Source organism: Empidonax traillii, unplaced genomic scaffold (assembly GCF_003031625.1).
Source record: "Empidonax traillii isolate 1590-97213 ecotype Southwest subspecies unplaced genomic scaffold, ASM303162v1 scaffold271:size677799, whole genome shotgun sequence".
In the NCBI taxonomy this organism is placed as follows: domain Eukaryota; kingdom Metazoa; phylum Chordata; class Aves; order Passeriformes; family Tyrannidae; genus Empidonax; species Empidonax traillii.
Window position 1 is genome coordinate 309,515 of NW_020955464.1, and position 72,089 is coordinate 381,603.

Below are 72,089 nucleotides of genomic sequence, written 5' to 3' on the forward strand. Positions count from 1 at the left end.
TGACGTGTGTGCAAGGAAAATTATACTGTATCTGTGGTATTGGGAACATCTGCGTGTTGCGAGTGGGTGTACCTGTTTGATGCTTGTCTGGGAAATGTGGGAAGATGGGATTACTGGAATCTGCTAGTGAGTAAACATCACTTGCAGTGGAATTCTCCTCGTAATTTTAGACATCTGGGATAGGGACAACCCCATCTGACGTTCAGCATGTCTTACCTTTATATACTTAATGGGAAAAATAGGGCACTCAGCATCTGAGTTGTTTTAGATTTCTTATTCAGAATTATTTTGGCAAACAAGATAACACTTCTGCTTAATTGAATGTAGTTTATTTTCAGTAAAACCTTCTTTTTCCTGCAAGAGCTTTCTAATGCTCTCTTTGGTCTGGCATTGTGAACTGCCAGTAGCAGTGAAGGGCCTCTTGTACTGGTGAGTATAAGTTTAGTCATAATACTGCAAAATGGATAAAAATGAGAGAAAAAAAGCCACTCACAAAGCATTTTTTAGCCCTCACATACTCTCCAGCTGAGCTTTAGACAGCCAAAAGGAGCAAAGCTAAATTGACTGACTGGAATGTATCCATTGTTACAAACTTATGGAAGGCCATTTAGGGCAGAGATAATAGAAATCTGGGCCATCAAGTGAGTAAGCTTCATTGCAGTCAGTACTTAAAATTATAGCTGTCCTTAATGCCCATAAGTCAGACAGTTACTGGTTGAAGACAACACTCCTTAAGTATGTGCTTAAAAATAAAGCTCTACTTTATGTTTCTTCCTGAATCAGAGCTTTAGTTAACCTTTAGTTGCTCTAAAGCTTTGCTTGTGTGTGAAAAATCCCAGACTGCCAGGATGAGAAGAGCCCAATAACCCCGTCTCTCTTCTCCCTGTGGATAAATTTGTGATGGCTTAATCATTCAAAATGGTATTGTTCCTGGTCCCACTGAGCAAAGGTAGTGCTACTTATTTAGCCAGTCAAACAGAAGACATAAATTCACAGAGAATCAGATGACAGTGTTCCTGCTTTTCACAGAACTACTTGTTAATGCTAGACAGAAGGAGACATGGGGGTATAACTTAGCAGATACTTTGAAATTTCCAATTTGAATGGGAAGTGTGGCCTTTCCTGGATCCTAGTCTTCGTTTTCTCAAATCCGGTACTCTGCAAACTGCATTAATATTTAAGTTCATACTGAGAAATAAAAGTTGTGTGCCTTATGCTGTAAATAAAAATAATTTGGGAACTGTACAGCTAAATAATTTGGGAACTGTAAACAGGAGTTGCCTATGGTCTTTTTTCATTGTCTCATCTTCCATTTTCTGCACTTATAAGAAGATAAATCAGAGCTGCATAAAAACAGAAGAGTGAGTGTATGGATTCAGGATGGTCTCTCAGGCAGTCTCCAGCAGCAGATACTGTGGAATGTGTGGCATGATATTTTCCTCAATCATTTTCCCAGCTCCAACAGTTTGTTGTTTAGATTTCCTGAATCTGGTTGATGTCAGTGTATATTTTAGCCCCAGAATGCTTTTATCTAATATACTGGGCCAGCAGCTTTCTGGAACTGATTGAAGTTTCAGCATATATGGAAGCTACTACTGTCATTTAGTGTCCTTTAATTCTTGTTTTGGAAGAAAGAGTAAAGAGTCTTTCCATATCTACTTGCTTGATTACACACTACCTCTAATATAGCACAGTTGTTTGGTTTCTTTTTATTTGGGTTGATCTTGGAAAGTCTTACCTACTTTTTCATATTGTAGTGGTATCATACATTAGATTTTCCTTGCTGCCCTTTCTGTGAATGTTTTTAGTTCTTTTTTACTCCTTTTTGAGATGGGGAACCAAGACTGCATGCTGTGCTGAAGATGCTCTGTTGATTATTGTAATATTGTAATGATATATTACCTTCTGTTATGTATTCTTCTTCTAATAAATTCTAGCATTTTATTTGCCTTTCTGACCTCTGTTGGGCACTAAACTGCTGATTACATGGCTCTGTAACCCAACGTCTATATCTGGATGTATTACTTCAAGATCATTTCCAAGGGGTAATAATAATCTATGAGTACAACATCTGATATAAAAAACTTTGAATTTTTTTTTCAGTGGGTGCCTTATTTCACCTTTATCTCCTTTGTGTTTCTTCTTTTCCATTTTATTGTGTCTGCTCAGTATTGTAGACTACTTTTGCAGCTTTTTGCAATTGACCCTTACTTTTACTACCCTTAATGGCTTAGTATATGCAGCAAGTTTTATCACCACATTTTATTGCCTCTACAGTGAAAATTGGCCATTTAGTCTTTACTGTATTTGACCATGTATGTAGGAATGGTTAATCTGTTATTGAACCCCACTGATGATTAATTTATTCCCTGAAGCAGGGGCAAATGTCGCTTATGAAGTGGAAGACCTTGTGGTCCCATGAAGTGGCTGCAAAGATAGTAAAGGAACTGGCCTTATAATCATGACTTGAATTTAGTGCAACTTTTCATTAACGTACTAAAACTGGAATGCTTTTGAAGAGATAATACAGCAAGCTTGGACAATAATCAATAATTTTTATTTCAGGAGAAAATGAAGTTCCATCTGAAGATGCCCTAATACTACAACTGCACCTTGCAAAAGGGCATGAGAAATTTACTGAAATGCTTAAAAGCCAACAGCAGATCATTGTCGATTTGCAGCAAAAACTTGCTGAACAGCAGCATGTACTGGTTAGCCAGCAACAGGAGATTCTTGAACAGCAAAGAAAAATGTATGAGCAAATGGATTTGATCAAAGTCCAGTATGGCATGCTTTTTGATACAGTAAAACAAGTGTCATTTCAGAGTTTGCAAGAAGATATTCAAAATTATTTTGAAAGTCATCTCCAAGGACTTCAGAACCAGGTCAGAAATCATCTCCAGAAGTCATACTCTGTGCATAAAGTGGAAGTGGATGCAAAAGTGATTAATGTTGGGGAGTCTTTGCTGGACTGTGGCCTTTGTGAAAGTGATGAATTTTGCAATTTCCAAAAGACACCTTCACAATGTGAGAAATGCACGTTGTGTCCTGCTGGTTTTTTCCAAATGTCCGAGTGTTCTGCAAACTCTGATCGGATTTGCCAGGTGAAACATAATTCTGTATCTTTCAGTTATTGCTTATGAAGTTTTGGGTTTGACATACTGGGATAACATTCTGGAAATAACTACTTGGAGAGCTACAGAGATCCAGTTTGGAGCACGTGTTTCACTGAACGGGTCTATGGCACTTCAGAGTCTGCCAGAAGTTTTTTTTCTGAGCTTTCTCTTTAGTTTTTACTGCTCTAAATGAGAGACTAGTTTGTGCCAGTTTGGTGTGACACTTTCCCAAACCTGCCAGCTGGCAGAACTTTGATTCTTTTCATCATGGTGGGAAAAGGCATCCTAAAACATTTATACTTCTGCATGCTAAATTTATTTGTTTAATCCCACTCCACTCTACAGGAACTTCTAGACATCTCTGGAAAGCAAAGGAAAGCTTTACTAAGCAAAGCTATAAGTCAGACATTATTTATAGGTTTGGAAACAAAAGTTGTCAGTTAAAACAAATGTAAGAACTAGTTCCTGCTGAAACGTAACATGCAAACATATACAAATATAGAACATAGATACTTCTGTTGTTAAACACATTTTATTATACAACATAAAACCAGCAAGTAAGCAAAATAAAATGGTTCTTTGTTTGCTTTCTGTAATTTAGAAATTCTAATATATATGGGAAACTTGATATTTAAAGCAGTATCTTGTTTGCCAAGTATTGCCCCCAATTCTTAGCTTTACATGACCTGATCAGGCAGTGACCTACGCCCAAGATACTGAGAACCTGAAAGTGTCTGTCCAGAGCTAGTCTGAGTTTTCTTTAGTGCTAGCATTTAAATACAAATGTAGCCTGTTATTCTTTCCTCTCTGACTGCTGTAAGGTGGAAGGAGGGCTTGTTGACAGGAAATACTACTTTCTCATTTACTTTTCACATGTGTTTTTTGGTTAGTACCTTCCTCCCAGACTAAATGTCCTTAAAAGCCTTTCCTAACACTGTCTCGATTGTTACAATGTCGTTAAGATCAATTGAGTGATGCATCCCTCTGGAGCACGTGCAATGTAACAAGCTTTACTTGTGCAACCACTCAGTTCAGCTCGTCATCTGCACACTGCTAGCTTTCTGTGGATACCACACAGTCTTTTTTGATAGAGCAACTGGCATATCCAAATCAAAATTTTCTTGATCCAACACGCTTATGGGATCAGCCTGTTCTCCATCCCTGCCTATGCCTCTTACTAGCAGATGGGTGTCACAGAGCCTGAAGAAATCCTGTTTCAAATTTAAGTTGTCGTATTATAGTGTTTCAATATGAATCTTGTGGTTTACAGGACAGAGATGAATGCACTGAATCTCCAAGCATTTGTGGTGAGAGGATAAAATGCCTGAATACTCCAGGTAAGTTATATTCTCTAATAATTAAAGAATAAAGATAACTAGATCTTCAGGAACTGACCAAAAAAATAGATAAGGACTCAGACTTGTATGTTAATGAGTAGTGACATATGCAGCTTGCTGGGATCAAAGGGGTTGAAAAACACTCATCTGTAAGCTAGTAGCAGTTTTTGTGGACAATGGGCTATTTAGGGGATTAATAACCACAGGAAGCATTGGATGGTCCCTTTTGCCTTATTTTTATGGGGTTTTATGTGCTTTGTTTTAATTTTCACTTATGACCTGACTTTCTTCTTGTTTATGCTGGTGCAAATGGAGTCAAAATTAAAGATATCATTCCTAATGGAGAAAAATAGTTGTCATTTTCCTTCTGCTGCACTGGGGTAGATATCTGATTTGATCTCATGAAGGGTTTTATAAAGCCTCTTTCCATCAACCTTATTCTCCTTTAGCAACAATGTTGTCAAATACTGAGGAACAATCAACAGTTTCCATCATTTGCATGGGCTTGGGGGAATTTTTCCGACATTTAAGAACAGATCTGTCTGGTGTTTTGCACTGCAGACTTCATTACTTCGTTGTATTCTAATGGCAGTCAGACACAAAAGAGCAAAATTGATAGACATACTGAGCAAATTGCATCCAGGTACTAAGTTTCTTTCTATTTGTCTAAGTTTTCTCAGCCAAAAAGGCTCAAAAGGAACTCTGTGATCAAACAGAGCATTTCACCAGTTTTGACCTGTACCTGAGGTCTCACAGTCAAATAACTGAAGGAGAGCTTAATTAGATTTTATGGTTTTCCTCTAGACTTCTAACTTGTGAAAAGAGTGTGGCCTCTCTGAGTGGCAAGGGCTGTTTTCAGCTGATTATGACTGATCTTGTATCTTTCCTACCCAGCCACTGGTAGAGGAGAAATGTGGGAGGTTCTAGGAAAGGGTGAAAAGAGGGCATGGGTTCTCTTATATTGTACTTCCTTCCTCTGGGCAGGAACTGTGTTGGTTTGGGTGGTGTTCATACAAAACACCACAGGAAACTGGAAATGGACTAGAGCAAGGGAGCACTTAGTCTTGCCTTATGTGGTAAATGCTGTAGAGGAGTTACCATCGATCTTACAAAAGAAGAGGCAAGACTCTTTTAGACAGTTTTAATGATGAGCAGTTAGAGGGAAGATAGCTTAGGGCCCAACATTTGAGTCAGAGCTTTGGAAAGATGTAAGGCTTTGTCTCTTCTAAAGTGAGGCATTTGGTTTGGTTGAATTGGTAGGTTTTTGGATGGAAGCCCACAAGGGCTTGGTCCTAACAAAGGAGAGCCACCAATGCAGTCGTCATTTGGTGTTGCTCTTGTCTGTGGCTTGGAAGAGAGAAGGCTTTAAGTCATTTATTCAGTGGGTTCTGTGGAGGGGGTGGAACTAGACCAAGAGGGTCTGTACAACTGCTGGAGGAAAGTGAGGGCAAAATACTGCCAAGAAACAGATGAGTAATGATGTCATGTCAGACCACAGAAGGGCAGTAGCAATCTATTTGAAAGGGAAGGACACTTCCCTTGATTCATCTTCTCCCAGTTTTAATGGTGGCTTGTAACTATGTGAAAACAAACTGTTTCCCATCACCTGTGAATCAATCCCATCACCACAGGAATCAATGTCCTGTCAATGTTGTTTCCATCTGTCATGGAAGAGAGTGTTCTTTTTATTTTTTATTAGAGACAACTGCTACTTTCTGGCCTTGGTAGCTTATTATCTTCTACAAGTGTGATTACCATGTTAAAAGGCAGGGTGAAACTGAATGTCTGTTTTGGGTAATGTAGGGAAGATAGAGATGTGATCTGACATATGAGTTCCAGATGTTGAATGTGGTTTCTTGAGCTGCACGCAAAGGTCGTTGCATCTGTAGCAACTCATCTTCACTGTATAGTGTGAGAGGAGACAGGGCAAATAACAATCAAAAAATGTGCAATTAGGAGCCTTTCCCTCTTCGCCCTTCCGCTTTCCTTTACATCATACCTTCTTCCTCTGCTGCTTTTTCTCACTTTTATCTGGGGTAAGAGTTGTTAGGTTATTTGATTAAATGGTAGTCATCAAGTTTCAATAACAGTTGGAGGTATGTGGTCAGTGAAAATGGAGTCCAGTGCATCATTTCCTTCTTAGATAATCACAGGAAAGTGGTCAAACTGTTGTCCAAGAAATAGAGTCAACCAAAGGCAGTCTCCCTGGAATGCCATGCTAGCTAAGGAGGACTTACTGTAGAACTTACTGTAGAACTTACTGTGGGATGCAGGGGGCAGAGGAATGGGAATCTAGACAGATAGCCCCAATAATAAGCCATGTTGATATGTGAGGAACCAAATTTGACGTAAAGGGTTTAAAAAGAGATGAATTCCAATAATTAATCTTCTTGAATCTCATCTTTGCATCAGGCAGTTATGAGTAGTAACAGCAGAAAAATACATGCATGGCTTACTCTAATTGCCTTGCAGTTGCCTGGCTTCCATGAGTGGCAAGGGCTGAGGAGTGTGCTGCAGAAAATCTTGATTTCACAAAACCAGGTTGAGCTGGGTTGAGCTCATTGTTAAACCAGGTGCAGCAGTGCCCAGAGCAGGAGCCAGGAGGAGGTGGGAGAGATAGGCAGGCAGTAAAGAGCAGTAGGAGGCAGTCACAGCATGCTGCTGTGCTGGCTTTCTGATGTTTGGCTATCATTTGCTGCTTGACCTCTTCTGCGCAAAGGATAGAGTGCTACTCTTGCCACTGTGTCCATAGTATAAAGTAGCTTGTGTGCTGCTTTGAAGTCACCCATTTGAAGCACACACAGGGGGAACACCTGCTGCAGATCTAACCAATAAAAGACTGGACAGCAAATTGGAGTGAGTAATCACCACATGCATTTGTAAAACTTGTTGTTTATAAAAATCCTCAAATATACATTAAAATATTTTAAAGAAGCGAATAGCATAAAAAGGATTTCTAGGCACTACTGCAAATCTTCTCTGCCATGCAAACCAGGTGTATTTGTGTACTCAGTATCAGTTCATCCAGTATTTCTCAGTGGTGGTGGAGCTGTTGATATGAGAAGTAGACGTGGTAAAGAAGTGTCATATGAACAATTACATCATGGTTAAAACCAGTTTCAAAGGGAAAGTTTGTCTGAGATTTTTTTTCTGTATTCCCTTTAGAATGTTCTTAGTTGCAAAATGTGATCTTACTTACTTGGCTTTTGTTTCTTATAAAAAAGCCAGACACTTGCAGAGGGGAGCAAAGTGTTACATTTCTCTTGACTTTTTATCAAATGGAAAATATCTTACTGTTCTGCAGTGAGCTCAGAGAAAATGGTACCTGGTCTTAGAAAGAGTATTTTCACATCATAAGTTGTACAGTCCTACATATTGGTGTTAGTGGAGAATCGTTGCTTAAGAGAATTAAACGTAAATAGACAAAGTGATATGAGGGTGAATATATTGAAGCCTGTATAAAGTAACTCAGTGTCTGGTGTTCTCTGCTGAATAATTTAGTATCAGGAGTGAATTCTAGCCAATATTCTGACCTCCCCTGTGAGCCCAGTGCATGTGTACTGCTTTATCTTGCAGTTTGCAGTATGTGTGGCGAGCTCTTCTGTCTGCATCATCAGTCGGCATAGCCAGCTCCAGCCTGGGGCTAACAATGGAGAAATGTGGCTTGTTGGGATCCACATCAAATGCTTGTAGTCCCAGTCTTAGAGGAAATACCAGCCCAGGTACAGGTACAGGTACTTTCCAGCTGAAGAATAAAGCAAATTTATGATACAGGGTTTAGATAGTAAAGGATATTTAAGAAGAGCTATAAGAAAGCTGATTACTGTGTTATAATTATGGTGACAAAAAACATAAGTGGGTGCATTAGTGATTACATTTTGAGGCACAAACTGCAGGTGGTTATTCTTTAGGGTGCCTCAGATCTTGTCTGCTGATTTAGATCCTGAAAGCTCCATACATAAAGGTTTTGGGTTCTGGTTGCTCCAGCTGGAAGCACTGGCAGCTGGTGGTGCTCTTGGAAAATTACCATAGAAATTACAGTCTGTTTTTAAAACTTGCTCTTTGGGTGTGCATTCTTTCACCCACTGAAGTCATAAGGCACAACACTGCTTTATGTCAAATAAAGTAGTTTCAAACAGCATGTCTAGATATTTCCTTTACTGTTTGCAGCAGTGTTTTATTTTAGCTTTATCACAACTGTTGGCATCCTGTGTCTCAGGACTGTGGTTTTCCACTTTTTAAATGCGTGGACTTATCCAGACTGATTTTAAGCATGCTGTTTACAGTTTTGGTTTTCCTATTTGTCTCTTGCAGGTTCTTTAAAAACTGTGTACAGAGTGAATGCTGGGGATCCCTGTTTCTTTGGCTGCAAAGCACTGCTTTAGCAATCACAGGGATACCCTGTGATGTGTCTGGGCAGGCAGTGCACATTTCTCCATGTGTAGGGGAACTCTCCCTCGGTTGAAAGTATCTGAGCTGCTCAGTACACCTCTTAGTCACCATGCCTTTTACCTCAGGGAAGGGAGTGTCTTTGGAGCGTTGTCTTTGCATCTGATACATTACAGGTTTTGGTTAGAATTGCCACTCTGTAGCTCCTCTTTCGCTCTGAACCATTGTGCTTGGCTTGGACAAGCTGAGTTATGCCTAATATTTCCTCTCTATTAGCTATCAATGTTCCTTTAATAGCACAAAGTGATCTAACATCAAAACTGTCTGCTGTTTTCTCCCTTATGATTAGATATATTATCAAAGATACTTGATATGTGGAGCTATAGAGTTCTAATTTTTAGCGTTTTAAAGGTATGACAATAAAAACTGTCCATTTCCTGTGAACAGGTGGTTTCCGATGCCTTGGAGTTGCTGAGAAAGATGCGGCTTTGGGAATGTGTGGAGACGAGTATTTCTTTAATAAGGAAATGCAGGAATGCCAAGCGTGTTTAAAATGTGAAGATGGAATGGTGGCCATGCCTTGTTCCACTGTCAGTGATACTGTTTGTTCAGCAACCGGTGAAAACAAGCTCTCAGAGTCTTGGGCTGCAAGTATTATTCTACCCTCTGTGAAGTCTGGCATCTCTCAGGTCTACTCTGGCTTGAACTTGAAGATAAAGGGAAAGCTTCCCTGTGAAATCCTATCTGTTGAAGATAGCAGCCTGGTATTCAGGCAACATGGTCTGTTGTGGACTGACCTAAACTTTGCAGTAAAGCACAGCTGCAGGAATTTTTTGCAACTTTCCCTAAAGCTCAATGGCAGCGAGGAAGGCTGTGAACTGAGTGGTGTTCGGATTGAACAGCCAGAAGGAAAGTATTTCCAGAGCACTAGTTTGAGCAGCGCTGCCGAAGTGGAGCCCAGCCAAACTCTTTCTGTGTATCTGAGGAGCCCAAATCAATTCTGCAATCAAAGCAAAGACTTAAATATTTATGATCTTATTACCCCACTCAGTTTGTTTTGGTTGTCCCACGACACAGGTGCTGTAGCACTCAGTGCACAGATGTCAACAGCAATGCATTACCAAACAAATTATCGACCTATCTTTAAAATAATTTCTGTTTCTGACCCTTACATGCTAAGTTTATCTCATGATGGCAGAGCTATAAAGTTCACTGAAACCGGTGTTGTCAAATTTGTATTTCACCAAGCGTTGTATTCCATGGGTCATACATGTGTCCGGGAGGGTTTCTCCTTAATTTCTTATATCAATAGAAATGGTACCAACAGAGAACTAATGAATGTATTTAAATCTGGGGTAAATTACAGAGACACATCAATATCTGCCTCTGGGGCCACGAAAGTTGGTGCTGGAGATCTGATTAGCTTTGAGATACTTTCTCCTGCACAGTGTAATGTTCGGTATTTTGGAGATAGTTCTGGAATTAGTATGTTTAGCCTCATCTGGATCCCTTCAGCAGTTTCTAGTGCCATATCAGCCACAGTTTCTGTTACAGGTCTGCCTACTGGAGCTGTGAGAAACAAATTACTGGATTTCACCCAGGTCTCATCCAATGAGAAACAGATACAACTGGTTTCTTCTGGACAGCTTGCTCAGAAGTATTTTATTTTTACTGAAAAGGGAGTTGCCAGCCTTACATTTAACTTAAAGCTAATCCACTCATGCAATGTACTCAAAATGACTCTCAATCAGTTGACCATGGATCACATGCAACCCACAGCGATTGCTCAGCAGATTGGAGGTCAGATGCCAGAGGGAAGCATATGGACCAGTGTGTCCCTCCGTGCATCTTTTGGAGTACGTAATGGAACACTGATATCAGTTTCTCTTGACTGTGTGCGTGGAAGGATCAATCAGATCACTCATGAACATGGAACCAGTATATTTATTTTATGGATTTCATCTTAATTTCTGTGCAATGAAGTCAGCACAGAACTGGGGTTTAAATTGTATTTGTATTCTATATCTATTTGACACTGTATACTATGTTGACATGAGATGATCATCCTGCCAAAATGCTCCCGATTTTAGGAGTATTTAAATATAATCTGAATTGAATGATCAGTGTTTAAAGGAAACAAAAGCTTTCAGTGTTCCAAGATTTTAATTCTGTTAACATCTTCAGGCAGGGGAACCTTGAATTTGGATCAAACTCTCTTATTTTTAATAAAGCTGTCCCTTACAATTGGTTATTTCTGGACCACAAAAAATTGCAGGTGAGGGTAAATACATTTTAGTACTGTAACCAAAATGGAAGCCAATGGAAACCTGCTTTCAGCTTCTTCTCTCAACAGGCTAATAATAAGACTAAGTGCACTTTGAGTCTAATTTGTCTACATTTTACAAAATGTATATTCTGTAAATGGAGAGAACATGCCTCAAACTAGAGGTGATGATATGGCAACACTGGAGTATACATTCTTAATATTATAGAAATAGACTGGGTTGAAAATAGAATATTGTTTTTATAACAAAAAAGAGTGGAACTAATGACTTTTCTAATTTAATTTGGAAATAATCTGTATTTAAACTATTGGGAAGGCTTTTCCCCATTTTTACTTTTGCCTGTGAAAAGTTGCAGGAAGAGAAGGAGGTCTATCCTAAAAAGTAAGAGTGGATAGGCAAAAATAAACAAATACTAAAGGAATGTCTTGAACATAAGACTTTTGAAAATTAGGCAAATTTTTATTTGATTTCTTATAAATAACAAAATATTTTTCTGACCAAAAAGGAACACTATTCACAAAGCCTATTTATTTTGCTGAATAGGTGCTGAATTTAAAAATGTGGGGTTTTTTTGTTAAATCACTCAGTTAATTCAAAGAAAATGTGTATTCATTGACACTAATTTTTGTCTTCTTTCAACTTTTCCATCAAATTATTCTTATTTTTTTCTTGTCTATGTGGAGTGTTTTGTCCTATTTTCTCCTTTCTCCTCCACAAATGCTGCTTCACTCTCCTCTCTCATTCCTTTTGTTAGGGGTAAATGGCATGCCTTGCCACATATCTTTCCAGCTTTCTTTCAGCATTCCTACAAAAGGATAGATATTTGTGTTACAAATGTAATTATAGAAGAGGGACCTTACAATGCACTTGCAGGCTGCTTAAATCAACCTTACTGAAAAGGAATATTATGCACGATATACCTTTAATGTAAGTGTCTGCCTGAGTATGTGTATCTAAAATATACATTTGCTCTTCATTTGTTTTTGAGCTTGTCACACTGTTTTTGCTGTAGAGCCTTCTCCTATAGTTTTCTGTAAAAGAATGAACCCAATTGCAAGACCTCTATCTGGTAGTTGTTTTTACTTGTAATGTTAATAACTGTGTTCTTAACACCTGAATTTATCTTTCCATCATCTTTTTTTTTTTTTCTCATCAAGAGTATCCTCAAGGATGCAGGCTTTGGACAAACTGCTCTCCTGCTCCAAATAAAGAACAGTAGTTTTTCTTGCTTTCAGCTCCGAAGTCTGAGCAGTCCATCACAAGACACCTCACTGGGCATTGTGTTGCAACCAGCACAAGTACACAAACCAGTCATCCTGGTGTCCCCAGAGTCTCTCTGAGACAGAGATCTCAGTGCCTGTGTGTAGCCAGGGTCTCATTTGTTCTCACAAGGTCATAAGGAAGGATGAATTAAAACTAACATTAAAGGTGTTCAACATTTGAAAAGTACTGTTGTAGGGGATATTTTGTAGTGATAGAGACAGACTTTGGGAATGAAAACCTGTATCTGTTGTGTGCAGAAGAGCTGCATTACCTAGGAGCAGAGCAATTTTTCTGGGTACTTCACTCTGGAAGCCTACTGAGGCTAAACAAAGATGAAATGGCACAGGAGTTAAAAGTTTTCTGACATACCCCTCTGCTTTCTGTGGAAGGGTGCATGTGCAAGGTCTGCAGAGAGCAGACCTGAATATTTCTAAGGTAAGAGTTCAGGGGAAGACTGTTAGAGAAATCTAAAAATTATGTGCTTATGTTTTTGTTTCAGAGGAAGTTAAGAAAGTCTCTTACAAGCAGAACCCCTTACTTTCCTTTTCTGTTTTGTGCTTTGTAGTTGTGTTGAAGGCTGTTGCCCCCCTAAGAGTCATTCTGGATTTAAAACTGTGTAGCACATATCAGAATGTGGTGTTAAACATAAGCTGGTACATCTTTAGCAAAGTGCAGATGTTACTTGAATATAATAAACATTTGCCTGTATATAGCATATAGCAAATTTAATGGCGTGATTTGTATGAGTATGCTTTATTTGAGTGAGATTGTGAGATCAGTAGAATTGCTTGAACAGGGAAGAGAATGATGCTCCAATCCTGTATTATGCACGTGGTGGTACTGACATTTAAATGCACCATTATTAAAGGATGCAGAAACTATGAGAAAGGTACAAGTGAACATTATTACAGCTAAGAGAGGTTCCAGAGTATGAATTCTTCAATGCAGTAAATCTTCTTGGAGGATTCTTTTGGGAGTGCCCAGAATTGCCCTTAATTTCAGAGTAGACTTCTAGATGCACAGGGGCAGAAACACAGTATTTTGCTTCCATCTGGTAGTGATAATGCATCTGATAATGTTTTACTCATGTTATCTGTAATAAGGCCCTCAAATGACAAAAAAAGAGCATCTCTCCCTTTCAAAAAAAGGAAATGCCTGAATCTGTAGTTGAGGTCACTCACTGACCATGGTTAGAGCAACAGGAATTAGAAGTGAATGTGTTGGAATCAGTGTGGATTTAGGATCGCCTAATTAAGGCCATAGTATATAGCCTCTGCATCTATGACAATGATATATATCGCCTCATACCATGCAAGGATAAGTGGTGCACTGTGATCCTGAATAAGATAAAGTTCAAGAGGAATCAATGCACAATGAATGCTCCTTTTATGGCACTTATCTCATTTGCTGTAATAAATTGCATGTCTTATTGACAAGTATATCTTACTAATTATATTTACAACTTTAGAACTTTTAATTTTTTTCCCATATGGTTTCTTTCTGTTACTAGCACAATATAGTACTGTGAAGTACAGAATGCATTTAAAAACTTTTCTTTTGCATCTTTTGATACCAACCACATTCATCAATATGGTTAAAATAGCTGCAGACAGTCTCTCCAGTACTTTCTGCTAGAGAGTGATTCCAGAGGAAATATTCATAAAGTAACAGAGTAAGTATGAGGTTGGTAGAATCTAGCTGTACAGAAGGAGTTTAAATTAATACATCCAGGAAGGCAGGTGGTTATTTCACTACATTCTGCAGATAATAGGCAACCTGTTGTAGAAAACTTGACCATTACAGAAGGAAAATAATTTAGGTTGTATAGTGCTACTCATTCAATAGGAAAAAGGATTTGGCTTACAAAAACCTGAATTGTTTTGTATTGTGAAACATTTTGCAACTTCAAAGATTTTACCTGAATATATTTTATTACCTATGCAATTTTTTAATGCTTTCTGTGAAGTCAAAACTGGGCAGAATTTGTTAAGTTTATTCCAGTATTTTGGATGTTCCTCTGTTCTCTGCAGATTGCAGTACACTGTGAAACCTACACTAGTTTCAAATGGTGCTTTTTATGAAATTTCCTATTTTGAAATATCGCGTTGTTTTAAAAAGACTGTTTAGATACTTGCCTCAGTTAATAGTATATTGTAATATGTTTTAAGAGAACTTTACTGAAATAAATAAAATGATAAGGCTTCATGAGTGTTTTTGTTCTGTTCTGAGGAAGATTAATTGCAGCTATCACGTTTTTTTACCAGTGACTTTTCCGGGATCAGTATTTCATAGATATTATCAGAATTAGTCATCTGAAGTGCTGCATGAAGTGGCACTAAACAGGAATAGTAGTAGTGCACATTTCTAGAGATCATCTTGTCTGCCTGCCTTCTGTTCCCATGGTTGTAACTGTAGATCTGAGGAGATGAATACTGTCAAAAGAGCAGTACAGTTCATCCTGGTCATGGCTAGCATCCTAGGAATACAGAGTAGAAAGAAATTTGTCCTGCCTGGTGCTTCATAGGCTCTGTGTCATATGTAGAAGATTTTAGAGTGTTGGGGGGGGTCCAGATCAGAGTGTTGCAGTAGCACAGCTATGCTTCTGTCGGGGTCTGGGCAGGTTAAAGCTCATGTGTTCTCGGTAGAAACTTTACAATTTTTTTAAATTGTACATCTGTTTCTTCTTTTTGGAGATGTTATTGTTTATTAGATATGAATGAAAGAGAGGTGCTGTCAAATTACCTCCATTTAGAAATAATTTTGAAAGATACTTCTCCAAAAATTTATTTCAGCCTTTTCCATTAAAAGCAAAAAAAGAGGTATTTTATGTGACGATTTCAGCAATTGCATTTGTACTGATTTGAAGGACTTAAAGAAATAATTGCTATAAGAAGGAGATTGCAGACATTGCTAAGATAGCCTAAATTAGCCAAGGATAAAATTAAGAGGAAGGAGAAAAGAAGTATTTGTGAAATGCTGTGGAAAAATAGAACCACCCTCCTCCAGGCTGGATCAAAAACTGCCCCTTCTCTTCTGGCCTTCAGCAGCTGGTTCTGTTTATGCCCTTTCCCTAACAGCCCAGACCATCTTGATGGTTGTCCACTTTGCACAAGAGCTCTCTCAGATGCACCTTACATTTCCCTTCAGGGGCCTGACATTTACTTGTACAACGTCCTTATGCACATGTCTAGAAGCACACTGTGCCACCAAGCCTGGTGCCCCTTCCTCTGCTCGGAGGGCTTGCTTTAAAATAAGGCTCAGAAGATATTAACTGTGTTCATGGCAGTGCCTGTGCTGCCTGACAGAAATAGGTGGCGAGTGGGCCTCAAAATACCTGAGTTGCCCATATGCTGGACTTCAGCATCTGTGTATCTACATGTCTTTCACTTCTGGCTCTGGACATATAAAGCTCAAATTACTGCAAAAGAGGGATCCAAGAAACTCTTGTTTGCATTAAATAATTGGATTGGTATTACTAAAACAGTTTCTTGGTCAGCTGCAGTTTGTGTAGCTTCCTTCAGTCCTTCCTTGGAGCTCTGCAGGCACACTGCGACCTGCAGGATTGCATCTTTTGTTCATAGGCTCTTCAAAGGGAAACTAACCACTCTCCAGATAGTCTAATGCAATCCAGTTAAATGGCATCTCTTGAAAATAGCCTTAAAAGGCTGCATGTAATTTCCTCGCTGGAAGGGTGTTAATGCCTGGTTTTAGCAGAAACTTTAAGTAAAAGCCTGTCATGTTTTTATACATATATAATCTCCCTGGTTAAGTAGCATTTCCTCTAAAAGAAGAACTATGGAAAAAGGATTTAAAGAAGTTCCTGCATCTTTTCATAAAATCAGTGTCTCCAACTTTCCCCTTTGCATTTTTCCATTGGAAAGGTAGAGGAAAGAAAGGGAAATAAGAGAATGAATGTAGGGAGAATGGAGAGAATGGGAGAAAAGTGGGAGAAGGAAAAGGCAATCTTCAGTCTTTAGGTAATTTCATGTATAAGAATTTAAACTAGTTTTCATCAGAACTTTGTGAGTGAAATTCCTGGGGTTTTCAACCAGTTGTAACTGAAAATTTGTTCAACTGGAAATTATGTTGATCACATTTGGCTTCATTTCTGTCTCTTCATTAAAATACTTCCCACCCACCAACTTTTGTAAACTTCAGTAACATTAGAGTATCCTAAATATCCTTAAGCATTTTGCTCAGCTGGAACATTAAGTTAGGTAATTGGGTTAATTAAATGCCAACTTATACTGGGAAACCTCTGGATATACTTGTGGGTTTTGGCATGCAAACCTCAGTTTTCATCATTACCTCTTAACTATGTTTATATTGGGAACTGCTTCTCATTAGATAAATGAGCCTTCTCTGAGCTCCACATTATCGTCACTCGACTGCTAATGGTACCTTTAATTCTCCTGTGAGTATTTTTGTGTTATATTGCAGTCAATAATGTAGACAAGTATTAAGTGTCTTCAGGACCTCTGTGCATATGGAATGTCAACAGACTGTTCTGGTCACAGTTGTTTTTCTCCTGACTTGCTTCATAGTTTTAAATTAGAAGTTGAATTCAGTTCAGGAGTCCATATGATAGATATGGGCTTTCAAAGCGAGTTTGACCTGGTGAGTGATTTAGACTGGTAATCACATCTGAGTTGCATGATTGCAGCCTTCTCTTGCAGAGTATAAAAAAATTCTGAGAATATTCATAGATTAAATGCAGGTGTCTCAAGTCAAGAGCTGGAGATGGTTTGCATCAAACTCAAAAGCCTCATACTCTACTCAGAAGGTCAAAAAAGTAAAAGGGATTTAGTATACACTGTAAACTACACTGTTTGTTGAAGGAGAAGTACATTTGTTGGTTTTATTAGGAGAGGAGAATGAAAAAGTGTGCTTTATATCAAGTAGATTAAAACTGCCTAAGGTGCCTTTATGCCTGAAAATGCTCTGTATTTCATTTCTTCTTGAACATGTACCTAGATTTGTTTAAACCTTTTTTTCAAACCACTGTCATATCAGTAACTTTAACACAGGCTTCATTCGTGCTAAAACCTTTGAGGATGTTTTATTCCACCATGTGCCAGATAAACATAATACATTTCAAACACCTCTGATCATAGTGTCCAGTACTGCAAGACACCCAAGAGGTGAGAGCCCTGTGATTCTGTCTGAGGCAGCAGTTGTGGGATGACTTTTGTTGCTCATTGCTGTACTCCTGAGGGTAAGCAATGCTTTGCTTGGAAGGTTGCCTGTATTCAGTGTTACATCTAACAGCAACTTAAGAGAGATTTGCTCCAGGAGCCCAATCTAGTTTGCATATCTGAAAATGCCTAGAAATTGCAGATGCTGTAGCATTGAGTTTTGACTATGTCAAAAGAGGCCCTCTCTGCACACACTCACTACCACCCCAAGAAAGCCTCACTTGTACCAGGGGTGCCTCCAAAGTGCCCCTGTTCCCAAGCCTAAATGACTATACAAAAGCCATCACCTCCAGCCCTGAAAAACAGGATGACTGTGCAAAAACAGCACCTCCCCACACACACAGGGGAGGCACCAGGAGGGTTTCTGAAGGTAGATAAACCCATTGGACTTCACATTTTGTGGGCTTCCTTTCCCCACCACTCCCCGGCTGACCAAGACACCAGCAATGACAGTGACAATAACCAAGCACATCAGAGACCTCTGGGTGGTGACTATAAACTCTTACTTTTCCTCTCTCTTTCTTTCTGTCTTTTCCCTTACACATTTTAACTCTTATTCTTTTCTCTCTTTCTTTCTCTCTTTTCTCTTATTTTCTTGGGTGATGTCTTTCCATATTACTATAGATAATAACACCCAAACAGCTACATACCTGTTTTCTTTTGCAACCAAATTGTTGCACCTTTCCCTGACTTGAAGCAGGGGGTGGCTGGGTGGTGGGGTTCCCTATAGTCAGGGAAGGGTGCGGATGTGGGGCTGCAGCTGCCTGTTGAGAAACAGAGATAGCAAAAAACTTTTCTGGTTTCAGGGCCACTAAATGTTGAATATGGTCACATTACTGCAGAGGTGTTTCTGTGCCCATCAAGATTCCCAGCAGCAGGTTTGTCTGCTAGAGAGGGCTTTTTTTGTTCAGGGAAAAACTCCGAGCAGGGCAAGGTCTTATTTATCACTGCCTCGGCTGAGCAGTCATAAAAGTGGCAATAATAGGTAGTTGATAAGGACAGGAAAAAGGCAGATCTCCAACCCTGGGGAAAGTTTTGACAAATGGCTGCTCAACTGGATTGGAGGCGTTGCTGGCTTGGAGACAGATGGGCTCATCAGTTGTATGCAGGTAATGCCACAGGTAAATGAGAGGAATTACTGTAGGCGTAGCTGAAGTAGGTACAACAATCTCTTTATCTACTGTTGTCATCTTTTGCCTTCACAGTTAACTCATTTTTCTTTGAAAAAAAAAAAAAAACAAACAGGAGGGAGGGAGGGGTGAGTGAGCTCTTTGGGCACGAAGAAAAGGATGTCTTTTGATTTTGATGCTACGCATTAAACAGCTGTGTTTGTGACAAATCTTTGCCACAAATTGTTTTGTTACAAGTTACATGGGCTTCTGATTTGCAATCAGTTAATGATAGATTTTCATTTCAGTCCTTACTCTTACAAGTGTTTGTCTTTTCTATTTCCTTACGTGTGTCGCAATATATATCAGCTGATATTCACTGTAACCTTTTGATAGAAATTTGTAAAGATTTAGATAAGTGGTAATTGAATGTTAAGCCCCCATACACTCCTTTTCAAAAGCAGATAAATACACAGTCTGTAGGTTGCCTTGTACAATGTTTTGAGCAATACAGATTTTTTTTGTATTTCTCCTGTCATATTTCTGAATGAGCTAATGATTGTAAAAGTAAATGTTATGTTTCAGGTAAAGTTTTGGGGGGCTTCAGTCTGTTTCATCCATGCTGACTTGCCTTACATGCCATGAGGTCAACAGTGAAGTCTTCAAATCTGAGTTAATCTGACAAAAGAAAATACTCAGAGCAGAGGATGTAAGAATAAAAACAAAGAAGGTCACAGTCACTCCCTTCCCTCATTTTCTGCAGATTCCAGCTAAACTCTTAACTTTATTTGATATAACGGGATGTGCTGGTTGTTTTCTTAGAAAGAAAAATGTGTGTGGGAAGAAATCTGGTAATTCCTACATCATAGACCTTGAAAATGTTTTTGGGCTTCAGCTTTATTGGCAGAAATATTTAACAGTGTTTCTAAAGGCAAATTGGAGAGGATTCTGTACTCTTGACACTGACTTATTTTGATTTGTCTTTTGCAACTTGTTTGTATTTTATATTTGAGAAAAAATTGAGAAAAGTATTTCTCGTGAGCATATGGAGGAGTTCCTTAAACAAAAGCAGGCAGTAGAGATCTTCAAGATTTCCCTTTTTGAGGACTATTGATGCCAGGTCTGTATTAATAATGACAAAAGTGTCATCTTCAACCATATAAGTGAATTAATGCTCAGCTACCTATTTTCCCAGAGCAGTCTAAAAGGAAGCAGTACCTTGGATAAACCAGCCACAGATCAGCAGGACATACCATTCTTCCTTGCCACAGCTCACCTTGAACCACAGCTTTGAGAATTACCCTGTTTTGAAGGAAGGCTGTTGCCAAGTTTTTGGAGCGGGTTTTCAGAACAGGCTCTGACACTCAGAGCTCGGAATGACTCTGAACCCATTGTACAACCTGAAACTACTGTGGACTACTCTATCCACTGTGGATGATTATTTAGGTTTTTTCTGGTGCTCTTTCTACTTGTTTCCACATTTCTTTAAAAGAACTGAAAGCCTATTACCATGGCGTGTGTTTTCAGTGCATTTCCTGTCATTCACGGTGTACCCTGAGAGCCCTGTGCTATTTCCCTTTCACTAGGTTGAATTTTTAGATTCATTAGGAATCTAAAAAAATGCATATCTCAGCATAGCAATTTCTACTATTAGAGTAATGAGAAGTAACAATTGTTCTAATTGTTTCTTTGTTCTAAAGAGAACAAAGTTTATTATTGACCCATATCAAAGTCACAGCACTGGCTGGATGATGGGTACAGATGCCGTGTTCTTGTTTAGATTTCAGGGTCTGACCATGGAATGCTGGTATCACTGGGCAGGTGGCTCAATCTGTAAAGGGCCACTATAGTACAGGAGTGTTATGAGGGTAAAATTTATTACTAACGACTGTGAGGTATTCAGATGCAGTGGTAATGAGGCTGTACGGATGTCTGGAGTATGTGCTTCACTGCACATCTGAAGCAAGACACGTCTGTTTCCTTGACAACCCCTTTGCATCTGTACCATTGTAGCTGCTCTCCACCGGACGTGGAAACATCAAGCATCATTACTGAATCTTGCTCACATTTTGCTTCATTCATATTCTGCTATTAAAAGAATTCTCTTTGTTACATTGACAGAGTACTACTCTGAATGGTGCAGGACTATTCCTCTCTTCCTCCCTGTCTCCCTCCGTCTCCCTCCCCAGAGGTGCAGTCCTCCTTTTTCTCAGCTTAGCCCTCTTCTCCCCTTACAGCAGAAGCCTCGAGGTCACCCCACCTTTAGTGGGAAGCAGCAACACTTCCCTAAGCAGTGCACAAATGTGGTAATATAGAAACACATCATGTCCATGCCCATCCACTGCCCTTGAGGAAATTAAAACAACATGAACTTTCTGAACAACAATTAGTGCTGCCATCTGTTACTGTCAACAGATATTTGTGATAACCTTGTGTTCACTTCCTTGGAAAGAGCTGTGTGTATTTCACTTCTGTTATCCATAAAATCTCTTCCTTTTAGTAGTGAAGAGATATGTGGTGCTATCTAACAGCTTTATCCTGACATGTGTCATGGTTGTATGAATGCTTTTAAAAAAAAACAAATATCGAAGAGATCTGCAGCTCTGAGCTGTATGTGGTCACTGTTTCTAGATCAGTAAGTTTATATCTCATGGAAGCCCAAGGACTGCTCATGTGACAAAGTGCTCACCACAACCTGGAAACTTTGTACAGCCTTGTCCTCCTAATGCAGCCAGTGTCTGTGTCCTCCTTTGAACTCTCATGTATTAAGAGGACTGGTGGTTGCCAGAGATCCAATCCTACATATGGAGAAAGCAAATATGTCTTATTTAAATATGTTTAAATAGTTGTCACCAATTCAAAATAAAAACTTCAGTTTTCAAGAGGTCAGTTCTTCTCCTTGTCAGTCTAGCCCAATAACCGTTTAAAAATATAAGAGAAATACAGGCAAAAAAAGTTTTGTAAATGCATCTAAGTTCAAATGCTGATGCTCTGCTGATTCCCAGCATCTGTGTCCCTTCATCTTGATTTCCCCAGCATTTGTTGTACTGAGCACTACTTCCCTTCTTACACCTCCCTTCATGAGCAAGTTTGCAGCTCTGTGCATTTGCACTGGGTGATGTCCCAGGAAAAAGTGCCAAACAGAAGGGTTAAGGTGTTGCAAAACTGAACATGAAAATCAATTTCTGGGTTAAGAAATGTCTTATGATTAAAAGGAAAATGAAGCATGGAATGTGGGCCACATAGTCTGTTCTGTAAATCTACCCAGTCATTCAGTGCTTATCGGAGCATGATATTACCACAATTATATCTTTAGTGCGAGTGAGACCTCCATCTATCTATTATCTAAAAGATGGAATGTGAATAGATATAAAAGAAAGGAGAGCCTTGCTTATTTTCAGCAAGCAAGCAGGTCAAGGAGACTTCTCTGTGAGATCTAGGAAGATTACCCCAACAATTCCTCCTTACAGGGTATGTTCTACCTCTTCCATGTTTAGACATCTCCTTTTACCTGAAATAGAGTGGTCCCTTCTAAAATCTGTTTGTAGGAGCAATATCTGTTACAAATTAAGACATAAGGAATTGCTCTACGGTATCCTGGGAGACCATTTTCCGTTTTAAAATCAATGCTAATTAAATGTACTTACTTTAATGTTAACATAAATCAGTTCCAAATTTACAGGCTGCCAATACCTCACAAAACATCATTTGCTTGATTCTAATGAGATCTTCCCTCAGTGTATTTTGTGCAAGTTAATTAATTAAGTGCCTTGTTTTTTACATAAACATAAACACCCCCACATCCCTCCTATAGTATTTACACATGAAGAAGGGGTAAAAAACAATGGGATTTAGCTTTTTTGGTCAGATTTGGGTTGAAGTTCCCTTTAGGTATAGGACCCCTCTGAAACTAAATCTTCTAAAACATTCTATGTAGGCTATTGGGAAAAAGGAGACATCTGATGTGTGTTTGTGAGAAAGCATTGACACAGATGTCTAATTACAGCACAATAGTCACTTTCTGCCGCTTTCTCTTAGGAGTTAAAATTTCTGGAAGAAATGGAACTTCTTGTTGCTTCTTACTGACTGTTTCATGCAATCAGGTGTACTGATCTTTGTTAGGATGTTCAATTTCTCTGAAAATTATTAAGGGACATGAGCATTTTCCCAGCAGGTATTTAAACGGCTGAGCACGGACACATCAGCAGAGCTGCACTATAGAAAGTGTTCAGAGAACAGCAGAATGTTCTTTGCATTTGACATAGGTACTGAGAAAGCTTTGGCTGCATGTCATGGAGATTTTATGGTACATATGTTTACTTTAATGAGGGGCAGAGTAGGAGAACATATATTTATTTATCTACAGACAAAAATATACTCCAGAAATATGGGAGCCATATGGGGAAACACAGCAATTCCCTGTACTGGGCAAAGACTCAAGTGTGACAGAGACCTCAGTGAAAATAAACTTCCGGATTCAGTAGGCACTTCTGCAAGGGATTAACAAAGCAAATGTAGACTTGCCTCTAACAAGAAGCAGAGCCCTACAGTACAAACAAGTAAGCCCATTATATTTAGGTCATAGCAAAATTGTGAGAAGCAAAGAATCACACTCTTTCATAGTATGGTTTGCTGTTGCTGTGCACCACATTTCACATTGACTGGACTTCTAGATTGCTTCCAATCAATAAGAAGCCCAGGACTCTCCATTGTAGAGTGCCTAATGGACTGCATTTCTGTAGGGAATCAAGTCAAGCCTATGTGCTGGCTTCAGTGGGAAAGCTGGTTTAAGGAGCTCCTTTTTTCATAACAGAGTTGCAATGAACAAGAGTTACAATGCTGAACTTTATCACCTCCAAGTTGTGAAGCTATGGCTGACTTTGAGGCTGTTCTGGAAACCAGGTCACTGATACGTTTAAAGTAGTCATCAGAGGCTCTGTGGCAGATACTTCTGAAAACAGCTTTGTCATCACTGCTAGCACTGCATAAGTGCCCAGTAAATGTCATAGATGAGTGCAAGTCCACAGAAATACAGAAATCCATGAAAGAATATGAAGAATGAAGACTCAAGAACGAAGAATGCAGTCTACCCTTACCTTCCAGCTGTATGGTAAACAACTACTGGCCACAGCTGCAAAGAAGAAATGGAGCAGCATTCAGATCTTAGATTTAGGTGTAGATATATACAGCACACCTGTTCACACCACATTATTGTCAGCTACAGATTTGCGAGCAACCTGCTGTTGTTTCAGAATTTTCAACTTTTAGAGCTGTTGGTGGGAAAAACTCTTATGTGATTATCCTCAGGATGCTCTTTCCTGGTTATTCCTGAATGGAATGATTACTTTTTATTAAAATGGCTTATTTCGATTTATTTAAAATTAAGAAGAACCAGAAACCTTAAAATGCCCTTACATTTAAAAAGGTGTTTCATTTCATCACAGCTCATCCTCACCCTACTGTTGATAGACTTTGGCAACTCTTTGGAGAAGGAGGGGCATAAAAACAGATCTAAAATCTTGTATGGAAACCAAGGATCCTTCTTGAAGGGAACTGCTTTCTTGCAAATCCAGCAGGGATCTTTGATACATTGACTTATACTTCTGACCTATGATTTCAGCATCTTCTGAATAATAGTCTGGAATAGCAACCTTTCTGTTGGCAGCCCTCAAATGCTTCTGTAGGATTAAGGAATGTGGCCATAGTGCCCAGACCTCTGATTTTGCAGGCAACTCTGCCAAGCTCCTAGAAATGTACACTGAAATCAGCTTTGGAACACTCTCACTTGAGTTCCTGCCCATACAAGCAGACCTGGAGCATGGAAGTAAAATATCTCTATCCTCCTTCAGAACAAGAATAATTTAGTACAAACCCAGTGGGCATATGCCATAAGACATGAGGTTGGATCTCTGTGTATGGACATTACCTTGGATCAGAATGGACTGCTTGATACACAGAACACAGGAACTCTGTGCTGCTCATGAGCAGTCCCCAGCACTCTACACCTCAGGGGACTCTTGGTCTGCCGTAATTTAAATGAACTATACAGTGCATGATAATTTTGTGTTAGAAGGCTGCAAAGGTGACTTGGATCTCCCATGTCTGTTGTGCTTCACTGTATTTTCTCCTTTCTTGCCTGCTGTGTTTGGTCGTTAATGATTATAATTACTTTTAATAGATGCAATCATGCAGTGGTAACACAAGTCGTTTGCTGCTGGTGGGGCTGCAAATCACTTCATGTGTCAAAGAGATTTCAGTGGGTGTGATGGAGGCAAGAAATGGGCTGTTGGGGTCTGCACTCTGTGAGTGCGCCTGATTACAACGTTGGGTCATCCCAGGCACATTGTGAATGGAAAATTAATGAATACCAGAAGGTATTGCTTTCATACTATGTTTTCCAAAAGTTCGTATTCTTTTTAAGTGACTGTCAAGGGTTATAGTCCATCAATCTGAAAAATATTACTCCTCTGAGTCTATCCTTAAAGAGGACTCATCCATTCCAGCAGGCTGAATGAGCTTAAAATCATCAACTGCTCTATTCTTGGATCACTATGTGTGTGTAATTGCCTGGAATCCCAGGCTTTCCCATCTGCTTTCACTAAAGGACAGTTCTTTTCTGCCTTCAAGATATTAGAAACAGACACTTTACTTTTTTGAGTTGTTACCATCAGGCATCAGAGAGGACACTAAAATTTTGTTTGAAACAAACTAAGTGTAACAGGAGCTTTCTTGGGGAGAACTACAGTGTCTGTATGTGTTTAACACATAAATGATGCTTTATGCTTCACCGAAGCCAAAATCCAAAAATATTCATACTATTTGCACTGTTTGAAACTGTCTCTGAAGGGGTACCCTAAAAACTCAATGGAGAGGGGTATAAATCTTCATTTTCTTACTTTAAAGCTAAAGATTGAGCTTTCCTGTGGACAAGTCTAAAAATATACAGTCATGAAGAATTTCAGTTAGGGTATTTCTTCAATTAATTTGTCTAGATTTGCCATTAAGTGGTAAAGAGGTTAAATTCCCAGTCAGGTAGAGTCCTTACCAATACAGGACACAACATTTCACAGGTACACACACAGAGCACTTGAGTGGTAACAGGGGAGAAAGCAAAACATGCACAACAAATATCAGCTGTATCACTCGATGCACCACTGGAAGATGTTCAGATTCTGTGGTATTACAGTAATGCAGAGAAAACAGCATACTATTTTAACTTTTAATTTACGTATTTATTTATTAATCAATCACAGAAGTTAAGGGATTTTTTGGTTTTATGGATTTGTGCTTATGCTCTGTAATCTAATTCTTCTTGAATTCAGATAGCAACAACAGTCTTCACTTGCCTAAAAAGCAACTGCATTAGGGCACAGATGATACATAAATGAACTATTGAAGTCTCTGAGTCTGAAGACTTGTATTGTGGACTAGTCCTGTGTTTCCATATGGCTTTGCTTCCGACTGGTCCTTTTCAGTCAAACCTCCAGGAGATACACATGCCTCAGAGCTGCAGCTGTGTGTTTGTCTGCCATTCTCTTCACACTTGCATTTTCTGCTTCCCAAAGCTTCCTCAGGGCATCTTTCTAAAGTGCTGGTGATATTCAGGATGGTGATAGTTTCATAGACTCTGAAAATATCGTGATGAAAGATTTATTTGCATGAAAAAAGATTTTAATTGTCTTCAATAAGTTTTGAAAGAGATGCTAAAGCAAATAGATAATTAGTCATCCACAAACAAGGTAGTGCAACACATAAAAGTTTAATTCTGCTTCCAACTAAACCAATGGCAAAGTTCCCACTAACCCCACCAGGGTAGAATCTAGCATTGGATACTTTATCTTCTGTCTTCTAAAGGCAAGAAGTTTTGCAGTGAATATGCACAAATAGCCACTGGAATAGCTGTACAACATTCAGGAACTCAGAAACTCAATACTCCTTGTACTTAGGTAAGAACCAACAAGAAAAAATTACATGTCATTTGCTCTGCTCAAAATGGAATCAGATTTAAGTGCATTTTCTCAAAGTCTTTTTGAAATAATGACTTAAATATTCAATGAAATTTTAAACATTAATGATCTGTATTTAATGTAATTTTTTTTTTTTTAATTTAATGCCTCCCCTTGGAGCACACCAACCCTGGAACAGCTCTGGAACTTGTCAGGAACACTGCTGATAGCAGCTGCCTCCCAGGTAACACTGTTCACATGTAACATATTTATATTGGTTAGAATCAAGTGTGTAGTACTGCTCTATAATCCACACTGCTACTATTTCTGTCTATTGTACTCTGAAGGTGACATGGGTACATGGGTATGCAAATGTGAGGAGGCTGTCAATACATGTGTATATTCAATACAGTGCAAGCTGTAGATATGCAACAAGTGGTGTATGTGTGTGAATATATATATACACACTTCAAAATAACATGTGAATGAAAAGACAAAGCGTTAGTTTTATAAGCATTTGGTAATTATTTTTAGGAAATGTGCACAGTCATACCAGTCACTCCAAGCTAGAAGAAAGCATATCTCCTCCTAGGATAAATATACTTTTCTGGAGTGAGCTCCACTAACCATCTTTTACTCAAAACCACTGTATTTTTTTCAGGAAAATAAAAAAGTAAAAGAAGCAGGGTTCAACCATAAACACCTAAAAATATTATAGTGCAAGGTGTTTTTCCTTGAGGTATGAGATTAAATCCATTGAAGCAGAGGAGAGAATGAAATGTCACTGCCCCATGTCTGACTGTGAATGCCTGAATAGAAGACAGAGCAGTGTCTCCATGAGTTTGTGCCGAATCCTGTCTGACTTTTGTATGTAAAGGAAATCCGTGGGACGAGTCTATGGAATGAGATGGTAAGAAATACAGTTTGTTGTTCAGAAAGGACTACAGTGAGCTAAAGACTCACCTGATTAACAACACCAATATGTAGGTCTTTTAAGGCATTCCTGGAACACCATCTGGTAGGCTCGTACAGACTAGCTACAGTGAGGACATGGGCCTCAAAATCTCTTATGTTTCAAGGTGGGGTTGCAGATTTTGAGGCTTTGTTGGTGATCAAATCTAGTTGTTTTTGTCCCATGCAAAACAAGCCTCTAGCTTGCAGTGTTGCACAGGCCACAGTAGTATTTCTGTTTACCTATCTACACATTAAGAATCATACCGGTGTTTTGAGATACACAGATTTCAAATGCTAATTGTTGTTACAACCATTAAATGTGCAAATATCACTGTCACTTTTTCACAAAAATACCACTTAGACTTCCTACCATGTCATAAATATCTGGATATGAGAGGTTTTTGCTTTATAAACCATAAGAACAATATAGTTTTGCAATGATTACCCAAGATACCTCCTTGAAGGAAAGCACAGGTCAAGCAGCTGTTGCTGACAGGCTTGTACCTACCTTGTGAAAACACAGAGCCCCTGAAATAAGCTTAATAAACATTCTGGTGAAAAAGTAGAGTGTTTTATATTGCCCTTTCTCATAATTTTTACCCTACATCCTTTTTACTGGTGAGAATTTCTTGGTGTCCCTCTGACTCCATCTTGCTGTTGAAGTAGCACAGGAACAGAACCAGTAATGACCTTCTTACAGGTACCAATAACAACTTAGAAGAGGAAAAATCTCAGCCCAAAATATCATTTTCATAATAGTGTTATTAGGAAGGATTCGCAGTGAATAATCACCTTGACTTTTTTTTGTATAACTTTGGATTGATTTTTTTTTAATGAAGCAGTTACTCACAAAATTTTCCAAACCAAAACCCACCAGTTTTTCCTCACATAATTCTTTTTATCGGTAGAAATGTATCATCATCTTTGGCAGAGTCTGTGTGTTCACACTTGCCTTTGCACAGCTACTTGAGCTTTCTGCAGCAGTAGCAGGTAAGATGAGGGTCAGTAACCAGAAATTGGGGTCAGTTTTCCAGATATGACGTTACATAGCTCAATCACTAGGTCTTTCTCGAATGTTTCATCTAAAGACATTGATAAGTTTAGCTGCCTTTAAAAGGTAGGTCACTCAGTTTCTCCAGATTCAGTCTCCATCCTGTGACATTTTACACAAAGACCCAAAAAGATTCATTCACAGCTGTTTCTTAGCACATGAGTGGGCTTTGTTGGAATGCAATTTGAATATCAACAGAAAGTGGAAACAATGCCGAGTTAGTGCCCCAGCCCAGTGTCTTCTTAATTTCAAGAAGAGGGTATTGAACCTGAAAAAAAGGCCTATTTCTAACGTGTGAATTTTGCATACAAGTCACAATAAATGCGTGCAGTTCAGAGAGCATATTTTCCTGCTCTCAGGTGAGAGAGATCAATGCACAAAGTCATTGAATTACGAATAGAGCAATAGCAACGAAACACTTGTTCACAGTGTGTAAAGCTACAGGGAAAACAGAACTTTCCCTGCTGTGTTGTAATGTTTGATTTTTCCCTTGGGGAAATCCCAAGCCCTGGGCCCTGTTCCTCTTGGAGGATCGCAGAAGGCTCCACAGGAAGCTGCTGTACAAGAAGCTGCTGCAGCCACTCAGGGTTGAAGGGCATAGACAAAGACAGGGCTGAAATATCTGTGTGACGTGACTCAGAGGAAACCTGTGTAGGCAACTCCTGTTTATTTGCATGCTAGTCTTCAAACTAGCCTGTATTTTTCACAAAAGTTATGTAATGACAAAACCTTGAAATACAGTCATTTGTTGACATCACAGCAGTGAGATACAGCTGCTTGCTATTGCTGTCCGAATGATTTGTGCTTTTCATTACAGCAATATGATAATAAAATCGGAGTCCAGAGAAGGAAAATGACAGACAAAAGCAGACACTTGCCAACAGTGTGTTATAATAAAGTCCCTTTCTCTGTCTGGAAATACAAGCCTTTCACATCAGTAAAAAGCTATTGAGTTCATTGTCATTAAATTTATTGGTAGGGTGACTTTATATAGGTCTGACAGAATGATTCGGTAAAGCTGGCCACTGCATTTTTTTAAGTGTCTTTTTTTCAAACACTGAAATGGCCCATCAGGCAGTAAAACCTGGCTTTAGTGGTCAGTTTCAGCGATTAGTGGGAGAAAATAGCCTGAAGATGCTGAGGTCTGCAAAGCAATTCCTTTGTCTATTTTTAATCACACCTTTCTAGAAAGGCTCCGAAAATCTGAGAGTGTACTACTATGGGATTCAAGCTCCAGCACTTCTAAGGATCTATACTAGGAAAAAAAGAAACACGAGAAACAAATGTTGCCTGGTTTGGATAGAGAGTAGAGGCTTGACCATTGTTTAAAACAGAATAGTAAAAAATTGAAACTAAAAAAGAGTAAATTTTTTTCAGTGGAAAAAAACTGATGTCCAGTCACAGCAATTTGTCACATTGATTTGCCGGAAAGATATGTGAGGGAGAATCACAGCAGGGGTAAAACTGCAAGGAGGGGTCAGATCGTGCTTGAGAGGGATGTGTAATGAAAGGGGATATTTCAGAGGCAGAAACAGAAGATAAGCCCCTCAGGTAAATATTTGTATTGAAATACTATAGTAATTCAGGAGCCAGGGGCAGAGTGCCCATGGTTTTATATTGCACATATGATGGAGACACACCTTATAGCATGCCGTGGGTACAAGTGATGGAGGGTAGAACTGTCTGACTTTGTACTGAATCTCCTGTGGCTTTTTAAGTGCACAGTAGCAGTTCATCCCTCCACAAGACAATCTTCAGGAGATGGGGACCCAAACCTTCAGCACAGAGGATAAAACAAGGCAATACCCTGATGCATCATGGCAGGGACAACAGGGCTGCTCAAACCCTGCGGCACTTCAGCCTCAGCAGGGTTGTGTTCCAGGGAGCAGTGAGATGGTCCAGCCTGGCCTTGCTACAACCCTGTGGCTGTTCCCACATATTGCTTTTCTTGCTCACTGACCCATGTCTGTGCCCAGACCTCCAGGGATTGAACCTGCAATACATCTCTGAGTGGGGTCTGGCTTTTCAGAAAATTGTCAGACTGGTATTTTGAGCTTCACATCTGTCACTGCACTGTGCTTTATTTGACATGGCATTTTTCAGACTGATTTCAGTAACTGCCTGATAGCTTTGAAATTATCAACATTTGTTTCAACAGGAAAGCCTGTTCTTGGGAGGAGAAATGGCTTCTCTGAGCCGAATCCTGAAATGGGCAGCAGTGCTGGTGACAGTGCTGGCTGAGAGAGGAAACATACACCTGAGCATGGACCACAACATCTTCTAGAGATTCCACAGGTACTGCAGCAGTATCCAGAATAAGCTCCAGGATACTCAGAAGCAATGAGTGAGCTGAGTTAATGCTGGACAATTTCTTGCCGCATATTAGAATGTCCCACTTAATGTTCAGTGTGCTGTCATTTTAGGGCTTGGCAAAGGAAAGTTGGGAAAAGCATCAATAGTGTTTTGCTGTAGGTTAGGATATGTTTCTGATGTCATTTAAACAGCCACTTGTACTATGAGGAAAGCAGACTGCTTCACATTTGTAAAAGAATATTAAAGACTGTGAAGCACCAGATAGAAAATGAGGATTGGTGAGTGCTACTAACACAGTAAGCATTATACAGCAAATCGCTATACATAGTGTGCCAGCACATTTTCTGTGGCTTTCAATTACATGCACAGAGTATTTATTCTCATTAGATAATTGTGGTTAATAACTGTCCATCTGAATACTCTGATGGCCACATGATTACTCATGTGTTGAGTTTAGCAAGCTCATTTTGCCTCTGGCAATTTATCCAAATAAGATGGAGGAAGAAAAATACAGTAGGGGATGTTATAAAACAGGGGATGAATCTGAAAATAAATATTTCTCTTGCACCATTTCAAAATAGTTTAGTTTACAATGCAGATTAAACAAACTGAAATCCATTAAAAAATAACAAGTGTATGTCTGAGAAAGTAATTTCCCATACTAGAATCAGACTAACGAAATAGTTTCCATTTACAAGTACATATGCAGCCAAATCCTTGTAATTTTCATAGAATTCTGCAAACTAACTCATAACCACTCCAGAAATATCCTTGTCTTCACTGGGTTTACAAAAAACTATAATGAGTTTCAAACTACCATTTAAAAACTGAACCATATGTTTGTGGGTTTTTTTCAGAATTTTAAAACTGGGAGGTTGTTAAAACTACAGGTCTTGGGGTTTTTCCCCCCTCTTTTCATCTCTTTGTAGTAAGGCCACTTGCTTACTAAACATTGTGACTAAAGACAGCTGTGTTTATTTCTGTTTTTAAACTACAACTCTCACAGTAGCAGATAGACAAAGAAGATATAAAACTCTTACATTAGACAAAAAATCCTTGTTCTCTCTTAAATCACCCCTAGAAAATGTAGTGATTTCTTTGTAGTCTTAGCAGCTCATAAAGAGGAAGAAATCTATAGGATACTTTTAAGTATTTCCCAAGTTATTTCTGTAAAGACATAGAAAAGTAGATCAGTACTAGCCATGAAATGCAACTGACTTAATGGACTTTGTGTGAATGCTAAAAATCATAATGACTGTTGAACAATAGATCCTACATGAATAATCCACCTTTTTCTATACATAAAGGCACATGGACTAATGTGTACTTCAAGGTTTTCATCATGCTAGTTAATCTTATCTTGATCTCTCTCCTTCTGCTTAAAACATCTCAGGCACATTCCACCTAAAGCCCTTCTGAAACAAAACATCAGCTTAGGATAGTGAATGAAAGAAAATGTCTCGACCCTGGTAGAGTTACTTTATTTTCATTTACTTTCGACAAACACTTGATTTCATATATGTTTTGTGCATGTATAGCTTAGGCTCTGAGCAGAGCTTTTACCTATGCGTGATATATTTTCAAAACACTTTTGTTATCCCTGCATTGTGGAATTTTGAAGGAAATAAACCTCCCTGCAAAATTAACAGAGAATGTAATCCCTGCTGCTCTGGCCTGTACAATGCTTCAAAAGATACAGCAGGACCTCTGGCTCTCCTTTGAATGCCCCAGTTTCTGTTTATTTATATAGTAGTGCAGTGCTTCTGTATACTCTATTCACTGAGCTTTCCAAATGCTTTTTAAAACGTTATATAATCATCATTTTACAAGTAATTAAATCCATTTCATGTACTCTGCTCATATTCAGAAACACAAGCTCCTTGTTTAATTTTTGGTGAAAAATTATTTTACCACTCTACGGTCTACCCAGAATAAGGGGCAATGGCTTGCTGTGCTGTGCAGGAGCTGGACAAACTTTCATGGTTTAATTTTTTTCTCTCTGCCTTCCTTGCGGAGTAAATCATCCTCAATCTTTGGGCGGGTGACTCCCTTACCCCTAACACTAGAGGATGGACGTCCAATCTGTTCATTCCTGCAAATTTCTACCCATCACTCTGCCTTGGGGCAGCAGGTTGGAACCAGCTAATTTTACAGCCTCAGGTGATTTCTATCCTCTGTGTGTGGTCAGAGTGGCTTTATGATTTGTTCTAAAAAGACTTAATTGTCAATCTTTGTCAAGCCTGTCCTCTTGAGAAGTACAGGATCTGTGGAGGATACCATCTTACCCACAGCCAAAATGCAGCCCCCTCTGTTTCTTCACCTTGTCAGGATGCAAAAACCCACCACCAAACCCAACCAGCTGTGGTGGCAGGTGGCACCAAGCAGCAGAGATGGCCACTGAGGTGCTGGGACTTCTGGAGTTTTCAGCACTTCTATCTCTGACTTCAGCATGGTCAGGATTTCAGCCAACTACTGCATCAGACAAGTTGTAGGAACTGGAGTTAGCTTTAAAGCACCTCCAATACTTGCAGCCTTTATTTTAAGATCATCTTCTGACATACACTCGTTTGATCTAGAGAAAGCATTACCCCGACATCCAGGTTTCTGGTGTGCCAGGATGCTCAGATGGGCTGCAGCCCAGCCCCACCTCACTGCATATGATGCAGCATAAGGCTTGGCTGAAAGTGGTGAGGCTGCAAGCAGACATCATCTTTTCAGCACAGCATCCTCACATCAGCTTGCCTTGACTTCTAAAAAGTCTTTTCACAAGCTTAATTTTTATTGGAGCGGGACTGAGAAATAAAAGCATCAGGAATCTCTCTGCTCTTTGTTGGTGCCCACCGAAATTAACTCTCCTCCTACGCTTCAGCCACTCCTTAGCGGCCAATTAATTCCTGAAATGTGAAAGCTTGACTTCATGCCCTCCCATAATCTCTCTGACTCACTTTTCCCCAAACCAGTCCGTGTACCTATGCTTTGAGCTTTTCTTTTTGAAGCTACATTATGTAAAATACCTTCTACAGAAAAATAAATATTTCTGGGCAGAAAGTGCAAAGTACAGTTAAAGTGTCTTATATTAACAACTTCGTGTGTTTAATTCCCCACTGCTATTCATCTCTGTTGTGTGTATCATTGATAAAAACATTATCTTTATAGACATATGGCAGTAAATTTTGGATGAAGACAAAGTATGATATAAGTACAAACACGAGAGGAAAAAAATACAAGAAAATGAGGTACTGAGGAGAGACGTATTCATGCATTAGAAACAAGAAAACAAGATGAGAGGAACAGTTTTATTTAATGAATTTATAAATGTTGGTCATTAAAATGCTTAGATGAAAGTATGTGACTAGGAAAAAAAAATAGGAATCACTGTAATCATATATAAAATGGTGTTTAATTTTCTAAGCAGCTTTCTCCAGATAGCTAGCAATGAAGGGTAGAGCATATCCCAACAGCTACCAATGTATTATTAGTCTGTTTACAAATGTAACAATTTAATTGCACAGTCCTGATCAGCTTTTCTTTTTTAAAAATGATGATATTGAAGATGAGAATGGAAGAAAACATTTCATGTTGCTAAATGAGTCACCAGTGCAAAAACTGTAAGGTCTCCCAAATACAACTGAAATACACAGAAATTACAGGAAAGACTGACAAAGAAATTCATCTTCTAAATGATGAATTCACATTTAGTGGCCCTCCTGCATTGGTACCAATGTGTTAGGTAAATCCTTCAGGTCTTCTAGGACAGTGGAGCTCTGCATTATTGATGTCTGGTGCTTACAGCAGCTTTCTGTCCCTTCCTCTGTCAAATTCTGGTTTCTGTTAAGCAGTCAAACCTGCCACTTGCTGGAGGTCTTCTTGTGAGAAGAACCAGATCACAACTGTGTGATGTAGAAAACAACTACTTACTCCAGAAACACCATCCTTCTCATGAAGAAAAATCTATCAAGTTCAGAACTTTACAAGGGCGTCAGTGAAATCTTGTGATCTGATAGATGAGAGTTCTACTGCTGACTGCTGCAAGGCTGGGGTTTCATCCAGAAGTTGGACTGCAGGATCCCTCCCCATGGCCAGGGAGGCAAATATGTGGGAAAAAAGAAGAACACTAGAAATGAAGCAAGGCATGGGAGTACAAAAGGGCCACATGGACTCCAATCGTAACTTGGATCAAAGCAGCTTTGATCAATCTCCTAGCTATGCTGGACAGAAGTGTGGTTACAGTCTAGGCACGTTTGAGATATATATTTTCTGCATTTCTAAGCTGATGATGTGACATTAATTTTGGAATTATGGTTTCATTTGAAAACCTTACCTGTATTAAAAAAAAACGAAGTTTAATAGATGAAGTAATTCCCAAATAAAGCACAACATTAAATTTAACATAATTTGGTTCCTCAACACAAATTCATTTCAGGTCAATTTGAATAGATTTTTAGAAAAGCTTTTTCTTAGCTGTCTCTTGAACTGAAAAGTCCATTATTCATATTCCAACTCTCTTAATTTTTATTTCTTAATTTTTTCCTCCTAATTTTTTAAGGTAAATATGCTTTTTCATTTGGACTGTCAGAGTGTAGTAGCTGTTACTCAGTTTATGGTGCATCTTTTAATTCCCTCATGTATACAAATTGAATATTTACCTCAAAAAATATGTGCAGGTCAGGAACCCCTTTTTTTCAGTCCTGTAGACATTTGTGATGTTTTGGCAGCACCTTTCCTGTCTAGAAAGGAGATAAGCACACTGGCCACTACCTACCATGGGACATGAGGACCTGGCAGGATGACATGAGGATCGGCAATCAGCTGCTTCCTCCCCCTCCAGCTGACCCTAAAGGCACCTCTCTGCTTGGGAAACCACTTGCCTGGAAGGTGAAAAATGGATGCATGAGCACTGCTCTGGGGAAGGGTCCCTGAGGAACGGCCGCATACAAAGAGCTGCTTTACAGCAGTGACAATCCAGGTTTCCATCCGGCATTTGCCTGTCAGTCCCTGCCTAGCCCCCAGGATCAGCTGATTTTTTAGGTGTCATAAATGGCATTGAAACAGATGGACATTAGTTCAACCAGCCAAGACATCCTTTAAATTATGTCGCTAATAAGCTCAGTCCAAGTCCATTTTCAGTCTGTGGGAATTTTACCACAGACTTGAGCAGGGCTCGATCAAACTCAGCTTGTGTGGGTATAGAGGAGCAAGATTTACAGGCACCTTCCTTCAACACCCATCTGTCAGTAACTAAGGCTACAGGGACATTTTATCACTCGTTCACCACTGTGCGGGGTTAATTGTCAAGGCGAGTCAGGGTGAGAGAGAATCCAAAATCACCCAGCTGGAAAGAAGAATTAGAGTCACCACAGCCAGACCTCGCTTCTGTATTTCATCCAAGACTGGACCAGGACTGTCCTGTGATGCAGCATCACTACCTGTCCCCTTTCTCCAGACCCAAGGGAAATAATAACTAGCTGTCCAGCTATCTTGGTCCTACACCCATTCTTCCCTTCTGCCTCCCCATGTCCTGAAGGCACAGCCAGCATAGGAAGACTGTCAGCTCTATGACCTGTTTTATCTACTTAAAATCTTGTAACATCTATATAAACAAACGATTAATGAGCCAGAGGATAATGTGGTGAGAATATGTAGGCAAAACAAAAGGATAAATTTGAAAGGAGTGCAGAAGACTGTTTCCCCAGTCCTTGTTTTAAGAAGTCAAGATGAGCACTTGGGCTGCTTCTCCACCAAAATCACCCCCTTCTCTCTCTCTGGTTCTGACGTATCTCATTGTACTTGGATTTAAGAATTTTTTAAAGGAATTTTCTGCTGCATTTTGCAGTAGTTAATGATTTAGGAGACAACCAACTGCATGAGGGTTAAGGCAGGGCAGCAGCAGGCCAGGGAGCTGGCAGGTCAGAAGGTCACTGACTTTGCTGGAGGAGGGAAATCAGTACAGTTCCTTACATCTGTTATGACACTGACTGCCTGAGATCTCTGCAGCTCTCTTGCTACAATGTATTTCCTAGAAATTAACTTCATGCTGATCCACAGCACTGACATGCTCTTGAAAAGAGTCACTGAAAGGAGTTACAGGTGGTCACAGATTAACCCAGGGCTGTTGCCATGAGGCACAGAAAAAATACAGCAGGAGGGATTTACCGAGGGTCTATCGCTCTGCTCAAAGTGGGATCAGCTGTTTCTTGCTTAACATTCATCCACTGTGTTCTGAAGATTTCCAGCATCCCATGGTCTTCCAAGGTAATCTGTTTAGCGGCTTTATTACCTTTATCACTGAAAGGCTATTTGTAATATTGAATCTTTTCTGCTGGAGTTTGAACACATTATTTCTTGTCTGAGCCTTCATGACCACAGGAAAAAAAAAAAGTCTCTTCTTCTCTATAGCAAAATTCTAGATATTAGTGAATTTTAATTATAATTTTTGACATGTTTTTACACAAATAGTTCAACTTTTAGTATTTCCTTGAAGATTGTATGGTTTTAGATTGTTAATAATTATTGCTGACTTCTTAATGTCTTTCTGGAAGTGTGATGCCTGAAACTGAGTATTATGTCCTCATGGAGGCTGTACCAGTCACGTCCGGTGACTAGATCAGAGGGATGACTCAGTCTGTAGTGCAAGCCATTTTCCCACTCATCTATTCCAACCTGACTACATCGTTGTTCTTGCTGTTAAAACATTTTTCAGCAATAATTGAGACCCTTCTTTGAAAGGCTGTTACATAATGCACCACCAGTCTATGATTATAGTTAGAGGCAAGATTTTGGTAGCAGGGGGCTACAGGAGTGGCTTCTGTAAGAAGGTTCCAGAAGCTTCCTCTATGTCTGACAGAGCCAATATCAGCTGACTTCAAGATGGACCCACTGCTGTCCAAGGTCGAGTCCATCAGTGATGGTGGCAGAACCTCTGGGATAACATATTAACGAAGGGAAAAAACAACAGTGGAGAGAGGAATGAGAATATGTGAGAGCAAGAACTCTGCTGATACTGGGGTCAGTGAAGAAGGAGGTGGGAGAGGAACTCCAGGTGCCAGATGGAGATTCCCCTGCAGCCCATGGTGAAGACCATGGTGAAGAAGGCTGTGCCTTTGCAGCCCGTGGAGGTCCACAGCGGAGCAGAAATCTACCTGCAGCCCCTGAAGAACTCCATTCCAGTGCAGGAGGATGCAACCAAAGGAGGCTCTGACCCTGTGGGAAACCTACACTGGACCAAGCTCCTGGCAGGACCTGTGACTGTGGGACACTCACGCTGGAGCAGCCTATTCCTGAAGGACCGCACCCCGTGGGAGGCACCGATGTGGGAGCAGTGAAGAACTGTAGCATGTGGGAACGGCTCATGTTGGAGAAATTCATGAAGGATTGTCTCCTGTGGGTGCAACCCCACACTGGAACAGGGGAAGAGTGTGAGAAGTTAACCCCCTGACGAGGAAGGAATGCCAGAGATAATGTGTGATGAACTGACCAAAGTTCTCCATCCTCCTGTGCTACTGAAGGGGCATAGGTAGAGAAAATCTAGATTGAAGTTAAGCCCAGGAAGAAGGGAGGAATGAGAGAAGGTGCATTAAGATTTAGTTTTTATTTTGTCATTATCCTACTCTGATTTGATTGGTAATAAGATAATTTCCCCAAGGTGAGTCTGTTTTGCCCATGAAGGTAACTGGTGAGTGATCTCTCCCAGTCCTTATCTCAATCCATGAACCTTTTGTATATTTTGTTTTCCCTGCACTGCTGAGGAGGGGAGTAATAGAATGGCTTTGGTGGGCACCTGGTGTCCAGCCCGGGCCAACCCACCACAGTCCTGCTTGAAGTAACAGCCTTCACTTGCATTTACTGAGCTTTAACCTATTTTTTCAGACTATTTTCCCAGGTTGTCAAGATTGATTTGAATTCAGCTGTTGCCCATCCCCTGTTCTTCCCAGACTTCTGCCCCTCCTTGCACCACACCGTACTGTATGCATAGTCTGTATTTCACTGTGTGAGTCATTAGTGAGAAGCTGAACAAAATCAAGTCTGGAACAGACTTATGCAGAGCCATTCTCTGTGCCACCTACAAAAAACTCTCTGGGCACATTTATTAACCAGTTTTGTACCAACCCTGTCACAGCTTCACCCAGACTACAAGTCCACAGAAGAGATTTAAGAACATTTCTTGCCCCTATACACACCAACAATCACTTCATTGCAGTGTGCTGGTGTGTATTCAGGTCTCATTAGACAAAATTAGAGTTTGGACCTGAGACCTCATGGTGTCATTTTTGAACGTCCCAACGGCCAAAACACTGAACGAGAGAGGAGAGCCTTTCCTGGTCTTCAGCCTATTTTGTCTGCTGGTTGTTACTCTTCCTGTGGCAATCCTTCATGTGAGTCAGCTTTGAGTTAGTTCATATTCAATGACTATGTAGTAATGTAGCAAAGGATGAGGGACAACATAGTCAAGAGAGGTGTAGATATTGAAGGTAGGGTTGTGGTTTAGTGATGGCCTTGGCAGTGTTAAGTTAACTGTTGGACTAAGTGATCTCCAAGGCCTTTTCCAACCAAAGTGATTGTTTGATTCTATGAGTTCCGACAGGGCTCTGCCACAGCCTGCAGAATGATGTCTTTATGCATGACACCAGCATATTTTTGTGTACTCGAGAGAGAGCAGGAGTATTTTCTAAATTGCAATGTCCTCTGCGATGCAGAAGTCAAACTTGGTGCAGTCTGCATCTGTGCTGTCTCGTTGGATCAGGCTCTGTGGTGACCTAACCTGTCAAATGTGTCCAGTTTCCCCTAGAAGAGGTTTAGTTGGTTCACTCTAAAAACAAGCCTGAGAGCAAGCGAGGCTGCCCAGAATGTAAACAAAGAGGATACTTTCTGTGCAGAAAATATGAAGGCCAGTGATCAATAGCTACAATTTATTTAAGAGTTACTGCAAGAAAATTGCTTTCAAGCACAGTAATACAGCAGTAATTTCAGCTGCATTGCAATTGAGGCATCTGCAATCAGCTCCAATCACTGGAAGGTTTTTTGAGTTTGATTATTTTTATCTCTATTTTCATAATGACTGTAGCTGAACTAGCTGAAGAAAAGGAGAAAAGTGATTGCCAATTGTTATCTGCAGAAGACAAAGTCTATCATAGCAGTAAATAGAAGGCGGGCTGTTTCAGAACCAATGGCAAAGTGGTGAGGTGATCTGTGCATACCTCTTGGGTTGCCAGTGTCATATCAACAATACATGATGTGCTTGTAGATTTTTCTGCAACAACAGCTCATAAAAACATGACACTGTGAATTAAGAGAAATGGCAAAGGGAGAAATGAATCAGTGCAAACTGAACTGTAATATGCACAAACAAGGTCCTAAGTAAATTGGGCACATCAGCTGACAATTTTGAGTGCTATCATTAATCACTTGTATTTTGTATTTCACTTTAATGTGATTATTTCTTTCAACTACTGACATCTATTGAAATTTTAGTAAATGTGAGGTGTAAATAGACAGATATCTGTTTAAGCAAGGAAAACACTTCTGTAGTAAGCAGTATCACAACTCATTTGTGTTGAAAGTTAAAGGACAGAGTGAGATATGGAGGCACTTATACTATATCATAACCCTGCTATTTATCATTTGCCTGTTGGATATGAATTCCTGAGGTAGCTTACTGGGTCTGTAACCTTTAAACAGGAAACAATTCTATTTTTATCCGAAGTTATTACAGAATATAATGCTTATAATCTTACAGTCTACAAATTTCATTCAGAACTGTCATGAATCTCACTGAGTAGTAGGGGTTTACCAAAGGAACTCCTAATTTTATTAATATCCTGCTTGCCAACTCTCATTAGTATCACTATTAATACAGCTTAATTCTCAATCTCCCAAATTTAATATAGACAGGCTTATCTGGAGTAGCTGCCCAAATTGCTGGTGCAAGAGTAAATAACCGTAGGATAAGGGATGCAGATTCATAACTCATCTAGATGTGTGCTGCTCCCAGATGGGACCTGCTGTTTGCTGCAGAAGGAAAGTGCACTATCCCACCTCCCCCAGGAAGGACAGCTTTGTTGGTCCAATCTCCAGGAATCCTCCCTGCAGGCACTGTGCAGAACTGTTGTCCTGGTTTCTTTGAGCTTTCTGCAGCCAGGAAGTTTTACCAAACATGCTGGTGGAAGTCATGCATCTGGGAATTCACAAAAGGAAACAGAGCAGCTCTGAACGCCCTATGTTCCCAAGTCAAGTTCATCAAAAGCTGAATCCAAACAGAGAATTGCCTGAAAGCTTCATATTTTATTTCCACTGTCTCTTCTGATCAGAAGGAAACATTGGGGAAAGAGAAAAATCCCCATGTGAGTTGAAGTCCTGAGCGCCAAGCCTCTTCAATGCTTTCATATCTGGAGCTGAGTGTTACAACTTTTACTGCTGCCAGGCTTGGGCTTCTGTTGGCTGCCAATGCAATATGCACAGCAGTGGTTCATCTGAACCGGGAAATTAGCTGGAGTAGCTGTTTGGCAGGGACTCTTATGGAGTCACTTCCTATGGTGGGCATTGCCTCTCAGCACAGGAGCACCTGGGGAGCTCTGCTGGGCAGTCCCAGCGTGTGTGCAGCCCCCAACCACACTGCCTCATCACTCTTTATAGACTGTCTTTAAAAAGCTGCAGTCTGCAGCTAACAATTTTATCATAAGCCATTTTCTTTGTCTCTCAGAGCAACAAAAATATGTTTACATCAAGTCCCAAACATCTGTTCTTTCTTCCAGAACTGCTTTCATTACCAGGACAGAGGAGGATGGGTAGGAAAATAGGAGTCCATCATGCAGACAGTGCAGAAGTGCGAGAAAATGGAAATTTACTGACACAGGATTATATAAAATGACAAAAGTTTCTAGGGTAATGGGGTAAATGAAGCATATGCACTCTTATACTCCCTGTCCTGCATGTTGATTTCATGCTTATTGTGCAGAACATATCTTTCTGCAGCTAAATAGTTAAAATAAATCCTACATGATTGTAGTGCCCAGTGTAGGCAACAGTAGTATGCCAGTAGTAGTAGGCTAGACCCTGTAACTTGTAATGCCAAATGAAGTGTTTTGGAAATAAAGGTTGTCTAGTTGTGTGGTTTTCAAGCCTTTTGAGTTATGAGCATCTAAAATCTTTCTGTGGAATGTGAGGACTCCTTTAGAACTTTCACATACTGCAGAGCAGTACACTGAAGTTGCCATTCCTAATTATTGGCCAGAGACCTCTGGGGCATTATCCATGGGAGATTAGAGGTCACAGACTGAAAGCAACTAAAGGACTGGGATTAGGCAATCTGGATTCGCATCATGGAAGTTAGGTCTCTGAATGCCTTTGGGATTCTCAGCACCAAACATCAGCTGGAGGGAGAACATGCCAGGGCAGCTGTTGCAGGGTAGTGGTAGAACTGGAGGTTTCCATCCTTACTTGACTTGTGACTTTTCTGTGCCTGGAGAAAACAGCCTTTGCTCTGTTCATGCAATATGAATTTACAGAGCAGATTTTTTTCATCTTTCTTTGTGAAGTAAGAATTTCAGCAGCAAGGCTTTTATTCTAATAAAAAAGAGTATTCCTTTTAAGTCTAATCTCAGACCCAATTTCTTACTCCAAAGTACAGTGTAAAATCTATATACCTGCATCCTGCAGTGCTGTAACGAACAGTGCCACAACCTGCAGACGTTCTGTCTTTTCACTGAAGAGCAAAATCAGGGCTGTAACTCTTCCAGCTGCAGCACTTGGCTTTCCCTTAAGAGCTGAATTACTCCCTTTAGTTAGGTTGGTCAGGTATAAAGTTGATAGTTCAGTCACTGTAAGTCTAAGACATTAACACATTAAAGACAGTGTTCTGTAGGTTTCTGTGGGGCTCACTTTCTACTTAGAATGATTTTCTACTTGGCAGTTAGCCTGGCTGACTCAGATAAAAGATACGTTTTCTTGAGCTCTGTCTTGCTTTGTTCCTTCCTTAACCATGCTGGAACATGTTCATTACAACTAACTCGATACTTAAAGTTGCCCTCCTTGGAGCTGTGGGCTTTAGTGTAGGTGTGGGATTCTCTCTGGGTCCCTCTTGGAGAACACTGGCATTCACGAGATGCTAAAATCATTGAGACCCAATCACCATGCCAACCCTGTCTTTGTGTGGCCCATCTTGTCTTGTCAAACCAGCTGGGCTGAGAACTTCAGCTTCTCATCTGCCCCTCTGCCACTCTTGTGCTCTGACCAACATGGATGCTCGGCTGAGGATTTGCAGGAGCTGCAGGAGAGCCCACCTGCACTGTTATTTCTATATTAACCCCACATCAGCTATTCACTACTGAATGTCAGCAGATCACTTTTACAGTCAGTCTTGCTGTTCTTTACAGGTATGGACTTCAAAATCGTGTATTGATCTTCACACCTCTCTCTCTACCTATGCAAAGACAGCATTCTCTGCTAAACACAGCTGGGCAAATCTGTTCCAGCCCACTGTCTCTCAGGGAGGCTCCATGAGGCTTTCGGGGGGAACAGGTTTAGAGCAAAGCCCAAGCTTTACACACTCCTGTGAGGGTAGGGCTCAAAAAGGTTCCCTCTCCTAGTGACAAATGAAAAGCTTCATTGAGGTAAGGACAGTAACATCCCCACATGTTCTCCCTCTCTGTATTTCCATACAGATCTCCTAGCTGGATTTTGTGCAGGTACTCAGCATAGGGGTTAATCACAAGTTCTCCTATAAAGAAATGATACAAAAAAAAAAATCCCATTTCAGGTAAAAGCTTTCTGACTGCTGTTGCTTTGACAGCATAGTTTGGTTTTTTCTCTCTGCTGCTGGCATCACACTGGATAACACTTCAGAGGGTGGAAAGAAAATAGAGGTGGAAAGACAGGTGGCAGATTTTGAAGGAAGGAGGCCCTGGGTCAGGGGAGATGTTACGATTAAAATCTTAGTTTTTGTATTGCTTGTCTTTTTCACTCCACGGCCCTTTTAAATTGTTGCCATTGTATAGTCTGGGCTGTCCTGGCAAGTGCCCTTACTGCTTTCCCTGCTGTGCTGAAGGCTGATTTGAGTCTGTGGTTAATTGGGAATAAGTACTTGCGGAATAAAAAGACAAAACAAAACATAAAGAAATTGACCCAGTCTGAGGAGAAAAAAGCAACTAAATCTATCTTGTTATGTTAAGGAATACCAGATGGCAGATTTACCCTTGTATGGTGATGCTGAGTATTGCCTCAAAAAAGGGTCTGGAGTATTGCCTCAGAAAGGGTCTGGTGATAGAATTGGTATTTTTATGTTACAGTAGTTAGAAGAACACATCTCATATCTCTTAACGAAAAAATCCAGCAGGAGACATAGAAAGTTCCAATTAAACATTCTCTTTATTGGGGCCTTGCTCTGAAATAGCACAAGTGATAAACTCTCAGAGTGCCCATCAGTGCTGCTAACGAAAAGACCCAGAGTCACATTTTACACCTTTATTTGGATTTAGATCAACACCACAGATAAGATACTTTGGTCAAACACAAGAACAGATTGCTACGCCGCTCTTTCCTGGCTGCAATAAGTACAGTAATGTGTGAAAAAAAAAAAAACAAAAAAAAAAGCTGGTTCTCCTGGAACACCAAATGTAAATCTTGGATTGGCACATACATGTAATAAATACATTGTTTGCACTTAGCACTTTAAAACGGAATTGCACATGCAAGATGTAACCAGGCTACTGATCACCTTCATCACTGTCCCTGTCCTATCTTTACTTCACAAGTTCTTTGCTTGCCTTTTTCCCAGCAAGAAAAAAGAATATAATTTGCTGCTCTACTCAGTATTTCAGTGATTGGTCTGCTGATTTCGACACGTTTAGCAAAGGTCACATTGAAGGCCTTCCTGATAGAATTGGTATCTCCTCTAAAGCTTGACTTGCAACAATATGCATTGCAGGCAGCAATGGAAGTCCACTAAAGTGAGGTGAGAGGCCTGCCCAAAAGCTGACAAGGAGAGGTTAACACCAAGCAAAGATATAGTAGAGGGACGGGCGTGAATGCAGTTCTTACAATACCAAGAGTCAATACTACTACCACACAAATAATAACGTATCAATAATATATTGTACAAGCTTATACAGCAACACATGTTGATTTGCAACATTGTACAGTTAAATCTAAAGTGCACAGCCTCAATCTGAGGTGACAAAACAGTACTATCAATATAATAAAGGCAACACAATTACAGACACAATTTATTTCCTCTTTATGTCCTCATGATATTACATTGAATCAATACTCCATTTATCTACTGATGAAATTAAAACCACATTGCACTTCTTTTTTTGTTTCAAGTATTTTAGAGACAGCAAAACAATATTGCTTTACAAACACAAGTTGGCCATTTAGTCAAAGTTAAAACCAAAATTTTAGTAGGGTTATAAGTAGACAGGCCTAAGCCGCCAGAACTCTTACCAACATTTCCAGACATTGGGGGGAAAAAGGATAAATTTCAGTTTCCATGCCAGAGACACCTCTAATGTTAGGGAATAATGCAGCAAATTAATTCTGCAAGAGTTGTGCTTCTAAAAAGGTTGTGAGGATCTGTGTGGCTGTTTTTTGGCAGATGCAGCCTTATCTCAATTTTTTTTCTGCAACTTCAAAAGCCATTGTAGACAAGGATGGAGTTCAGCACTGTGAAAATCCTTTGACAAAACAGTTTGTTACTTAGATCTCATCCCTGTCACTCAGATTACAGGCATATTTAATTTAGGCCTTGTCTTACAGACTGTAAATCTGTAAGAAGTCTTTACCTTCTTAATGTAGCTGTGAGGTTGTATGCTATTTTTTTAGTAAGAATTTCAGAAAATTAGAATTTTCCATGTAGTTTTTGGAGTGCTCATAGCAGAAAGTTTTGAGATAAGCACTTACTCAGACATGTGACTTTTTTTTTTTTAATAGGCTTTTTAAACATAGAACACAGAAACCATCCCAATACAACCTTATTTCAGTCTCGGTTAGCACTGTATACTGATTGTGCGTCTGCTTAGGCCAAGTGGGAAACATAATTAGGAATAATAGCATCCTATTGTTGTACTGTAATTGATCTTATTAAGTGGTTGTAAGAGCTGCAGTACTCTTGAGGTTTTTCAGTAATCAATCCTGGAGATGTACAACCCATATGACATGGAGAAAAAATGTATTATGAGGGCTTATATTTTAAAATAAGCAGTAATAAATATTTGAGGCACCTCCATTAAAAGAAAAAAAATCCTAGTTAATTTTCAGCTTCTGTCCTTGCAGTTTTATAACCCATATAAAATAAAAATATATAGTTTACAAAATAGGATTTTTTTATATATATATATATATATATTTCCTTTTGTAAAACTATACCTATTTAAATACATTTGAAATGTTGCTATAGGTAAATTAGAAATTCTGTTCTAATACTACGAAAAAGGCAGAATCCTTTCACTTTCAAACATACAGTATGTATATTCTGCATCTCACCACCCCCACTGCCCGCTTCTCCCAATTTGATTTTGTCATAATTTTGGGCAACTTTGGCATCATTCAGTCCAATTGCTTTTTAATTTAAAGTAAACACTGTGTTAAAACTGGGGATAAAATTTTAAGCATCTTCTGTTCTTCCTTATTTGTTTCAATGCAGCTTTTTGTGCAGCTAATTATTAAGGAGGGATTCTAAAACTCAGGAAAGGACTTTAAAGGAGCCATGTTTCTTGATTTTAAACTGTACTCTACTCCAACGCCACAATATAGAAATAGATTTACTTTGGAACAAACTACAAATACATTCGCACAGTTTGTGACAACTTAATTGTCTACTTAGAGGTCCAGGAACAGACTTTCACACCCAGTTATTATAAATCTTGTCCCAGGCGTTCTATTTCATCAATCAGGAAATCAATGTCCTGGTGAGTTGCCGCAGGGTTTGAGATGACCATCCGGAAGAAGTTTGCTTTGTCTCCCAGGGGCTGGTAACTCACCATGGTCGTGCCGTACTCCATCATCCTGGCTTTTATCACTGGTGCCACCTGCAGAGTAACAAAGAACAGGGGGTGATGATTATTATTACTATTATTGTAATTATGATAATTTTCATTCTCATCCTCATATTAGTAAAGCAGAGTATGCTTTCTTTTCTTACAAAGTATGAAGAGCTACAAGAAGCAGTTGAAATGAAATCACATTCAATATTGACAAAACCATTGACTCCCACTAAGGAACGAATGCCTCATTGAAAAGACATTGGGTTTATCCTGTTTCTTTGTCCTGCTCATAAAATCACTGGGGAAATTTCCCTCTGCTACTTTCTCAGTATTGCTGGTTTTTGTAGTGTTCAAAACATGGTTACAATCATTAACCATCTTTTCACATGCCAAAGTGCTGCAGTACTATTGAACTTCCCCTGCACTTGCTGGGTTTAGCGACTACAGTTCACAGTAACTTCAGCAAATACACACAGAGCAAACACATGCTCTAGAGATCAGGTAAACCTAAGGAATACGAACCTGGGGACCAGAGCAAGCTGGTGCCAGACTAACCTGCAGTAAAACAACCACGAAGATTAGATTTGCCAGAACAACATGAGGTGACCGTGCCCTGGGAGACCATTTTGGGGACTGCCTGCCTGAAAGGGTTTCAGTATTCCTTGTGTGATATCCCGGAGGACGCTGCTTACCTTCATCAGGCGGCTCGTTCTTTCTTCGCCGTCTTCCATGCCACGCAAGCTGGGAGGTAAGTACCAGAAGCAGACATTTGTGTGTTGAGGCTAAACACAGAATAATAATGGTTTACAACATAAGAAATGCTCGTAATATCTCAACTGCAATTAAGTTCATGCCCTCCCTCTTTCTCATACATCATATTGTGACAGCAGTCAATGGTTTTCATTATTGTGGTCCACAGAGAGTCATCATCATTATTAATGCAGAAAAGATAATTTTAAGCAATTTATTCTCAGGGTGTCAGATCACATCTGACGCAGAAACACATCATCCAGCTGGGCAAATATATTCATGCCTTTCTGAGAAGCATCTAGATTTTGCAGATCCTGTCCCCTCCAGGGACTGGAAGGTTTGCGTAGCTAAGGCAAGAGTCTATTACAGATAATTTAGAGGTGAGGGCTGTGTCATTTACTTTTATTAGATGACAAAATAATATAGAATCTGATTCTGTAAACAGGAGCCACAGGTGGTGCATGACAGTTCAAGATTTTCTTACATTTAATGAAATTTATTACTTCTCCATTTGATTCAGCTAGCTGCTATATTAATGTGCATGCACCACAGGGTCTTATCTTGTTTAATGACTATGGGAGCACTAAGGAGAAAGGTATAAAATAAGAAGTAGTTGACATTTTGTGCACTTCTGCAATCTCCCAACAGCTGCCTGCTTTGCTGTGTCCATTTTTGCTGGATGCTAAATGTGTGAGTTACAGCATCTCTTACTGCTGCCAGTTCCTTTACTCATCATCAGACCCAGTGGACCAAATTCAGTGATGATGTGTGAGGTGGGAAAAATCAATTCCATAGTGGCATGCAGGTATAAGCTTGTAATCTCTGAAGAAACATCATGATGTTTAACCTTGTTCTCTTTTACAAGCAAAACACCACTTAACTTTGTGACAGAGGTGTCTACCAGGCCTCTCCTCTGCCATCACAGCTGGAGAGGGTTGCCCACAAAGCGATGGTCAAACACCAGATAGTCTGGTGCCATTCAGAGGTACAGCCACCCAACCCAGGCTGCACTGCCTTGCCCTGGGCACTGTGCTCCAGCTAGAACACCTGGCATACAGGTGTCCAATCTCAGCTGGACTCCCTCCACAGAAATAACATGCCTAGAGATATTTGCAATCTACACAGGTACGACCTCTGCCCCATGAGCCAACTGGGCTCCCATGCAACACTAGCCCCTGCCCTGCTGTGCTGCACCACATCACAGCAGGGATCACAGTGCAGATCACCCCACGTTATCCCAGGTCCCCTGCGACTGCCCACCTGAGGATGCAGATAAAATCGCTTTGCACAACTGTACTTTTGGAGCTGTGTGGGGCACTGTAACCCCCACTCCTAAAAGACTCTGCTATTAGGAAACTGCAACTTGTTTCTTTTACACAGGAGCTGGTTCTACTTGTGTGTGCTGTGTTAGGCTGAGATACCAGTGTTTAGTTTCAGCAGGGTTAAACTGAGCAAACGGAACACTCATGCACAGCCACCTCAACTTCCTTGTCCCTGGATCCCATGAGGAAGAGAGGTATTGGCACAACAACAGGTTTTGTTACAAGGGTCCCTGCTTTCTGTCTCATGCTGTTTGATTTGACCTGTTAGTAGCATCCCAATAGGTAACCAAGGCAAACAGTGTTGACCAACTGAGAAAAAGAAGTTGCAATACATACCTTTCCATCAAACACCATTTCATACCCTTCTCTGTTCTTTATTTTATTGTATAGGTATTCTGCAAGTTCCAAGCACTTATCAATTTGTGCTTCAAATCCTGTGGTTCCCTTTAGAGAGGGATGAAGAAAAGAAGTCACATAAATATCTGTTCTGTGAATCAAAATAACGGAAGGACCACACAACACTTGTCAACACATCAGCACAAGTCCCCTCTTGGAAGTGTCTGTGAGACCAATTAGGGATCTGATTCTATGTGATGGAGGGCACTTCATGAAGCAGAGCCCACTTGTCTCTAGCTCTTGCCACTGACTCTCCTGTAGCCACTTCTGCAAAATAAGCATTGGGTACTGGTTGGTTCCCAAGAACACTATGCTGAGAACCTGAATAACACCTCTGACAAAGGGTGCCCTTCGCAGATTTTGCAGAGAGGCTGAGGATGGTTTTGGACAGCTTGGACTGGCACAGAGGAGGGTCCTTAGAAGGTGTTGAGTTCCAGACATGGGGAGTCTCCCACTATTTTCAGAATAAGGAATTTTAACCTTCCAGGGGTGATACTCTTGGGGATTTTCCAATAATTTTTTTTTTCTTTTTTTTGTTAAGCATAGAATTGGCAGATAAACTTTTAGAGCCCGGTCTGAAGCCTGTGAAAATGCACACTTTGTTTAGATACTGCACTGCCTCTTTACTACTTTTTTCTCTTCTTTTCTAACAGATACCATATAAACCCAGAAGCCGTGTCTTTAAGATCTGCAAAAAAAACCTGCTTTTTCTTCTCTGGCAGAAGTCATAATCCTCTCTGTGACATCATAATTGCTCCTGCAATCACCAACTGTGATGCCTCAAACAAAGGATTCAGCTTCAAGAGGAAGGAAGGGGAATAAACAGCTGGAACAGATAAACTCTTTAAGAAACACACATCCTATTTTGTAATGTTAATATTACAAGCAGGGTGTGAGAAGAGAAAAAGCAGTACAAGGCATACTGAAAAAACGGGCTTCAGAAGAAATGTTTCTGAGCACAGGATGCATGTCCCTGCTAAATCTGTTCTGGCAGTGCAGAACTGACTTAAAAGCCCATGTCATTATCCCTCTGTGAATAGAGATTTCAAAACAGGATAGAGCTAACACAGCCCTGGGAGAAAGGCTCAGCATAAAAGAGAGACATGTGGCTAAAATCTCCTACCACTCTGCAGTCCCCGGTTAGCATAACAGGTAATGCAACCACAGAAACGTGCATCCTCCCTTACAGACTCCCACACCTCCTCAGAGTTTTAATGAAGCACAAGGCTTTCTGGAAATTAAAACAGTGATGTCATCTCCTTTGAACAAACCTAAGGCAACGTGACATAACAGATTGGATAAATACATGCAAGAACTCATTTAACAATATTCTACAAATATGGATAAATTAATCGTTAGAGCTGGTGTTTTACAGATTTCCCAATGAAGACCTTTTGATGTGTTTTCCTCCACTCCTTCAAAAGATGGCTTCATATCTACTGCATGCAATGAAACTAGGTTTTCCAGTCTTGATTTGCCATATTTAATTTCTGAATGTCATTTAAACATCCTTTTATTTCCAGAAATCTTCGTAACAACACTCCTAGGTAAATGATTTATGCCATTAGACTCCTACAGTTACATATAGCAAATGCTATGCAAAGCTACAGAGTTCAAGTTTCAAAATCATCTGTGCTGCTTTGAAACTCAATTGTTAAAAGTATAAAATCGTGTTCTTTCTTTCATGTTATATATGTGAAATTCACGTCAGATACTTTCTACAATGATGACTACAATAAGAAAAAAGCCAACTGTATCTGGTGTGCATTACTTTAAGGCAAACAAATCTATAGCAGGCAGTCCTACCTTTGCCCTCCACATCAGCCATAGCTTGAAGACATCAACATGCCGTCCACATTGCAAAGCCTTGTCTCCCGTGTCGTAAGACAGGTCGTAGTGCTTGTCTTGTTGAAAGAGGTAGGAAGCATGCATCTGATTGCAGCTCTGCATCAATCCCTTATAGAAACAAAGACACAAGCAAAGTGATGTTGGCACACATGATTGATTACTGCTTTGAGGGTTACCTTGCACAAGACGCTACAAACACCCAAATTCAGTGGAATACGTGTCCAAGTGCAAAAGGAAGATCAAAGAAAAAAAAGGACAAAACTAGGCTTAGTTGTTCAATGGACTAAGTTTTTCACATCCCTTTCAGTGCCTGAGACACCTTGCTACCTGACCCAGCAATGTGTAATACACTCCTAGATCCAAGGCATTTTTTTTAAAAAAGCTGGACATTGTGTTTCTTAGCATCATTATGCATTATGCTTAAGTTCATTTTTGGATCTTGCTTTCTATTCTTCGTTCTGGCTCCTTTTTCCTCCTTTTCTTGGAAGACATCTTTTCTGGTCGAGTTAGACTGAGATAATTTTGTGACTAAATAGTATCACAGCACTTTTCAACTGTTTGGTCTCTAAAATTCTGGGGTTTACTGTTTTTTTGGGGTTTTTTGGTTTTTTTTTCTTTGTAGGAACTGTTCTTTTCTGCAAAGCCCTCAGCTGCAGATTGGATGCTTAAGTGGTATAGAAAGTTTTGAACAGACAGAAAAGCATATGGCCTTTAAAAAGCCAGCTAGAGCTATTTCTGGGTTGCAACATCCCATTCTGAGAGGCAGCTTTGTGGGAGGGACAGAAGCCAACAAGGTGAGGAAACCTGGCTCAAGAAAGCATGAGGTTTCCTTTCTAGGTTTTAAAATAAAATGCAGAGAGCCACATTCTGGCTCCAGTTAAGACCTCAACCAAGTTTATAGTATATCTTAGGGCTGTTGCCTAAAACAGCAATTTCCAGTCCAAGAAGAATCAAAACTTGGCTTTTTATCATCAAGTCTAATCTTTATGTGTAACTCAAAACTGAGACAGCAAAATGAGAGGGGGGAAAAAACCCCTGACTTTCTCCTAATCTGAGCCATCTGTTCTCACTAGAGGTCAAGGATGGTACTGACTTCAGCCAGGCAGGATTTGTCTCAGGGAAGTGACCCAGAGGGCAAATAAAAGCCAGTTTCTCTCTTCCTAAGTGCAATCACTTTGCATTACAATCTGTTGTACAGCTGCTAGCAAAACAGCAACCAGCTTTTTGATAGCTGGTCTATTAAGTGGTGGTTGTATAGCAGCTGTCCCAGTAACTGATGTTATATGAAAACTACAGGCTTGAAGGGTAATTCAAATTCTAGTGCTAAATGAAATGTCTACTTTTTAATACAACTGAACTTAGTGCACCATTTTTTACTTCCATGTGCCCCGAAGTGCATATATAGATCAGAGCTGGGTAGGAATATCACAAAAGTCTAGAGAGTTTAAAGATGCTTCAATTCTGGACCAAATGTTGCGCTGCATGTATACTATGTCATTCATTCCAAGAGAATGAGAGTTTGCCTAGAGTTTTATCTTATGCTACACTGAAACTTACGGGGTTACACAGCTATGCACCCACAACTTAACTGTGGACATCTTAAATGGAAAGTCAAAAAACTCTGTAAAGGTATTGGCATTGACTGGCTCTATTATTTCTGCTAGACAGCTGCTTTAATTCTTTTTGCAGTCACAGTCTGAGCATGAAACCAGAGGTCTATTTCTCAGTTTCTTTTATAATTTTGTCACATTAGCAAATATTAGCTGTGACACATTTATGAAGACAGTATCCAGGATTTTCAGAAGCAAAATGCCAGAAAGCAGCAGAGAAGCACATACATTGTGACATACCTCTTCTCTTACTAGTAGGGCTGAACACTGCAGCGGGACGCCCATCATCTTGTGAGGATTCCAGGTCACTGAGTTAGCCCTAGGACAGCAAACCACATGAAACCACAGAGGCATTTAGAAATAATCAGAACATACAGCAAGCCACACCTTTTTCTTTTTCTGAGCAAGCAAAGCTGAAAAAAATCAGGGTTGATATTAGGAAAGCAATGCCTTCACAGGGGACTAATCTACGCTAGCTGGTTTTTGGATGACAATCCTGGCAACTTACCACAGGATAATTGCTCTATCCACTAAACTCAATCAGTATTAAACTTTCTGGGGAGTCATCTACACATTATAAACATAGGGCAAACTTCCTAAAAACACCCACTTGACTGATGAACTTTCTAAAATCACATAGCTGATTAAAGATGCAGATAGGAAGCTGGCAAACTAGCAGATTCCCTCCCTCTGATTCCAGTTTCAGCAAGATTTTAGTAAGGAGCTCACAAAGGCATTTTTTTAAAAACTCCTTTTAATACTTCTGGGTATCACTAAGTAACTGAGTAACTTGGAAAACCTGGCCCAAAGTAATTTTTTCTCTGATGATGGCAAATTTTCATAGCTCCTCAATTTTAACTTGGCTATGGCAATTCACATGACCACAGTAATAAGCACAGGACTGATACATCTTGCCACAAAAGTGTCTGATCCCATCTCCCTTCGGGACACACTTGCTGGAAAAATTGCTGTCAGCCTAAACTTTGTGCATAAACAGGGTGCTGATACAATACAGCCTACATTTGAGACAATGGAGAGGGCTGAATGGAAGATTGTCCAGTTGTTTATTACTTTAATTTTGTGTTATGCTTGACTGGCTATTTATGATTACTATTACTGCATATTATGATTAGCTGATAAATGTATATATCTGCATCCTATTTGGCAGGCTATCAAGGATCCACAGTGCACGGTATTTCATCAAGTGCAGTGATTTGCATTTTCATGGTATAAATTGGCATAAATCAGTCAACTGAGGCATGTGAAAACTTAAAGGACCTGAACACATTTGCAGGTAACATTAATGTGAACAGAGGTATGTTAGAATCTGGCAGTGTTGTCCTTTGTAGGACTTGGAGACAGGTTTATGCATGTCCTGCCAAATTGCTTCCACTCCTTCAAAGCAAGCAACCTCAACATTCACATGGACATCAGGCAGTACTTCTGTGCTTTCTTCTTTGCTATTTAAATGGGACTGTGCAAGTGCCTGATGCAAAATCTGTAGGGAAAAGTCTTCCACAGGCAACATCTGGCCACTTGGCTTGGCTTTTTGAGTATTTGGCAGCTTTTAATCAGCTCAGTCAGTCACCTGATTACAACATCAAAGCTAATGATTCTGAACATGCATTCAGGTCTATGTATTTCCTTTGATATGATACTTTTTAATTTTTATTTGTGCCTACGCAAAATTGAGCAGAAATTCTTTAAGAGATCTCTAGGTAATAATAGGGGTATGGGTTTTCTCAAGGAAAAGGATTATTTACTGACAATAGCCAGATGTAAATTATCTGTCTAAAACATCTAATTTACCCTAAGGTCATGTATTTACCCAATTACATACCAAATGCATACAGAAAAAAAATAATTATGTAAAATAAAAATCCACCATTTTTCATTTGTTATCAGTTATTCTGGGCTTTGGCCATCGGCATGTGCTTGAAGAAATTGCTGGCTGAGACAAACAGTGAAGTAAAAAAAGCTGCAGATGTTTTTCAAAGCATCTCATGTTTGCCCAAATAACTGAGCACCAAGTACCTTTGGGTTCTTTCTGCTGTGGGTCAAAGATAGAAAAACCAAAATTTCCTTTGGAGATTTCAAATTGATGACAAGAGAGATTCACAGCTGGCAGAATTTGGCCCTCAACCATCACTAAATACAGACTGAAGTGCATTCCCTGACCAGCCACAGCCCTGGAAAGGATGCCCAGATCCTATGGGAGCACTCATTCACTGCAAACATACTTTCCTCATGTAGCTGTCACCTCCTGAGCCTTTGGAAGAGGGACACCAGGCTGAAACTCCTGCGGTGGCCAGACCTATCTGCTCCAGAGACCGGGGCACGTGCCTCCTCCAGGGTGCCTTCAAGCAGCTTGAAATCTGCCCTATGGGGAGTGGAGGGCACAGTAAGGATAGTCCTGCAACTCCTCCTGCCTGTGATGGGCATTTCTGCTGGACTGCCTGTTACCAGAAGGATGTGAATACTCAGAGAACAGTGTGCTCCACTTAGTGCTCCCTCCTTGTACCTTTCGTCCCTATCAAACATGAGTACAAGCTTCTGTTCTCTTCTATTCAGACCTGTAACAACTCAGTTATCTACCATGAAACAGGAGTGTCCATAAAAGTTCAATCTGCTCCAAATGTTCCCACATCTCAGATCTGGACAAACTGAAATGAGCCGCTGCGTCCATCAAGCAGAGAAACAGCACTGGAAAAAACAAGTTTCCTTAATTTACTGCCAAACATATGGAGATGGTGCTTATCAAAGGACTAAATAAAATCCAGTGGAGTTCTGGATCTAAAGCATATTGTTTGGAAAATTCTCCAAAATAGATTTAACCTGAACTTCTCATTCCAGCACAATTTAAACAGCAATTTGGGAGGCAAACCCTTTGTTCTATACTCTACCCTCATAGGTAACTAGATGGATTCTTCTAACTTGCTGGATACTTGGATATATGTCCTTCTAATGCATGATATGTAATTTTGGAGTGTTGCAGGCAGTCTTAACCAAATCAAATTCATAGAACCATTGGCCGCTTTCCAAATTCTGCATATGAGATGTATGAGAAAGGAACTGAATCATCAATGCATCCTCCTAATCTCCAGGAACAGGGTGAGGAAGTTGTTTGTAATTTTAATTGACAAGGAACAGCAATGTGATTTATCTATAAAGAAGGCAGAAGGGAGTAATGATTTGCTCTCAAATACCATGAGCTTCAGGAAATACACTGATGTAAGAGCGACTTCATCTAGCCCAGTACACTGTCTCTAGAAAGTGGACTAAATAGGTGACTGGGAAGAATACAAAACAGGGCAAACGTGTATGAACTTCTCTAAATACTCTCTGAGCTCCCACTCAGTTGCGGCTCATGGAAATCCCCCAAATGCTTTTTATTTGTCTTTCTTTGAATGCAGGTAAATCTTAACATCCTACAGAAAGGATTTCCATAGTTTAACTAAAAGGTTCTGAGTAAGCAGCTGTTTTTACTCTCAGTCCTTTCAGCCTGGACTAGAATCACTTATTTTCATCTGTATGTATCTGCAATGTTTATGAGCTCATGACTATGACTACGGGTATATATCCAGGCCCAGATATACTGAGAAGACATCATTAACACAGCCTGGAGAGGGCTATTCTCTCCAGAAGTGACAGAGCAGGACACCTGCCCAAACTGCAGAAGCATCCCCATTTTATACATAAGATTTCCGTGCACAAGACCTCCAAGATTAATTTCTCAGAAAAATACAACTGCTAAATCATGCTGGACACTGAATCAGAGAAAGCTGCAGAAATAACTCTGGACCTGTAAATGCATGGTGGAAGAACAGAAAAACAAATATAAAATGTCTGCTGGATGTACTACAAAATAAAGTGCCACGCTACTGTAGCACTGAACAAAGGCAAGACACTTAGCAATGCTACTTCAACTGGAAGGACAGTTTGCATGATTTCTTCCTACCATATCTTGGAGATAACACGGATCTTTAATTTCATTCACAGGCATCACTACGGTAATCAAAAGTGCGCTAAAATGCATTTAATAAATTGCTTTTATTAATACTAATAAATCATACCTTTCAATGCCATTTAACTTCCATTTGTGTTTTCTCGACATCAGGAGCCCACCACCCCACGCTCCCTGGAAGGCAAGACACATTATCTTAATGAGAACTCTGCTTTTCTCTGTGATGACATCTGTGCGTTCACATCAGTTTGGGACCCTTTCTTTTTTCTTGCTGATGTGGCACATTCCAAAATGACCAGGCAGATGGGGCCTGAGGCATTAGCTGTGCTAACAATTTTTTTCCAGTACCTTGGAAACAGCAGTTAATAGGCCATAAACCAGGCGTCCACCCTTATCATCTGCTAACCCCTCACTCGCCCCTCCTCTGACCTCCTCTGACATGGCACATCGAGTTGCCCCATGCTGTAATTAACGACTTGCAGAGCTGCTCCTGGGTAAGGTGCCTTTTCTCTTTTAGCAACTAAGTGGTGCTAACAAACCAGGCTGAGATCTCAGCTGCTCTGGGGAGTTTTCATCATATTTTGGACTCTGTACTGCTTGCCCTATACTCATTTGCTTTCCTCACAGAAATTTGGGACAAGTAGGCGTTTCATGCAACTGAGAAGTATTTAAGGTAAATACAAATTCTTGCTTTGAATTGGACTGATTTTGGCTGACACAGTAATCCGAAAGTAAGATATTCAGCCCTATCCAAAGTCAATTACCAAGCCTCTTTGGAGAAAAGATTTGCAAAAATGACACAGAAGCCATTCTAGGGCTGAAAGATGATCCTTCAGAAAGATTTCTGGGCAAGAGCCCGGATAAAGCTAAGTAGCCAATCTGATAAAATTTCCCTAGCATTTGCATTAACCCGATCAGCAATTTGGAGTACTTTATTCCAGATCAACGTAGACTTTTCCTTATGTATTTATTTTGCAGCTGCTGCAGAAGCTGAGCCAGTGCTCAGTATGGTTCTTATGTATTTCTTTACTAATGGCATTTAGAGATAAAGCTGAAAGCTAAAAGCACTTGAACTAGGTCATCTTTAAATGTCCCAGTTGCTAGAAGTACAACTACAGTCACAGTTCCTAAAACATCCCTCTGACCTGAGTCGTTCAGAAAAGTGGGAAGTCAGTGCTTGGATGTTAATTACAGGACCCAAACACAATTGGTTTTGTAAAAGACGACACTGTCCAAAATTAATAAATTAATACTAATATGCCTTGTAATCCAGCCCTCCATGAAAGATGGTACTTACATCCACATGCATCCAGATTTTGTATTTCTTGCAGATGTCTGCAATAGCTATGAGAGGATCAAATGCCCCGTACACTGTTGTCCCAGCTGTTGCACTCACCAGAAAAGGAACAAATCCCTGCAAGGAAGCAAAGAGGTTTGCATGGTCAGAGTGCAGCAGCCCCCTCAGGTTGCAGCAGCCCCAGCTCCCCTTGTGCTGCCCTCACAGTGAGCCCACAAGAGTCTCCCGGAGGACATCCCTGCTATGTTAGGACTGATTTTCTCTAAGTTGAGATGTCAGCGATATTTTAGTTTCTACCTTAAGGTGGCAGCAAACTTCCAAACCAGCATCCTCCATTTATTAGGATGCATGAGACAGGTAAGGGCTCAACAGAACAATTCTGCTCCACACCACCTGCTTGAAACAAAAAAGTCTGTGCTGCAGAGTGTCACAGAAAACAAACCTCACCCAGCCAACACACTGAGAGAAGCATTTTTGGTGGACTGTGCCCTGGGCTGCACTGGAACTATCCCAGCAAGTGCCTGGATGTATGGTGTCCCAGTTTTGTCAGTGGGAACACTGTGCATGGGGGTGTCCCCCGGGGCAGTGGACAGGGGAGTTGTGGGGCTCACCTGCAACCCCATCCCTCATGCAGAGCAGGGAGACACCATGAGGAAGGAAAAGACAGCAGCCTCCACAGAGTCCAGGAACCATCGTTTGGATTCCATCTACTACGTGCTGTGCCTCACAGCAGAGCACTCACCATCCATCGCTTTTGCACTATGAGGTCTGGGGCCTGCCGAAATTTATACCAGTGTTTTATTTTAATTTCATCTGAAGCTCTGTTGATTTCATAAGGAGTACTCAGAGGTCCAGAGTGGTTACTTTTTTTTGGTAGAACTGGAGTTTAAGCCATCTGAAAGGTCCAACCTTCTTTCTACAATAGTCCACAGGTTTGACTGGACCTCTATTGTCATTTTTCCTTATTTTTTTTTATCTACTGTATTGCCTTTCTTGGAAAAAGTGAGCTTTTAGTGAAGACCTATGTTATTAATGAGCTTTGACTGCTGTGTGTCTAATGAGTATTTACATAAATGTTGAAAGCATAGGGCTGAGTTCATTGCATACTTTAATCTGATGTTTTAATTCTAGCTTCTGTTAACAAACATATACAAAAGTAGTGCATATTTAGAGATGTGTGGATTCTAGTTTATTTTCAATTCATTTGGTGAGTCTATGAGGAATATTTTCAATGCATTACAATATAATAAATTCCCCAAAATGATTACTCTGTTTTTGACAATATTCAGCTGAGAAACTACATCATAGGCTGGTATTATGAAAAAGGAGGATGTTATGCAGAACAACATGTAAAAAGAAAGCCAAATAGACATTAGGAAGTAGCTCTAAAGCTATTTTCTCAGCACCTCTTGTCTCATTAATTGGCAAGCTACATTTCTGAGAAATAAAAAAAAATGTAGTGGGCAAGCCTGTATTGTTTTACAAAGGAAAGCAAAACAACTAGCTGTACCATTCTTGGCTTCTTTTCTTCTTTGAAGAAGAAAAGCGGGTAAACTTACTTTTTGTTTGGCTTCAACAATTCTTCTTTCAAGGTCTGATGGGATCATTTTTCCTCTGGAGCAAGAGAGAGTTGTATCAGTAATTTGATCTTGAAATCAGTTTTTTGCTGTTACTTCTTCACTTGACAGGAAACCCAAAGAAGCAGCAAACTGACTTTTTTGCCAAAGGGTTATGCATCAGTGAAGAGCACAGAAAGGCTCTGTCTGCTAGTCTTAGTTTTTATCCTAATTGTTTAGTCAATATATTTGAATAAATATGGTGACGGTAACTGAGAGGAGTTATCTCATGGCCACCCCCATTAAAGACTGATGCTGCTCCATGCAGCCTCCTGGTCCTGTCCGATGTCACAGTCCTGGGATTAAGCTCCAGGCTCCCAAGGAGATGATCAGCCCAGCATCCCAAGAGGGGTGTCAAATCCCACAGTCCCGTCTCAGCAGGCACAGAAAATGCCAGCTGAGCTTTATGGCCATGAGCAGTGCAACTCAGCTGTGCTGTATAGAGCTGTCTCTGTGTTTCCATCCCAGAGGTGAACTTGTCCCAGGGTGACTATTCCATGGTTTAGTGCGCTACACGTTTGCATTTGCCTGAAGCAGGGTGTGAAAGAAGCTACCAGTCTAGACTCATTAAATGCACTGTCAGGCTCTTTGCATTGGCTGTATTTGTAACACCTCTAGTATGATCCATCGACCTCAGATTCAGACTCAGCGGTATAAGGCTTGAAGGCTAATTTAGGAAATCCTTCAAATGAATTAGGTATAAGACAAACCAGTGCGGCTACTGAATATTGAGGTTAAGGTTTTCTTTTGCTTTAGACACAAGCAAGACTATCAAAGAAGAGAGAGCATGAATAACAGCAATACAAACATGATAGCTTTCCACATTATAGAAATAAAGTCTTTACTGGCTTTGAGTGTTGGACATTTAGATTAACCTCAATTTTTAAAGACTTTTTCAGATTTTTTCTTTCATTAAGCCCTGATTTGTTGTTGCTATAAAAAAGGAACCCCCTTTACTAAAGCTCAAAATGGTAGTTACCACGAAACTAATAAAATCATTACTTTTGGCTTGATTTTGCACAAAACCCCTGAATTGTTTTCATTATATTCCGATGCATGTAATTTTTTTTAATTATTAACTTATTTTGATAAGATGCTCTTGGTTTTCTAAGTTTTTAGCCTTACATAGCCTACAATAAGATGATATTTCAGTAGAAATAGGTTTGTTCTGCTGAGTTTTTTGCAAAATCTCTCCTGCACATTCAAAGCACTAAACCACTGAAGGAATAACTGAAAATAAAAACCTCTATAAATCTAAAAATTAGCCCCAATTTTTCTTGCAGAAATTCAAAGAAAGGTCTAAAGAGTATTCAACTCATTGTGAGTTTCCCCCAGACATGTCTACAAGTTCAGAGAAAAGCAGTTGTCTGGTGCTCAAAAAGAGTTCCTCCTCAAAATATAATTCAGATGTTGTTGGTCTTTAATAGTTTCTAATTTAGTAAGCTTGTGAATAGAGACACATACAGATCTTGGCAGATGCTTTCATTGCCCAAAATTTTTTTACCAAGACAAGTGATTGTCCAGCCCCTGGTCTCACATGCAGGAATTCATGGACAAGACAGTGCAATGCCCAAGCAATGTCAAGCTTTACCAGCAAACTAGGCAAACTTGGCAGATGTGGGTCAGGATGGGAAAGAGCCACCAGGAAGTAAGCTTGTTCATGCTGGAAACATCAAAAAGGTCTCATGGTGCTCCTTCACCCGTGTACACAGATGTGTACAGGTACACATCTTCACACAGGGTCATCTCAACCACACCAACCCACATCCTGTGCAAACAATCTGCTCTGTCTCTGTGTTGTCTGCTGGGATTTGGTGAGACAGCAGTAATCCTGCTGTTTACTTCAGTGTGGGCACAGTAAGCATTGTGGTTTTCACAGAAAATCTTCATGCTGAATTTGCATGAAGAAGAAAAGGAAGACGACTTCATTGATCCACGTTTGTCTTTAGTGAATAGAAATAACTGTAGGTTTATTTTGATGTGTGTTGGTTGTTCTGACGTTGTCATTAAATCCTCTTCAAGGTGTGCTCAGTCTTTTGTTAATAGAGATAATAAGTCCACAAGTCAATATGCAGGCACTGTGATTAGCACTGTAAATTGCTTAGTTGGTGCTTGTTTTTTAATGTGGGAGCAGAGAATTTTGATAGCAGCAAAACCTTACGCTAGAGACATAAGCAATTCAGTACCTTATAACAATGACAGACTCAAATAGCATTTTCTATTGAAAAGACTGTCAGCAGAATCAATAAGGGTTGTCTATTAATTTTTGCCCCATAGAAAGTTTTTTCCTTAAAATTGAAAATCTTTATCAGAAGATGCTGATTTTGTAAAGCAGGTTTTCATAGAGAATTGAAACATTTTATTTGGGATCTACCACTGTTTTTTTGGAGCCTATGTGACACCTGTAGATTAGTTTCCTGCTGTGCTACTCCTTTCCAAGGGCCATCATCCTCCTTGGCTTAAGCTGCCAACAATGCTGCCAAGATCCTTCTCTTCACATCTCATTGTAAGGGTGTCCCCATCGAGGACACTGAGTGAAATGTAGTCCAACTATGAAAAATGGTGGGGGCATGAAACAATAGAACTTCTTTAGCAAATCCTCCTAAATAATATAGTCATAAAAAAGGCCCACTTCTGCTCATTTTAATGGATCCAAATGTGAGACTCTCTAAATGCTCTGTTTTGACCAAAACAAGCTTCCTCCCGGTACCTTAGCACAACATGTAAAGAAGGATGTTAGCTTGATATTGTTTCAGTTCAGGATGAAATAAAAAGAAATATCAGAAACCCCCGAGGAAGGGAACTTTCAACTTTTTTGATGAACTCCAAAAAACCCATGACAGACTCATGAAGAAGCTGACAGAGCCAGTTCCTCAAGTGGGATAAATTAGTGTGAGGCTGCTGAAGATGACAGTTATGGCAAATTATACAAACTGTTGAGTACATCCTACATGCTCTCTCTAAGCTGAGCACCTGATGATCTTCTATGTACTGACAAGAAGAGCTGTATTTGACATCTTCACTTACCTTTCATCACATCTAATCAAAATCACACTATCTGTACCAATACCCAAGGCTGCAGCTCCTTTCTTCACAGAAAAGTGACTCTGAAAAATATATTTATTATTTACTATTTTAATTATTATTTAGCTAATTTAATATAAACCATGACCCTCTTACAAGCCCTTCAGCAAGAAGTCCCACACAGGCAATAATTCCATTCATAGCCTTTTTGGAAACTGAACACTTTAATTTGAGGCTTTGTGTCAGGTCACTACCGCCAACTGAGAAACAGCAATTACTCTAATCTGGATTTACTCCTGGAACACTAAATACGCAGTTGTGGCTGATGATGGACTCAAATTCTGTCCTTGACGCATAACTGCAGCTTCTACTGCTTGTCCGAAATCAGCTGTGAGCTTGATTTACTGATACAAAATATTCTTCCCTAGAGAACTCATTTAGTTTGTGATGTCCAGAGTGATGTGTTATTATGTAACTTTACGCCAAATAAGATACTGAGAGAAATTAAGATAGTAAGCCTAATTGTGATCTCATGCCAGTGAATAACTCCTACTAATAAACAGAGCTACTTCAGTTTAAAATCAGAACAGGTCTATTAATAAGACTATTAGTTAATCTGTACGTATGGAATACAATGTGGAAGTTGCGTACCAGAGTGCGAGTCAGCCTAATTTTCTCTCACTTATAGGACTTAACTTCTGAGCCAGTGCTGGTTTATAATTCTAATTTAAATGATAATGAAATAGTTTTATATCAAATTATACCCCCAAGAATCTGATTTTGTATTAACTCAAACCCAGCTGTTAACAATACTGTCCAAAGTAATTTTAACTACAGATTATTAAACTTTAAAAAATGGAAATTCTTTATGTATACTACAGTACCACTAGCTTAGGATGTAACACTATAAAAAAGATCAGGAACATAAAAATCTAACAGGGCTTTTTAAGTGTCCACAATGTTAAAGAAGAAAGGAAGACCTAGTCTGCAGAAGACTACAAAGCAGAGAAATAATCACTAATGGTTTGTCTAGGGAGTATTTGGCTTCAACAGTGGCAGAGAGCTGAAGGGAAAGAGATTAACACAGTGGAGCACACGTGTGCTCCACCTAAAGGTCCTGAAGTCAGAGGGATTTCACTGCACACTAAAGGGCTCCATACATAATGAACACTTTGAGAATGAAAATAAATTCTAAGCCAACTTAATGAAAGATGAAGAAGAGTTAGAACCTCAACATGTACATTCAACTTCACAAAACCTCTTGTGCTTTAAAAATTGCTCAAGGAGTAATTTTGATTGAGTCTCGACTGCTATGGTTAAGGCCGCATAAGAGTTTCCACTCCCAAACTCCTTTTTTCAGATTTCTCTTGAGCCAAGATTCACTGCTGATGCATGGATAATTTGAAAATACTTTATCAGGTAAATATTTTTCATACTACATTAATTTTTAAAATGCAGTGGGTTGGTACATGGGACGTGGCTGCAGTTTAACCAACAGTGTGTATTGAGCAGGCATTGAACATGTTGACCAGATGTAAAATCAGCTTTTAAGGCCCTAGTACAGCAAACCACCCCAGTCCCTGAACTAAGCACAATTTGAAATGTAAATATACACAGTTTGGAATGACTTTTGCCTAAACTGATGACCAAATGAAACGCATACTCATCACTTAGAGGAGCTACAGGGGATTTGGGCTTGTGTTTAAGTGTTTTGCTGTATTAGACTGGGTTCATTGCAGTGAGCCTAACCAAGTTTACATCATCAAGTAGGCTTCCTCCTCTTTCTGGGGAAAACAGGCACCTCCACGTGAGGATTTATCCAGGATAAGGGTGGCTGGTTTCGAGTGGGTGCTGAATGACATCAGGTGAAGAGGTTTCTACCGTTTCCCTATGGACCAAGTCTTGTGATATCTGCTGTCTGTGAGAGTAAAAAGTGTACAGCATCTGCAACCACTAGCACTCTGGACAGATGTTTCATTTTAACACTGTGGGATTGTCCAACCTATTAAAACCACTGCTCAGTGGTATGATCACATTACAGAGGGCGTTTGCCCTGCTGTTTTTCTAGTTGTGAGTCACAAGGTGCTAGGAAGTATTTATACATTGAACATCACAGCTCAGCCATCACACTTCTATTTTTCATGGCACATTATTTATTTCATAAAACTGAATTTCTGAACAAACATATTTCCGTGAACTTCATCACCTTCACTAAATGCAGTGGACTTTTTCCCAGTACAAATGCACTGTACATGAAGGCTTGGATTGTGATCAATTCACAAACCTCTAAATACTGAAGATACAGAAGTCTCTTCCCAGCCTTGGGGCCACCCTGAGCCCTATGGGCAGGAGTGCAACTTTGTAAGAGAAGGGAGGACAGGCCATGAGAAGGTTACTGGCAGAAGGAGGCTCATAAAAAATTCCCAATTTTAGGAAGGTATCTTTGAACCTTGTAGAAATTGAAACAGAGCTAGAATATTGCCAGTATAAATGACAGTTCACAGACGTGCTATATGAAGTGAGAATTGAATTTATACACTTAAAAAAATTTAATCTGTTTGTTATTCATGTATTACACAAACTGATGTGCCCACACTGGTTAGTGTAATACATAAATGCAGGCAGAGATTTAGGAGTGAAGAGTCACAGATATATTTCACTGGGTTTTGAGTCAATGACATTACATTAATTAACGTTGCTCCTTATTCCACACTAGTTAAAAAAGATTCACTACTGCAATTTTTTTTTTCTATTAGAAAACAGAACTATTCAAAGTGCCTTAAGAAGAAAATACAGATTTGAATGGTTTACTATGAGGAAGAAAATTAAGCCCATGCGCTTAAAGGCATTCACTGGAATATGGCCAATATGACTTCACTGACAAGTCTCATGGCACTGCTAAAACTGCACTAGGGAAAAAAGAAGAATGTAATGCTGATAGCTCAGTTGCCTGAAGGCTTTTTACAGACTGAAGGGAATTCAGTGGTCAGGAACCAAATTGGTTTAGGGATAAACTGGGAAGAAATACAGAAGTCTGTGCACAGAAGGGCAAATGCAATTACTATTTCTAAACAAACTCTGAATATGAAATGGCTTTATCTGTGTATACAGTCAAAGATATACGACTGCTGTTATGTTTTCTTGTCTTAGGATAACACCAAAGGAATTACTTCAATTGCTTGAGAGGCTCTTGAAAGAGTCAGGATGAAGGAAAACCAGAAAAAATATAGTTGTAAGAGCAAAGAAAATTTTCCTAACCGTAAATATTAAACTTCGGTTTAATATTCCTGTGATGATGCTGGAAATTTTGTTGCCTGCGTAATTATAATGGTGATCATAGAAAAATATAAAGGTCAAAGAGAAGGTTTGCCAAAATAAACCTGATTAGACAGAACTACTGAGAGATGATTCAACTGGGCTAACAAGGAAGGACATGAAATGTGACCCGTTTGAGGATACACGGACTACAGACTTTTCAGCCACGCAAGGAAGTGAGCTTGAACACCATCTTTCACAACACAGCCGTGTAAGAGTTACACAGGTCTGAAGTCTTATGGTGAGAGAACCAGGGTAACAAAGGGTGGACAGGGGCATATGGCCTGACACCAGTCTTGAAGGAAAACCCAGGCTTGGAAAAGCTGGCAGATCCAGAGTTTCAGCACTGCCCCGTGCCTGCCAGAGAGAGGAGGACATGCAGGTGGAAACAGGCTGTCATTTGGTTTCCTGGCTTTCTCCCTCCCTCCCCTCATGCACTGCAAAAGGGTGCATGGAAGAGTACAAATACATCCCCAATAGAGAGAAGCCTAATTTCTTTCTGAAAAGAAATGTAGCTGAAATTCAGTGGTAAAGGAGAAAGTATTATTAGTAATTAGTAATATTAGCCAATATTAGTGACAAAAGCATATTATTCATCAGAAAAAAAAAATAAATTAGTGATTCTCAGCCAGGATAATTTTCTCTTTGTTTAAAATTTCAAATATTCTTAGGTATAGGCTTGTTTGCCTGATAGCCATTTTTTTGTAGTTAGCTTTTCAGGGTAAAAACAGAGCGTAAAGGTGTTACACATGCAAGAATGAATGGGCCTTTCGGAAAAAGGAGGAATTAGAATAATTAAAAATATTATGAGGATGAAAAGTATGCACTGTTATCTTAAGTGAACAGTGCTTCAATATACAGATGCTTCTGTTTTTATAGCTTGCAAAATTACTTGTTCATCATCTGGCATGGCTGAAGCTGTCAGGAAGAACCATTCTAATGCCATGAGCCCCAAAGGGCACAGCTGGTTTTTCAGATTGCTGTTAGTCCTTGTTTATGTAAATCCAGAGTGGTATGAGCTTTGTGGGTGTAGCTTATCGGTAACCAGTTCCCAAATGGTGAGCAAGATGAGCCACCCCACAGCTGAATCCCCTCCAAGGTCTGCAGGTTTAGTTGCTGGCAGGCTGGTGTCCAGAAGTCCTGGACTCCGAGCCTCACCCCATCATCTTTTCACCAGCAAAAGGGGTGTGTAGGCTAGGATACTTCTCTCTGAAATTGAATCACCTAAAAATGTGTGGCTGGTCCAGGCTACCTCAATAGTGGGGAAGAAAAGATCCCTCCAGAAGGCACTGCACCTTGGAGGCTTTAGCACCTATTTTAGACTTATATGAATTGTCTTCTGCAGATCTTGCTCTTTTTTTAGTGGCTATAAAAAGTGTATACACTAACTCAGATTAAATGTTTACACTTGAGGTGATTAACGCTAAGTGACATGAATTTTATATTTATTATGTAATTGTAAGCTACAGTTTCTCCTTCCATTACCTACAGAAAGAGTATACTGTCTTCTCCCAATTTTAAATACACTGTAATGCAATATATATTTGCTATTGTTTCCTTTATCTCCTGCTATTCAGTTTTTAAAGTTATTTGTTAATATCAGGAGAGAAATGAGGATAATAATGCTTTTGAACATACTAGTATTTACATCTTTGACATTTTTGAAACATATACTATGCTGCTTTTCTAATCCATCAAGACTCACTTTTTTTTCTTTTTTTTTGGTGTGGATAGTTTTGCAGCATTATGTGTGGTAAGAAATGATGCACTGAGTTCAGGATGATCCTGTGGCAGTGTAAAAGACATGAGATAATGACCGGATGAAGGATTAGACCCAAATGACGAATTTTCCCTTCGGGAAAGACTGCCTTAGAGCACTACTTTTCTGGAAAATGGCTCTTTTTTTTATTTGAATGGTGCTACTTGAATTAAGCTGTTCCTCAAATAAGAACAAATTTTCTCTGTTTCCCCCTGGCTTCAAATACCATAAAAAATACTTTTCTAGTTATTATACAATATGTAATGCAAAGAAAAAATGTGTGCATACTTCAGTTTGATTTTTATTTTCCTTAGGTGGAAACAAAACTAATTCCTATTTATTCTGTATACTTGCAAGTATAACTTGCAGCTTCGTAATCCATGCTGCCAAATAGAAAACATGATCTCCAGGCTCCTCAGATCTTTCTCTGGAAGCCACACCACACACAACACCCCTTGGACTGCTTCTAGCAGGTGACAGTTCTGCAAACTGTCTCCTAAGTTGCCTGGCCAGAGGGCAACACTACGTGCCATGGAAGTGGTAGGACTAGAGATGAGATTTTTGTTCCTTCTACAGAGAAACCAAACCCAAATCTTCCCCAGCCTGTGTAAAATGGAGGTCTATTAAGTTGTATGTTTTGTGACAGAAGTCACTTTTTAATTTCCTTCTGCATCAGCACAAAGCAGCTCCTTAACAGCTTTCAGAAAATTATTCAGGCAAAAAACTTTGCCAAAGTTACTCTTCTCCCACAGATAGTGGTGTAGTTTGATGTATTATTTGCAATTAACAGGGTTTATCCACAAGGGAAAATCAGCATGCAAGAAGCTGAAGAGATTATTTATTGCTAACTGCCTCCTGCGAGGAGGTTGCTGTGTGGATACTCAGTGCACTGTTCCCAGGAGGGTGCTCCCCTACCTCCACAGATAAGCCACCTCTCCCAGAGGATGAGGTCCCTCCAAGCATGTCCAGCTGTCTATGACACTGACACCTGAACAGCAAACAGACCCTCCCTTCAGTTGGTAGACGCCAGAGCTGCACTCCTAGTGAAGCCTCCAAGCAGTAGCTAGATGGCAAGAGCAGTGCAGATGGGGAAATACCAGAGGCAAGGAGATCCTCTTCTGTATCCTCTTGGGTCTCTAACTGGGTGAAGAGACTCCTTATTGTCAAATGAGACTCAATTACCTGCCAGTTCTTACTCTGTATTTTCTTTTCCAAACCTATGATAGGAATTATGTTACTATTTCCTGAGCACCTGACAAGATGTTCCTTCTTAGGGGGTTCCTAGAGGAGTTGGAAAGGAAGAAAGCTGATGTGAACTACATGGGCACAGTATTGCTTGGTTGGAGAACAGAGGAAATAAAAAAATTTCAATGTCTTTCCAACTATGCCCAGCCTTTTTTTCATTCTCCAAACTGTGGATTGAGGCCCTAATATATAGCCCCTAATTATTCATTATGTCCACAAAAATGCTACAAGTCTCTTCAAGCTGTTTTCCTACTATCAATTAAAAAGGCCAAAGGCTGTTTTTTAACCTGAACCCACCTAGCCCTCTACAGCTAAGCCTTTCCCCTCTGCACCCTTTTCCTCCTCAGGGCAGGGTGACTCTGTCCTTTTGCTCATTAGGTGTAATTCCTGCTCCATACTATTCCCAGTTGGATACTGCGTTAAGACAGTGCTAGTTGGGCAGATCAAAATCACAACAGGTAATGGGTTAAAATTCAACAGGCCTTCCTCATAGACAAATGGAACAACTAAAATATTTCAAGAAGGCAGCTCTCCCTTTCAGCCCCTTTTCCATGCTGAAAAAGGCATGTGCTCCTCTGAATAATTAGAGTAGCCTAGAGCTGATATGCTGGGACACAGGAGGACATTTTCATTTTAGATTTTTCATTGTGTTTGAAACGATAGACTGAAATAGGTTTTTACAACTGGCATCCATCACTTTTTCCCCTCTGAGTCAAGGTCTCTTGCATCATGTGCAGTCCAGAGCAGCTGCCCTGAAGGACATCACTGCTCCTGCCCCAGTGCAGATGAAGGAAGACTGATGATGCCCTAATGAATACAGAGGACTGAATTAAATCCTGAGCACAAGTGCATCTCAGTGAAATTAAACCTGAGCAAGATGGACCCAAGTAGTTGCAGTGTGCTTCACCATCACTGGTGAAACAGAAACAGAGGCAGAGAGAGGCAAGTCATAGCTTGGGGAAGATCTGCTTACTGGGAACAAGCATAGCTGGAATAATCATATAACTTATTTTAGGCCCCGAATGTAGGTTGTGTATGTCAGGAGGCTCTTTATGGTCAGCGCACAGAAGTAGGTGAATCCCTCCCAAACGTAATTTAGAACATCTAAAATAAGGAATATTTAGGTTCCTAATTTGGATGCTCAGAGTTTTCTCCAGAGGTGCTTCTATTCACTGGCTGTGCAGTGAGTGAGGCTCCTAATTTAGGAACACGATACATTCTTAAATTAGCGAGGCAATTACTTAAGAACTGCAAATTACTCCTCCCTTCCCTTTTCCCCCACTGGCGGCTGAACATACCATGGCACCAGACTGAGGTCAGATTCTGATTACAATATTATTGGTGGCAAATGTGACACAGCTTCATTCATTTACAGTGATGGACACCCTAGACTGGCAGTAACGAAAATAGAGTTCTGTCTGGGATGCTGGAATTCCTGGCTGAAAATTGCTGATACTGAAACCTTTGCACCTGACTGAAAAATTCAAGATCAAAATTCCCAAGTTTCTAAACACATACACCACCTTTAAGTCATGTTTACTATCATGCCATGCGTGCAGAGCATGGGGAAGTGTTATGGATCAGTATGGACCTGCTGCTCCTGCTGGATCCCTACAAATCTATGGGCCTGATGAGATTCGTCCGAAAATCCTCAAAGAGCTAGTTGGTATCATCGCAAAGCCTCCCTTGATGATTTTTGAGCAGTCTTGGGAATCTGGAGAGATCCCAGATGACTGGAAGCTGGCAAACATCCTAATTTTCAAGAAGGGCAAGAAGGAAGACCCCGGAAACTACAGGCCTGTCAGTCTCACTTCAGTGCGCATTAAAATCATGGAAAAGATTATTCTGGGAAGTATAGAAAAATGCCTGGAGGACAACACAGTCAGTGGTCACACCAACATGGCTTCATGAGGGGAGAGTCATGTTTATCAAACCTGATTTCTTTCTATGACACAGTAACCGACTTAGCTGATCAAGGGGAGCCAGAAGATATAACACTTTTGGACTGCAGCAAAGCTTTTGATACTGTCTCTCACATGATCCTTCTGGATAAAATGTCCACCATACAGCTGGATAACTGTGTTATGTGATGAGTGAGCAACCTGCTCACAGGTTGGGCACATGGAGTTATAGTGAATGGCATAACATCAGGATGGTGTCCAGTTACTAGTGGGGTTCTGCAGAGCTCCACCCTCCTCCCAGTCCTCTTCCAACATCTTTATTAATTACCTGCATGCAGAACTTGAAGGAATACTAAGTTTGCTGATGACATTAAATTGGGAGGAGCTGTTGACTCCCTTAAGGGCAGAGAGACCCTTCAGAGAGACCTCAACAAATGGGAGAGGTGGACAAACACCAACCATATCAAGTTTAACAAGGGCAAGTACTGGATTCTACATGTGAGACAGGGCAATCCTGGTTATGTAAATAGACTGGGGAAAGAGAGGCTGGAAAGCAGTGAGACAGAAAGGGACCTGGGAGTCCTGGCTGATGGCAAATTGAATATGAGTCAGCAGTGCCCTGGCAGTCAGAAGGGCCAGCTGTGTCTGGGGGGCATCAGGCAAAGCATCAACAGCTGCGTGAGGCAGGTGATTGTCCCGCTCTGCCCTACACTGGTGCATCTTCACCTTGAATATTGTGTGCAGTTTTGACACAACATTATAAAAAAGACATTAGGCTACTAGAGACTGTCCAAAGGAAGGCAACAAAGATGGTAAAGGACCGTGACAGAATGGGGAGCAGCTGAGATCACTTGGTCTGTTCAGTCTGGAGAACAGGAGACTGATGGGAGATCTCACTGTGGTCTACAACTTCTTCATGAAGGAAAGAGGAGGGGCAGGCACTGATCTTTTCTTTGTAGTGACCAGTGACAAGATTTGAGGAAATGGCCTGAAGTTGAGTAAGGGGAGGTTTAGGTTTGATATCAGGAAAAGGTTTATCACCCAGAGGGTGGCTGGGCACTGGAACAGGCTCCCCAGGGAAGTGGCCACAGCACCAAACCTGTCTGAGTT

General features: G+C 40.1%; 2 protein-coding genes across 2 annotated transcripts in view; one reads left to right on the forward strand and one right to left on the reverse strand.

Moving 5' to 3' along the window:
• Positions 1-2,546: 2,546 nt before the first annotated feature.
• LOC114060318 lies at positions 2,547-10,907 on the forward strand. The gene is made up of 3 exons (XM_027889735.1): positions 2,547-3,104; positions 4,387-4,453; positions 9,290-10,907. Exons 1-3 carry the CDS (start codon positions 2,643-2,645, stop codon positions 10,807-10,809), a joined length of 2,049 nt encoding a protein of 682 aa, XP_027745536.1. The 5' UTR covers positions 2,547-2,642; the 3' UTR covers positions 10,810-10,907.
• Positions 10,908-44,298: 33,391 nt separating this feature from the next.
• Positions 44,299-72,089, reverse strand: part of GAD2 (glutamate decarboxylase 2) — a 41,519-nt gene continuing 13,728 nt past the window's right edge. Inside the window, exons 8-16 of the mRNA XM_027889723.1 lie at positions 62,763-62,842; positions 59,679-59,733; positions 58,120-58,236; positions 56,932-56,996; positions 53,099-53,177; positions 51,207-51,356; positions 49,341-49,448; positions 47,625-47,714; positions 44,299-46,977 (exon numbers count right to left, since the gene is read on the reverse strand). Of these exons, the coding sequence (XP_027745524.1) occupies positions 46,804-46,977; positions 47,625-47,714; positions 49,341-49,448; positions 51,207-51,356; positions 53,099-53,177; positions 56,932-56,996; positions 58,120-58,236; positions 59,679-59,733; positions 62,763-62,842 (918 nt within the window). The 3' untranslated portion in view covers positions 44,299-46,803. The remainder of the gene's footprint in view (positions 46,978-47,624; positions 47,715-49,340; positions 49,449-51,206; positions 51,357-53,098; positions 53,178-56,931; positions 56,997-58,119; positions 58,237-59,678; positions 59,734-62,762; positions 62,843-72,089) is intronic.

Coding starts and splice junctions, on each gene's coding strand:
- LOC114060318 (XM_027889735.1), top strand. CDS start 2,643: ATGCTTAAAAGCCAACAGCAGATCATTGTCGATTTGCAGCAAAAACTT. Junction 3,105..4,386: donor ACTCTGATCGGATTTGCCAG/GTGAAACATAAT, acceptor TGTGGTTTACAG/GACAGAGATGAATGCACTGA. Junction 4,454..9,289: donor AAAATGCCTGAATACTCCAG/GTAAGTTATATT, acceptor TCCTGTGAACAG/GTGGTTTCCGATGCCTTGGA.